The following is a 55,567-nucleotide window of genomic DNA, read 5'->3' as shown; positions in this document are numbered from 1 at the left end:
AGACAATCCCAGGACCTGATATCCTGAACTTGGCGCTGCGCTCTGAGAGCGAGTATATCGCTTTCTGGTTCTTTGAATTTGGTCACACTCGTATATTAGTAGCATTTTCTTGCAGACACTTGTCCTAACATTGAAACCCATAAGAAAGAAGCTCGTGAGCAAAAAGAAAAGTTTGCTTGCAATTAACGCCCGCCCGTACCATGCCACAGCATATGTAAAGTTAAACATGTGAAATGATACGAAAAGGACGCACCGACATACATATAAGATACACGAATCACATCACGACACACAACATACATAACTAAACTACTACCTAGCTGAGCATCAGTCCCTCGTAGAAAGGTTAGGGGCACGTGCGTATCCGAGTCGCATAGACGGCACTAGTGAGTGGTCCACCTACACTCGCCCACAAAATATATCGGGGTGCTCGAGCACGTAGCGAAACGACCCTCCTCCCCTTCTAGGGCGGCACCCCTGGTGTCGAAACCAACGCCTGCACGCATGCGCGTCCCTCCGAGACTGCAAGCGTGCATGTTTCCGCGCTTCCTCCTTGCGCACCGGCGATATCCGAATGTAGCCGCGAGGTGCCCCTCTTGAGATAAGCGCTGTGGCGACTTCGACGGGCGAAACTATGTGAAGCGTGTTTAGAAGCGTGAGCTTGCGCGCGCCACTGCGGCCGCTTTTTGTCGAGTCACGAGCGCTGACGCATAGGGCCGGCCCGGCCCGGTGGCGAGCGCAACAAGTCATTTTTTTTTTCTGCACTGAACCTTTTAGTGGCCAATCTTCGTTGTTTCTTTTAGCTAACGGGGCGTTCTCCCGCAGAACAGCGTGCCAGAAAATGCGGTCTGTAGAAGGAGACAGGCAAGACGAAAATGAACAATTGATTTTCGTTTTAAAAATGAAGTTCTGCTCGTCGAAGCCGCCACGACGCATATCGAAACAGGGGTACCTTGCGAATGCACTCGGATATCGCCGGCGCGCAAGGAGGAAGCGCGGAAACAGGCACCCTTGCCGTCACGGAGGGACGCGCATGCGCCCAGGCGTCGATCCCGACACCAGGGGTTCACCGCGAGAAGGGGAGGAGGGTCGCTTCGCCACGCGCTAGCGCACATCGCAATATGTTGTGGGCGAGTGTACATTGCATTGCATTGCATACGTAAGCGTAACGTTGCGGGTTACCCATGTTATGTCCTTTGAGGCTGACTTCTTTGCTCCTCTCATTGTATGTTCTTGAAATCTACGTTAGACGTTCGACTTGACCTTCGTATCAAGAAATCAGGTCCTTGGCCAGTGCCGAAATTCCGTTCATGTGCTGGGTGAAGCTTAAACAGGTTATTTGTCTCCGATGAAATTGGTTCGTAGTGATCCGTTGCAATTTATGTACGAGAGTGTATTTTCTAAGTTTGGCTGCACGCGTGTGCTCTTTTTCTGTCGGTAGCTTCATGTTTGTACCCATATTTTTCCTCAACTTGTACGAGAGCTCTTATGGTGCTGAGGCAGTTACCGCTGTGTCGCACCTGCAAAGAAACACGTTTTTACTTGCGCATAATAAACTTTTTTCGAGGCAGTATAACGTTACCGAGCCCTTTCGTCACGTATACGATATTGCTCTGCCAACTGTTCTTTGCTGAGGATCGGTTTTAGCGCATTCTTAACATCCCGTTCCATGCCGGCGCCTCCTACCATTCACCGCGAGCTAAGTAAGCGGTAGCGGAAAAATCGGAAGCGCCAGCACCACCCTCCTCATCCGGTTATCTGTTCCCATTCAGCTGGCTCGGCCCCATCGAACGCCTCTCCACTTGAGCCTGCTGTTCGCCTGTTCTCTGCCACACAGATAAGAAACACTGCCCAAGGTAGTCAATTTAATTCGTTTATAAATGAAGAGAGCGTTTGATTGGGCTGTTCAGACAGTGCTGCGGGTGACTGCCGATGCCTGCATCGGCGATTACGTAAATTTGAATTGAGGAGATTGGAATAAAAATATATTGCAATATTTTTGCTTGATAGGCCCCAAGTTTCGTTCGAGTGCTTTTTTTTTTCGAAACATCTTCACTGCGTTATATACGTTTTGCGAGAATGTGCTGATACCGCCGTGAGAAGATAACGGAAAGTACCTGAAGGAAGAGTGGTCCGTGCTCTTCAGAGAACAATGCTGGCTCGGCAAGACAATGGTGAAATGCAGATAACAGCTCATTCTGTCAAGCTGTCGCCATGCGCTCTTTGCCAGAGATCTCAATGTATAATTATTGATGACACGTTGGCAAGGACGCAGTAATACGCCCGCAACAGAACGGAAATTGGCCGTGCTCTGAGGAAGGCACACAATTCTGATTGACTGGAGGACGCAGCCAAGTTAGCTGCCCACTTCGTGGAAGCGCCGAGACGACAACGTCTGCTGCCGACATGAGAGGTCAACTGGTGCTCCTTTTCACTTTGTGCTGCGTGGCTTTCGCGCAAAACAATGGTGAGATTTTAGCTTTGGCCAGTTTTCACTTCTTCTCCTGTGATCTAAAGCAAGCGCGACTCTGACAAGTTCTCGTTATTATAGAGGCAAGTGTGCACTTATGCGAAGCTCTCTGGCTCTCATAGTCACTGCACTACGTTCGTCATTCTTTGAATAGGCACAAACATTTATCCCACAGAAAAGCACACATCTCTGTGAAAGAACTCACTCGTCAAGAACTGTGTTATCTCGCCTAGGTTGCAAAGCGAATGAGACGTCGCAGTGTCGCAGCAATAAATGCGAGAACATTGCAGCAGCGCGAATCTTAAAAACCTTCCTGGCATGAACCGCTAAGTAATGCGGCGCTTGACGCAACTGCACATTTCTGATAAATATGCTGAGTTGAAAAAGAAGTACATAGCACGATCTCATTAAACTGAATTGGGAGGCTAATGTGTGATGTCTTACGATGGATAGATGAAGCATATTGTCTATGAAAATAAGCCTTCAGTGACCAGTTAGTAGTTTCACTAAATAAAGCAATTGGTTTGCATGTAGGGCGCTGAAGAGGCGGACGCGACCCCGGTTATTCATGATCATCAATTTGATGGTCAGTGACAGAGAAAATTACAACGGCAAAGTAAGGTCCACTGATTTACTAGTTCACAGTGGATTGCTACACAGATCAGTGAGTGAATCAGTGAACCAAATCAATTTAAAACGTTTGCCGCCACTCTATCTTTGGATGGCGCCTAAGATCATATCGCTGAAAGAGCGGCAATGGCAAGAACGTTGGTGTAGTGGATCTATAGGGAGAGTGTGATATGACTCAGCGGGCGTTCAGGTGAACGCCCTTATGAAAATTCAACTGGAGAAGCTTATGTCCAATGGCGCTTTTCACAAACGGTGGCTCAGTTGTCTTACGAAGCGGATATTGCATTTCTGAACTTGTTTACGATGTCTTTCCTAACAGTACCCAGAAACTTTTTTTGTTCGAGGTGAGCAGCAAGAAGTTCAGTGTGTGCCAAAGTTAGGAGAAGAAATTGCGAGGTCGATCGTAGCCCCAAGAGTCTCAAGAGTGTCTTCAGTAGGTGCACATACCACAAGGACGCTCTAAACAATTTCATCGCTTTCATTTTACGAGCCCCATCGCCGCATCTTAGTGTGCGTGCGTAAGACGCCAATCAAAGCTGGAGGGCGTATGACTGCCCTTTAGTTGAATGTTATTGACAATTTTGGGATGTATTTTAGATATAAAATGTATTATTTTCATTTGTTTGAAGTATTCCCGCTTCACTAGTGCCATTTCTTAACCGCTCGTAATTTTGTAGCCTATAAAAATGAAATGCATGGCTTCATGTGTGGGATATTCGTAAAATCACTGCCCGGGGCGTCGATATGTTTTCGATGAAGGCGAATTATGTTATCCGCCACATGTTATATTTAAAGATTCGGTAGAATATTGCCAAAATACATCTGGTACCTCTACATTTATATAGCTGATATAAAGGCGATAAAATGGAGTTCGACACGCTATGTGTCGAACTCCATTTATCGCCTTCATCTATCGCCTTCGCGACAGTAGATAACCGCAACGACCAATAATAGTGTAACGGGATGGTTGCCGTGGAATGGAGCGCAGTCAACTGAAGTGGCGTAACAGGCCTAACAGCCGTAACATGAACACATCTCACTCTATGACCTCGGACACTCGCTGTCAAAACGCTAGCGTGTGGAAGTGCGGTAACGCAGCAGCAACGAGTGAATTGACCTTCGTGTTAGCTCTTGCTTCCACGCGAAGTAAGCGCCGACAGCACCGCGCACACGAACCTTTCAGCAGCCCTCTACGCCAATAGATTCTGCCCCCATCTCACATCGCTTTCAAGACAGGGCGCGCGCGGCCGCTCTCAGCCCCGCCATACACAGCCGCCGCCAGAGTAGGACTCCCTCCTCCTCCTCCCTCCCCGTTGCCTTGCATGCGGTGAAAGACGGCGCACTTCCTCCCCGTTTTCCTCCCTTGCACGGGCGAGTTCGAGCCACCGTCCTGGGCTAACCCTCGCATGCCTTCAATCGCAGGCAGAGCATACAGCGCACAGCCGCGATATTATAGTCCTTGGCTTTTATACGAAACTTATCAGCAACGTCGATATCGGAAATGCGTCAGGAGTCTCCGTAGAGTTGCTATCGCAATAAACAAGATAACTCGGTCCATTTCCTCTAAGCAGAAAGAACAACTAATAGTGGCATCTGTTAGCGGTCTCTAGGTGCTCTTCTTGTGATTAACCCGCAGGAGGTAGTAACTTGCCCAAAGGTACGTGCGGAGTAATTGAGAGAGTGTATAGAAGAGGGGCTGGAAACACGCAAGTAAATCTTGCTCTTGTCTTATTTATTGGTGTGTTTGCGAATAGCACAAGGCAGGATTATGAGGCTTCTAGATATTTGGTTATATATTTTAGTGTTTTTGACCAATGATAGACTTACCCCGGGTGGCCTAGTACGTCGTGTGCCGTCTTAACGCTACACTGTTAGGGGTCACAGAAAATCCGGTGACCGCGTTCGGCGTCCCTGTAAGTGGGAATTCCTTAATATATATAGATATATATATATATATATATATATATATATATATATATATATATATATATATATATATATATATATATATTTATATATATATATATATATATATATATATATTTATATATATATATATATATATATATATATATATATATATATATATATATATATATATATATATATATATATATATAAATTGGAGGTCGCACAGGGCCCCTACATCCAGTCATGTTGGCCAGCAAGTCGAAAGCTTCTATGGCGACGTGGAATCGCCGATGTGTAAAGTCAAAACTAAATACACTATACTGATGGGCGACTTCGATGCCAGGGTAGGCAAGAAGCAGGCCGGTTACAAGTCAGTGCGGGAACATGGCATATGTTCTAGGAATAGCAGGGAAGAGTTGTTAGTAGAGTTTGCAGAACGGAATAACTTGCGGATAATGACTACCTTCTTCCGCAAAACGGATAACCGAAAATGGACGTGGAGGAGCCCGAATGGCGAGACTAGAAATGAAATAGACTTCATACTCTGCACTACCTCTGGCATCACACAAGATGTGTACATGCGCGGCAAGGTGCGCTGCAGTATCTATAGGAAGGCAAGATCTCGAATTTGTCTAGGCCTGACGAAGGAACGAAAAAAACTGGTACATAAGAAGCCGATCAATGAGTTAGCGGTACGAGGGAAAATAGAGGAATTCCGGGTCAAGCTACATAACAGGTATTCGGCTCAGTGTATGAAGCGATGAAGGACAATGTTATAGGCATCATTAAGGAGTGTAGAATAGAAGTCGGAGGTAACTTCCTTAGACAGGATACCGGTAAGCTATCGCGGGCAACAAAAAATCTCATTAAGAAACGCCGATGTATGAAAGCCTCTAACCCTAGAGTTAGAACAGAACTGGCAGAACTTGCGAAGTTAATCAACAAGGGTAAAACAGCTGACGCAAGGAAGTATAACATGGCTAAAATTGAACATGCTCTCACGAACGGAGGAAGCCTAAAGCAGTGAAGAAGAAACTAGGAATAGGCAAGAATGAGATGTATACGTTAAGAGACAAAGTAGCCAATATCATTGCTAATATGGGTGAGATAGTCCAAGTGGCTGAAGAGTTCTATGGAGATTTATTCAGTACCAGTGACACCCAGGATGATAATCGAAGAGGGTATAGTCTAGAGGACTTTGACATCCCACAAATGACGCCGGAAGAAGTAAACAAAGCCTTGCGAGCTATGTAAAGGGGGAAGGCAGCTGGGAAAGATCAGGTAACAAGAGATTTGTTGAAGGATGGGGGGAAGATTGTTCTAGAAAAACTTGCCACCCTGTATACGCAATGCCTCATGACCTCAAGCGTACCGGAATCATCGAAGAATGCAAACATAATTCTAATCCTTAAGAAAGGGGGTGCCAAAGACTTCAAAAATTGTAGACTGTGGCGCTTAAAATGCATTGCCTACAAAGTATTTACTAAGGTAATCGCAAATAGAATAAGGAACACCTTAGACTTCTGTCAACGAAAGAACCAGGCCGGATTTCGTAAACGTTACTCAACAATAGACTATATTCACACTACCCACCAGATGATAGACAAATGTGCATAATATAACAAACTTTTATATTTAGCTTTAATTGATTACCAGAAAGCATTTGATTCAGTCCAAACCTCAGCAGTCGTGCAGGCATTACGGAATCAGGGTGTAGACGAGCAGTACGTAAAAATACTGAAAGATATCTATAGCTGCTCCACAACCATCGCAGTCCTCCATAAAGAAAGCAAGAAAATCCCAATAAAGAAGGGCGCCAGGCAGGGTGATACGATCTCTCCAATGCTATTCACAGCGTGTTTACAGCAGGTACTCAGAGACCTACATTGGGAAGAATTGGTGATAAGAGTAAAGGGGAATACCTTAGTAACTTGCGATCCGTTGATGATACTGCCTTGCTTAGTAACTCAGAGGACAAATTGCATTGCATGCTCGCGGACCTGGACAGTCAAAGCAGAAGGGTGGGTGTAAAAATTATACTGCAGAAATCTAAAGTATTGTTTCACCGTCTCGGAAGCGAACAGCAGTTTACGATAGGTAGCGAGGCACTGGAAGTGGTGAGAGAATACACCTTACTTAGGGCAGATAGTGACCGCGAATCCGGATCATGAGACTGAAATAATCAGAAGAATAAAAATGGGCTGGTGTGCGTTTGGCAGGCATTCTCAGATCATGAACAGCAGGTTGGCATTATCGCTCAAGAGAAAAGTGTATAACAGCTGTGTCTTACCAGTACTCACTTACGGGGCAGATAGCTGGAGGCTTACGAAAAGGGTTCTACTTGAATTGAGGACGACACAATGAGCTATGGAATGAAGAATGATGGGCGTAACGTTAACGGGGGGTAAGAAGAGGGCAGATTGGGTGAGGGAACAAACGCGAGTTAATGACGAAATTGGGCACGGGCAGGGCATATAATGAGGGGGAAGATAAGTGATGGTCGTTAAGGGTTAGCGACTGGATTCTAAGAGAAGGGAAGCATAGCAGGGGTCGGCAGGAAGTTAAGTGGGCGGATGAGATGAAGAAGTTTGCAGTGAGAATATGGCCACAATTAGAACATGACCGCGGTAGTTGGAGAAGTATAGGAGAGGCTTTTGCCCTGCAGTGTGCGTATCTAGGCTGAGGATATATATATATATATATCATCATCAGCCCAGATACTCCATACGCCCACTACCACCTACCGCAGTCATGTTCTAATTGTGGCCATATTCTCCCTGCAAACATACATATATATATATATATATATATATATATATATATATATATATATATATATATATATATAATATATGCGCTATGCCTTGCTATATGACATATGGCGTACTAGGTTCACATTGCCCCACCATTTTTTCCGTCAAGGTGTTGATACCGTTCCTTACAATCTCGATGTAGTTATTCCTCAGAATTTCGAGAATGACAGCCGACAAACAAACTTCATGACTGGACTGAAATATTAAAAGTGCGAAACAATAAGAGAAACCAGCAAATACTCTAATTTTCCTGGCGCGGCTGTGTACTCCCTCCAGGATTGGCCTACGCAAGACACCGCCTTTCTAACAGAAAGCTCTCCTTCGTGCAACAGCGTTAGCAGGCAGCGTTTCCCGGTAAACATTATTGTTAAATGGGCTGCAGTTGCCAGGAAGCGCGAGGAGCAGTCAAGGATCTTTGAATGCTATCGCGTTCCACTCTTGAAAGGCGAAACTTAATCGTCCTCCCAATTTTTGTCGCAGTTCTGATGCAGTGTTACAACTAAAGTAACACGATAACATTATCTTCTTTGTTTCTCAGCTCAATGTGGAGTGCCTTCGATACCACCGCAGCTTGACCCCGATGATCGCATTTATGGTGGCACCGTAGCAATGCCCGGCAGCTGGCCATGGCAGGCGGGCATTTACACTCACCGATACCAGCACTTCTGCGGTGGCGCCCTTATCAATGACAGATACATCCTCACTGCGGCGCATTGCGTCTGGTAAGTTCGCTGCCCCCTTTGGTGCATATCCTTCGCTTTCTACTTTCGAGTAAAAGACAAAGAGTTTGATTTAATGTACATCTATCGTAAAAGCTTATTTATTCATTAATTCCAGGTACCCTCAATCACTGAGGCATTATAGAAGATGATAGGAAAACAGATCAGTGTATGTACGAAAAAAAATTACAAAACGCGGCAAACTACAATAGTGGGTAAGCTTGACATTGGATAAACACTCATTCGGTGAACGAATAAAGTGTCAAATAGAGGGAATTACTCTCCACAGCGTCCGCACGCAAGCCCACACGCACGCACGCACGTACGCACGCACGCACGCAGAAGCTCCGCGCATAGAAGTTCTTAGGATGAAGCTTTAGCTCGCGTGCTCCTATCCAAATACATGAAAAAAGAGAATTCGTTTTCTCGGCACCCACTGCACCAAACTTGACGAGATTTGTAGCAGTTGAACGAAAAACTTTATATCTAGTGACTGTTAGTTTCGAATTCTTTATTTAGGCCGTCAGTCTTTATGAAAAACTGGCAAAAATCCAAATTTTTCAGAAAACGAAACTGTCATGCTTACAGCTCAGTAACTCAGCAATGAGAAATTATTTCATATTTCTGAGAATTGCATCTAATAGTAAATCTAAAGCGGGCAAAAGTGATATGTTACATGTGAATCTCAAGAAAGTTAGTAATATGACCATACAGCTTTTCGAGTATCCTTGTACACAACGTAACAAATTCACGTAACAATCATCTAATAGAGACCGCTTACAAAGTTAAATATCTGTGCTTGATTCAGAGCACATATTTTTTTAACTTCGGGTTTCTATCTTCTTCGCACATTCCAATTTTTTGAAAACTAGTTTAACAAAATTAAGGCCCAAAATTGAACTTCTGCTTCCAGCAGCCACTAGAACTTGATTTTCTCTCTTAAACGTAACAAATTTCTTTGCAATCGGTCCAAGGGTTTTCTCAGAAAAGTTTTTCCGCGTTTTGCTTGTATTCCAATAGACCGAGTCGGAGTTGGTCCCGAGCTAAAGCTCCCTCTTAAGGGCGCCGCAGTTGTGCAACCGGTTGCGCCCATGAAATGGTCGATGATCGATCCAAGTATCGTGAGTGCTCCGGGTCCTCTGCAGTCGCGATCTGGCCTTATGGCCGAACGACATTACAGTCACAGATAATATACGGATAAGTCGTATTTTTATAGCGATATCGCAGCATACCAGAGATAGTTGGCGTCCGTTTGTTCGCGTAGTCCTCAGTAGCGTTTTCCTCAGTGCCCTGCCTGCGAAAGCATATTGTTACGTAGAAAGACGCAGACGACAAGCTATGTACAAATATATTTACAAGGAAAATACGCTGCGCTTGGCCAAGAAGCAACAGCCCGCGCTAGCTTCTAAATCGTCGTCGTCGTCTTCACACTGCTGGCCTTTCGTGATCGCACATATTGTGCCGTAGCACTACCTCCGGCGGCAAAAGCGCCGTCCCGGAGCGACTAAAGATCGGACTCGGAAGCAGTGTAGTAGGCCTTGAGCCTACTGACGTGTACGACATCACTAGATGCCACAGGAGAGGACGAGCTTGAGCCCACAGGAGCAATTTCGTAAGTCACAGGCGTCACCTGGCGCAGCACGCGGTAGGGCCCTGTGTATCGCGAAAGAAGCTTCTCTGAAAGTCCGACGTGACGAGAGGGCGACCACAGGACCACGAGCGCACCAGGTGAAAACTGTACGTCACGATGGCGGGCGTTCTACTGACACTGCTGAGGGGTCTGTGAGGCCGTAAGTCGAGCATGGGCAAGCTGGCGTGCATGGTCGGCGAGAGCGATGGCGTCGCGCGCATACTCGCTTGTTGAGACCGCAGCAGGAGGAAGTGCCGTGTCTAGGGGCAAGGTAGGTTCGCGACCGTACAGTAGATAAAAGGGAGAAAATCCGGCGGTGTCGTGCCGGGAAGAATTGTACGCAAATGTTACGTAAGGAAGGGCAATGTCCCAGTCGAGGTGGTCCTTGGAGACGTACTTGACCAGCATATCGGTAAGAGTACGGTTTAACCGCTCTGTCAGGCGATTGGTTTGAGGATGGTATGAAGTAGTCAGTTTGTGTTGAATGGAGCAGGAAAGCACAATGTCAGCGATAACTTTCGAGAGGAAGTTTCGACCACGGTCAGTAAGCAGCTGTCGCGGGGCGCCATGAAGCAAGATAATGTCACGCAAGAGAAAGTTCGCGACGTCAGTTGCGCAGCTGGTAGGGAGAGCCCGAGTGATAGCGTATCGGGTGGCGTAATCAGTCGCGACGGCTACCCATTTGTTCCCAGAGGATGACGTGGGAAAGGGACCGAGCAGGTCTAATCCAACACGAAAGAACGGTTCCACAGGGATGGTGATCGGCTGCAGATGACCGGCAGGTAGCACCTGAGGTGTCTTCCGACGCTGGCAGGGATCACAGGCAGCAACATAGCGTCGAACGGAGCGAGCGAGACCAGGCCAATAGAAGCGGCGGCGGACGCGGTCGTACGTGCGGGTTACCCCAAGATGTCCTGCAGTGGGTGCGTCATGCATCTCAAAGAGCACAGTCTGTCGTAGATGTTTTGGCACGACAAGAAGAAGATCAGGGCCATCAGGGAGGAAGCTCCTTCGGTACAGAATGCCGCCCTGGAGGACATATCGGCGAACGGATGCGTCGGTAGGTGTAGAGCACAGACGCTCGATGAGTACTCGCAGCGATAGGTCTCGGTACTGCTCATCGGCGATGTTAGCGAAGGCAGACACAGAGAAAATGCCGTCGGCGGTACTACTGTCGGCGTCGTCAGGCTCGTCTACCGGGTAGCGAGACAGGCAGTCAGCGTCCTTGTGGAGTCGGCCAGATTTGTAGGTGACAGAGAACGAATATTCTTGGAGGCGTAAGGCCCAGCGACCAAGTCTTCCTGAAGGGTCTTTCAATGAGCATAACCAACAAAGCGCGTGATGGTCTGTGACAACGGAAAAGGATCGGCCATATAAGTATGGGCGGAATTTCGCAACCGCCCAAACTAGGGCCAGACACTCACGCTCAGTGATGGAATAGTTGCGCTCCGCGGGTGAGAGGAGCCTGCTGGCGTAAGCGATAACACGGTCGTGGCCACGCTGGCGTTTTGCCAGTACTGCTCCAATTCCGTGACCGCTGGCATCAGTACGGACTTCGGTAGGCGCAGAAGGATCAAAATGGGCCAGAACGGGAGGCGTTGTGAGAATGTTGATTAGATGAGAGAATGCAGAGGCCTCGTTATCGCCCCACTGGAAAGGAGCGTCTTTTTTCAAAAGGTCGGTTAGTGGTCGTGCTATGGCGGCGAAATTCCTCACGAAACGGCGGAAGTACGAACAAAGGCCGATGAAGCTGCGCACATCCTTGACACACTTCGGAACAGGGAAGTGCGTAACAGCATGGATCTTGCCTGGGTCCGATTGCACTCCGTTCGCGTCAACGAGATGTCCAAGGACGGTAATCTGGCGACGGCCGAATTGGCACTTCGATGCGTTGAGTTGCAGACCGGCTCGCCGAAAAACGTCCAGGACTGCTGGAGAGGCGCTCGAGGTGCGTAGCGAACGTTGGGGAGAATACGATAACGTCGTCCAAGTAGCACAAGCACGTGGACCATTTGAAACCGTGAAGAAGGGAGTCCATCATGCCTTCAAAAGTGGCAGGAGCGTTACATAGGCCGAACGGCATCACCTTGAATTGATAAAGACCGTCGGGTGTTACAAAGGCAGTCTTCTTGCGGTCGAGATCGTCTACGGCAATCTGCCAATAGCCGGAGCGAAGGTCAATAGAGGAGAAATAGCGAGCACCGTGGAGGCAGTGAAGGGCGTCATCAATCCGAGGTAGGGGATACACGTCCTTTTTGGTAACCGTGTTAAGGTGCCGATAATCCACGCAAAAGCGCCATGAGCCATCCTTCTTTTTTACCAGCACAACCGGTGACGCCCAAGGACTACATGACGGTTCAATAATGTTCTTGGCAAGCATTTGGCGAACTTCTGCGTGAATAACTTGACGCTCAGCTGGTGACACTCGATACGGGTGGCGATGAATGGGAGGGGCATCGCCGGTATTAATGCGATGTTTGACAGCTGTAGTTTGGGCTAAAGGACGATCGTTAAAGTCAAAAATATCGTGGTAGGAAAACAGAACGCGGTAGAGGTCACGAGCGTGCTCGGAGGGCAAGTCGGGGGCAATCATTTTCCGTAAGTCAGCGATGGTACAATTTTCGACTGCGATGGGAGAGGAGGATCGGATGAAGTGTCGTCTACTGCAATGGATGCTACTGAGTGATCCTCGAATGAACAAAGCTGGGCCAAAGACATCCCACGTGGCAGCACTTGTGTCGTCAAGCCAAAGTTGACCACTGGCAGGCAGACGCAATTCGCCGTAATAGATAAAACTGTATGGGGTACTGTGATCCCGTGTGTAAGGAGGACGTCTGGCATAGGAGCCGCGATGTAGTGACCGTCGGGGACTGGTGGGGATGACACTAGGTCAACGTAGGTCAGTGCCGAAGGTGGCAAGCGAACGAAGTCGGCGGAACTGAGGCGACTGGGGTGTGGTTCAGCAGGATCCAGAACAGGCAGGTCAAGGCGGAGAGTACTGGCGGAACAATCGATGAGAGCAGAATGTGCGGAGAGGAAGTCTAAGCCGAGGATGATGTCGTGGGGACAGTGGGCGATGACTGTGAATAGCACGATTGTTGAGCGATCGGCGAAGGAGACGCGGGCGGTACACATACCAATGACGGGGGCTGTTCCGCCATCGGCGACACGGACAACAGGCGTCGTGGCGGGCGTGATAATTTTCCTGAGCCGGTTACGAAGGTCAGCGCTCATGACGGACAAATGCGCCCCAGTGTCTATGAGAGCAGACACAGAAACACCGTCGACTTGCACGTCAAGAAGGTTCAGATGAGTGGGCAAAGTCAGTAGAGGATTTGGCGGCGTTGGGGGCAACGCAGCGTCACCTCGAGGCACTGCATCGTATAGTTTTCTGGCTGGGAGCGGCGTTCGAAGGGAGTCGGCGAATAGGAGCGACGGGGCTGGGGAGAGCGAGATTGTCGTCGTTGGGGCGAAGGCGAACGAGAATAGGGGCGGTTCGTTGCAGGAGAATCAGTGGCGGCATTATCGGAGCGTGCGGCATAGGGACGAGAAGGGCCACCTGAGGGGCGAGAGTAGGCAGTATAGGGAGACCGGATCGGGGAACTCCAGCGACTACGACAGTGCCGAGAAATGTGTCCGATGCGATGGCAGTGGAAACAAATAGGCCTGTCGTCAGCAGTGCGCCATTCAGATGGGTTGCGGAAACGTGGTGGGTAAGAAGATGCGGGACGGGGCGAAATCGAAGAAGCCGGGCGGGTATCAGGGCGATGGGCCGAGCAGATGGTGTGAAGACCCATGTTTTCAAACTCCTGGCGGACAACAGCCTGGATCAGTGAGACCGTGACTGCAGATGCGGTGGTGGGACTGGAGTCGAAGGCAGCCGGATAGGCGGCCTCGATCTCACGCCGGACGATCCTGGTAACATCGGCAGTGTTGTTGGGACGAGGAGCGTCGGCACAGGAAGATGTCGCTTGGGTGTTGGGCAGACGGGCAAACTGCTGGTCAATACGTCGGCTTTTGGCGAGTTCCAGGCGGCGGCACTCTTTTATAACAGCATCCACCGTGGCTACGTTGTTGCAAACGAGCAAGTTGAAGGCGTCATCGGCAATGCCTTTGAGGATGTGGGAAACCTTTTCGGACTCAGTCATGTGGGTGTCAACTTTGCGGCACAGAGCCAAGACGTCCTGAATGTACACCATCTGCACCATCACACCATCTGCACCATCGTAGGGCTCCGTTGACGTCTGCACACGACCGGAAAGCGCCTTCTGCGCGGCAAGTTGGTGACCGTAGGGGATGCCGAACAAGTCTCGAAGCTTTTGCTTAAGCGAATCCCAACTGGTCAGCTCATCTTCGTGCGTCCGATACCAAACTCGAGGTGTGCCACCGAGGTAAAAGACGACGTTGGCGAGCATGATAGTTGGGTCCCACCGGTTATTGCGGCTGACGTGTTCGTAAAGGCTGATCCAGTCCTCGACGTCTTCCCCATCTTTTGCCGAGAATACGCCAGGATCACGGGGAGCGGAGAGGGTGATGTAGGTCGTCGAAGTGGTAGCAGGTGTCGGAGCCGGTGGAGTCGGGTTGGCGTCACCGGGAGCCATGAAGGTAGGCTCGACGTACCGTCCACTGCGAAGCTCCGTGACGAGGTACAGGGAACGTCCACCTCCACCAAATATGTTACGTAGAAAGACGCAGACGACAAGCTATGTACAAATATATTTACAAGGAAAATACGCTGCGCTTGGCCAAGAGGCAACAGCCCGCGCTAGCTTCTAAATCGTCGTCGTCGTCTTCACACTGCTGTCCTTTCGTGATCGCACATATTGTGCCGTAGCAATATTATGGATATTTGTGCAAGAACACAAATAGCTGCACGCAGTATTATAGCAAAGAAAATTTTCAACGTGTCCGTAGAGAGATGATAGAGCTGCAATGTGCACGAAGGTACACTTGTGTAATATCATCGTAAAAAGCGGGTGGACCGCATTATTTACACAGCAGTCCGAATGGCACTGAAGAAAGAGAAATAATCAATAATTTTCGTAATTTTTTTACTGGGATCCATGAAATGGGGAGTTTATCCATTTGATTCAAGGTAGACGCTGTTTTCTTCGTGACCCCGCTGCACAATGACATCCTTTGCTCCTGCTGTGAAATTTTAGAACAGCATGCGCGCCAGATAACCCACCTGACAGCATGCTTCAGGAAACCGCGTGACAGCGATAATCTTTTGCGCCATATCAGAGGCTGTTATTTTCCGTGTTATCATCGTTTCCGTGTAATGCGACAGATGTTTTTTAAGGTGAGTAGTACAAGTCCATTATGAAGCCTCAAACACGGGGCTTGCGATATCGCTGTTAAACGCTGATTGCAATATAGGTAGGCGCTGATAACGCTGCCATGAGGCCAAAGGACTTTGCGTCGGTATTTCCCGCTATCTTGCCTTTGAGAAGCGGCAGCTGGTGCAAATAGTCGAGCTCACGGAGGGTGTCTTTTCTTTATTACACTTTTGCTTAAGGAACAATGGAGCAATTTTTTTCGCACGTAGCCGCGTAAAAGAAAACTAAATTTCCTTGTTTTCTTTTTCCGTCGGTGACTCTCTAGGAGGCAGCTGAAACGCTCTTATAATAAACACAAAGTAAAAAGCAGCTTGTCAAAACATTCACTCGGTATTAATGTGATAACATTAAGGTCCCGGTGTCGAAGAAAGTCTGGCGCCGACCGTTTTGAGAGCAAAATAATCATTCCAAACCATGCATACCCAACCGCGCAGGCCCTGCGTGTAGCGCGCAAGCATTACTGAACTAGAATTTCTCAAAGTAAAATGCCTCAGAAAAATTGTAAAGCACGACTTACATGCAACCGCAGTCAATACCGGCTTAAAACAACGCATATAACGCGGAAAGTAGATCAAAATTTCGACCCTTATAAATGGCTCATTCCAAGCGGCCTGTATTAGGCGCCTCTTACGTACGCGGCCTATTTTATTCGGCTTTTGCATATGCGACCCGCATTTAAAGGGCCCCGTTCGTTGCAGAGAAGAGGGGGGGGGGCACTTGAAAGATGTCAAGCCCAACACCAAATGTTTATGCAGTATTTCAGATCAAATCTGTCCGGCTTCCTAGGCGGCTGAAATATTATGTGGTTGACGATTGTACGGGCCAACGGGCATTTTTCATGAAAAAATAATTTGTTGTGGACCGGCGCCGCCCAGATGTGTTGTACACAAGGTTTAATACATACAGCTTCGTACCACATTATAGGAAATTGGTAACGCTCATCACACAAACATCGAAACACACATTGCCCAAATATGGACACGCTGGGAATAAAACTCGTGTGCACCACGTGACAACCTAACACTCTAACCACGTCACTATGCTGACACGGCGGATTCGAATAGCTATTTGTACATATATTTGTGCTTCTGATGCTGCCGTTTCATGTCGATTGGTGACCGTCAGCGATCGTGTGTGGTACACATATTTCGTGTAACAGCTGCCGATGCCTCTGTGGTTGGTGATAGTAAAGATATAATAAGTAGCAGTATACGCTTTCAACAGCTGTCATGCGCCGCGGAAAGGCTAAAAGAGGTAAGATAGCCGAGCATGGAAGCCGCGCGAAAACAAACTGCTTCGCCAAGCGAATATTGTCCTTAAATTGCTTTGTCTTTATTCGCTATGCTGCGGATTGTTCGTCGCAGTCACCGTTTAACCGGGAACTTGGCTTTGCGCGTTCACAACGTTCACAACGTTCACTCAAATATGACCCACCACCAGCATGCACACCGGCAAACATAGGCAATTCAAAGTTGCTTCAAAGTCGGCTTCAAAGACTTCAAAGTTGAGCTGCCTCGACGTTATGCCGGCAATACGGCTACACTATTCCGAGACATCGAATAAGCGGGCGGGATTGTGCCGGCATGTCTGCAAGTTTCTTGAACCGATGAATATTTCTATTCACTTCCGGTGGCCCGAACAATGATGCCCCGTCCATAAGTCTGCAAGATGTAGCTTTTGCGTGTACGATAAAAATGCTCCCGAACCGTGCCTTTTATGCAGCTCTGTTGTAGTTACACATTGAGCCTTTATTTTGAGGCAGCAAGGCGCGTCACCATCTCTGTTCGTGAGCCTAGCGTAACTGTATTACAAATATCGGAAGCTTCACCGCTTTGCACATGCTAGCTTGTTTTCACCTATTTACTAGCCAGGTGCATGTGGTCATACCTGCAGTACCGTGCATGCTAAAAGAAGGAAGGGAGGAAAGAAATCAGGGTATGGTTAAAGAATTTATATTGTGGCTCTTAGCATCCCGAGACTGCTACGGATTAGGGGGGACGCAGTAACGGGGAGCTCCGGATTTATTGTGACCACGTGTGGTTAATAACGCGCATCCTAAGGGCGACACAAGCGTTTCTGCATTTCCGTCGGAATGCGACAGGCGTGGCCGAAGCGCTAGAGCCACGAGTTCACCGCGGCAACCATCGTCAAAATAACGATTCAGCTGTTTGAAAATGTATAACGAGGCGCGATTTTGCCTGCGTATTGAAGGTGATAACGGCTTCATTCCTAGCCTTTCAAGTCAGCGGCTACGACGCAAAATGAACCTGGAAGAATCGCAATTTGCCCATTGTCTTGTGCCACATTTGTGTGATCAGCACCATCGCAATCAACGCTTTTTGCTGTCTAGAATGCAAGTAATTCTCCGTGCGCAAGACGAGCCACGTTCATGTAAAACCTACTTTTGGTTATGATTATCTATCTATCTATCTATCTATCTATCTATCTATCTATCTATCTATCTATCTAGCTATCTATCTATCTATCTATCGATATATATATATATATATATATATATATATATATATATATATATATATATATATATATATATATATATATATATATATATATATAATGCCACCTGTATTAAAGTGGACGCACTGTATTAAGCGGGCACTATGCTATTGTGCTCCATGTTATGCAGAGTAAGGTATGCCAGGCAGTGGTTGCAAGCACGTGAGATGAACCGCACGCTTCTATATCCATTCATCTCGAAGGAACGATTTAATCAGGATTTAGTTATCTTTTACAATAGCTGAGTGCCTCTGCCTTAACTATAGTTGTTATATCACCTGCATCCATATAGACAGTTTTAAAAGCATTTTTTCTCTTGCCACCTGAAGTATGCTTTAGTAGAATGTCGACTTCATCTGCGTACATTCATACAGACATGTTAATGCAAAGTTTCACACAGAACATATTTTTCAAAGGAGAATGATTTATTTACACTGCAACAAATTGCACAGCATAGTTTCACTATGGGTTGTTAAGAGAGAATGAGGACTTATATACCAAGCCCTGACAGTAAAACGTAACAGACATACTGCGACCGGAAACACAATAGCAGACAGGCAGTGTTTCGCGCCTGCAGCTTTTAAAATGTAAAACAAGCATAATGCATGAGCTTCCATGTACTTCATGGGATTGTGATCCACATAAGGTGGGCCTCTCAGTTCGTTGCTTGCTTGTTCGGCAAAAAAAGTTTAGTTTACAACCAAAATTATGTAAAATAGCAGACAAGTACAATATCAGGAACAGAGCACACATAAGTCCCAAATTTAGGATAAGATCACATTTTTTATGCATATGTTATCTAATGAGGAACTTAGTGAAGTGCTTGTAGCTAATGAAAATATAGCTATCCATGACTAGCATGAAAACAAGGAATCAATGAAAGTGGTGCAAGAAAATGTACATATTTGAATTGAACAACTCTTGTGGGAGCCAAGGACAAGTTCTTTTTTTGTCCTGTGGAACACACTCCTTATACACGTCACAGTGTTCGGGTGCATGAAGGGAGACGCAAGTGAAACTCTTTATATATACATTGCCAATAGGAGAAAAAATAAGCCTTTTCAAATACGTATTTCACGTTGACATAATGGCTTCGTCATCACAAACACGTCAGATATGAGCACGTCAGATTCTCAACATATACGAAGGTATATGTTGAGGAATTATTTGTCCTGATGACACCTGGACCTCCAGTCAATCGTTGTATCTGAAGGAAAAATAAATTCTACTCAATATTAGACAATTCCAGAAGCTGTTTCACGTTGGCCTGTTAGGGGTTTTGTTCAATAGTTGTTCAAGGCCAATATGACAGTAATCGTGCACTAAACAGGTTAGCCGTAAACTTCTGAGGCTCTGAGATAACGATCCAAGATCTCTTATGTAACTGCCCTCATTGTGCTATGGCTAGAAAACCAAAAGCACCTGCAATTATTTGCACCTTGTTGGGAAAGAGAACTAATGTCGAGCCTGCGCTCAACACCCTTGCGATGCCCTTCTACTTGACGTGCGGGTTGTTGCTAGTGTGCGCTGTATCGAATGGATGTGCCCACATTGTTTTCCTTTTTATTTGAAATATTGGCTCTGCTGTTTCCTTTCATCCCCTTTATACGCTTTCTCCAGCACAGAGTAGTTCACTTGCATTTACGCTGGCAGCCTACCTGTCTTCCTATCTTTCTTCCTCCTTCCTCCAAGAGCATGTGTCACCATTACAAAACTGATCTTCTGCAAAAGACGCCAAGACGATGCCGGACAATCTACTCGAGCCAGTCTAATCAAACTAATCAAACAACATGGCTAACATGTGCCAGCTGAATGTTTTGAAGTCCCACCCACGTCGATATGCGAAGACTTTTCTTAAGCAGATTGAACTAATGGAGGCAGGTAACCCACAACTTGTGTCACTTTCCGTAGCAGAAAAAATCCTGAAGTTATAAACTAGCCAACAGGCCCAGGAGCCTCCTCGCGGAAGAAAAGAGGTACCCGTCATACCTCACATACACCGCATGCCGGATAATTTGAAGAAGATTGCCGAACCACTTAATGTAAAAATGGTGTTTTCTGCCTTATGCAAGCTGTGAAGGATCTGCAGAATGACCAACCTTTTTTTTCTCAACGCACTGGCTTCTGTCACAAATCACAAAAATAAATACGTCATGTCATACATGTCAGGTAGGAGTCGTTTATCAAATTCCTTTCTCATGTGGTAGAAATTATGTGGAACAAACTGAGCACTGCATGAATGATAGGCCGAGTCAACATCAAAACATTCCTAGAAATGGATAGTGGGCCACCTGGTAATTCAATGTGGAGATTGCAAATGTAAGCCAAATTTTCATGCCTGCCAGGAGCCGTGACAAATGGGTTAGATTCGTATTTGAGTCCAGAAGGATCGCTGAGCCACATGATAGGTTCATGAGTGTTCCATCCATCTCATTATCGTAAAAAAGAGCTGCTATATTGTTTTTTTCTGCTATACGAAAAGGAGTAGCCGTCGCCATTATAAGGTGACTACATCTCTTTCTTTTATTTTCATTTCAATAAAAAAAGAACTGCTTTACGTGAACGCAAATGTGCACAGTTGAACTGTGATAGTGCTCCTTGTTTAATATAGTGGCGTTTTTACCTGACTGAAGACTGTTGGAAGTAAATAAGGTGCCCGGTGTGTGTATTTTTCCTTTGTCATCTTTGCACCTTTCACATCAGATCATGCCTAACCAACACGTCCAGTTTTCCATCTAAACATTGTAAAACCAAGTAGTAATGATTTACTACAGAAAGGAGAGCATCCTGTATCACATACTTCACATGTGCATAAGTCATAAGAAATGCTGAGCAAATGTTTCCGACCTTGCAAGTTAGAGCGCTGTGTTTGATATGTCCACCAAAGTCCATCCCTACTTAGTCTGAATACAACAAGTGCATGCATAATGTAAACAAAGTACTCAAGCCATGGCAATAGACGAGCACACATAATGCTCTGAGCAAGCAACTCAAGCGAGCGAAATGCGCTTAGGTGCATTGTTCACAATCTGCACAAACACATTTTACTTATACTTGTCTTCGAAATCAACTCAATGTGCATTGGCCTTATGGTTTATTTCACCGTCATATTTCTTCACACTTGTAGGTAATAACTAATTGACCCGCATTGTCAGCTTCCACTGAGGGGCACTCATTTACGCCCCTTACACTTACTGGCATTCAGCTGCACTTGGACTCATTCACACTCGCCTATACTCAGTGACTTCCCACTCTTGTGAAATCAGCAGAAATGATCGAGAGGGCTCTTGAATGCGTGTCTAGCTGTAATGAAGTACAGTGCGTGCAAGCTCTTGAATGTCAGCCACATGCGAGCAATATTGCAAACACTTGCCTCTTTCTGCACCTCACCCCACTTTTGTGCTGGCAAAATATGAGCTTTTTATTTGTGTGCTTCATGATAAGCATATGAAGGACCTTTGCGTACTGCAATGAACAGCCAGCCAGTTTCTCGCTTACCGGTGCTGAGGTCTACTGTATAGAGGCACTGAAGAGCTAGGGGTACTGCTTTCTTTGGCGGCATTGTTATTAGTGTCGACCTTTCTCGCATTATTCCTGTATAGAAAAAAGACTCAGTTAGTTGAGAATAAAAAAAAATATTGCAGAAATTTGATCATTTGAGAAATAAAAGCTCCCAAGAAAGGTTTTATTAAGGCCTATCATAGGGCCAGTGGTACCTCACAGCCGAAAACCAACAATACATAGCAATCACTAGACAAACAAAATTACACACTTGATTTTTTATTCTTTCATAGTTTTTTGGCAATGCAGCGCTGCTTTCTGGCAACATTATGAAATGACACAAATATTGAAATCCAGATTTTCCAGTGATGTCGTGAGTGACTTGCAAATGTGCCCCACCTTTCAAGTTACAGTGCTGTATTCGAAGTTTCAGTGGCATCATTAGCACTAATCTCCATCCCTACTAAATCTTCATGCAATGAGTGAATACGTAGCGTAAACTAAGTATTCAAGCCATGACAATAGCCGAATACAAGTAATGCTCTGAATAAGCAACTAAATCAAAACGGGAAGTTGGGCCAGTTGGTTGGGATTCGTAGTGGTTCGTTACAGCGCAAAATAAGACCAGGACCCAAGAAGGTGTAAAAACGACGACACGGCGCTGACTCTCAACTGATATTTTATTGAATATATGTATAACATATATATAGGTGCCAGTTTATAATCATGACATACACGAGGCACAGAGATGCATCAAGGCAACTGTGACAATCTGACGCATAATCAAAATTGACATAGGTAACGCAATTCCTTGTCGTGAAGAGTGATAGACGGTTCGCTGATAAACGCTTTGCCCCTAATCTTTATATTGTGAGCCTCGGCGATTTCCCTTGTCAATTGGCTTGGTTGTTTAAAAATGATACTAGTTTTTTTTTTTTAAGTCGTGGTGACAACCGCACGACTTGTAGTGCTCTGGGAGATCAAGTGGCGCCAACCCTTGAAGAGATAGCTCATGCTCACGAAGTCACCCAGTGGTCGCACTCGCATGAGTTCTGGCTGCTTACAATTTCCGGTAACATCAGCGGAATTGAACGTCAGAGAGATCGCCGAGAGTGTTCATCGACGCGGCGTGATATCTTCACAACGCGAACACAGTCGCACAACGTCGGCGGTTCACATAAATGACGATAATTGCCGCTGAAAAGAACCGTCTCGATCGCCGGCTCGCGCCATGTTTTTGCTCGGCCGCAGTCTTTCCTCCTCCTCCGTCATCAAAGCTACGCACAGAGCCCTCGACTTCTTTCTTCGTCTATTCGTTCTCTCCTTTTGCCTTTTGCTTTTCTTTCTCCCTCACAGCTTGTCCATTATCAAGGGACTTGACTTCTCCCTCGTCACTCCTGACACCTTTCGCTTTGTAACGCTCTCTCGACGTTTCCGCGCGCTTTTCGGGCGCCAAATTTGCCGGGCTGCATATACTCGCTGCGTTTGCTTATTGGCAGCATGCAGCCGTGAGCAGCGGGTCGGGCGCGTTTTGTCACACATGATGTAGCTTGAAAGAACGCTTATGTGCGGTGGTCTGGGATCAACCGAAAACCACCGCTTATGACACTATGTAGGGCTATGCAGCGCTCGACTAGCAGTGTACACACATGACAGCGTCGGATAGTAATTTGAATATGCGAGAAAACATAATTCTCTTGTGCGGAAACTCAAACACAAACCTCCTTTTCCAGCGTTTCTGCCAATCATAGAGTGGCGCTCCGCACTCGATTGCTTGCAACAACACCATCCAGATGGCGCTCGCGTCTGCGCATCCGCGGCCCATGCAAGAGGCCGCCATTTCTAACATAAAACTTGCATTCGTTCATAGCATTGGTCGCCCGTGTTTCCCAGTAAAAATAACGGTTACATAAGCTGTCGTTTACGGGAAACATAAGATGCAGTCGGGGATTTTTGAATGCTATCGTGTTCCACTCTTAAAGGCGAAGCTTAAGTGACCTCCAAATTTTCTTTCTTGCTGGCTTCAATAAATTCGGTAGAATGAATTAAAATGCAGCGCACGGCTAGCTAGAAGTAAAAAAAAATGTCACTTTAATTCATTTCAATCAATCAGTCAAAGAATCAATCATTTAATCAATCGAAACTTTAGTTAAATTTTTTTTTGCAAAAAGGAAGAAAATTGAAGGCTTGAAAGGAAAAGGCCGCCTAACGCACGCTTGGCACATTTCGAACTCACAAAACAGCGTTGGCGTTGTTTATGAGGACCATCATGAGGTCGATGTCGCAATCTAAAGACAGAGAGATAGATGAGATGCGAAAGCCAGGGAGGTTAGCCGGGAGATAGATATCGAGTTTGCAACCCTACACAGAGAGGTGGCGGGGAGGGCAATGTAGAAAGATAAAGAAAAAATGGACGCACACAGAAAGAGAGGGATATATGAACACACAGGCACGCACAAAGGAACGTGGCAGTGCCACAGTCGTTGAAACACGCAGCTTGACCGGAGGAACTTCAGTAGCGCCTTCCTCACCGTTGTTACGAACTTCCAACCGGTGCCACCAGTGTTACGACATCCAACCGGTGCCGCCAGTGTTACGAACTTGCACCGCTGCACCACGATTACGGCTTTGTGGTCCCGTAGCGCTCGTCACCCGTTTCGTGACAGAGCGTTGGTAGCGAAGACTCCGAGCCTGGCGTCGATGAGAATAACAAAAGGGACTTTATACATTATATACAGGTTATCATACAGGACCTGACCGGGTCGGCACTGGGGCCGAGTGCTCACAACAAACGCGACTGTTCTCGCACGACGACGTCCGGCGAAAACGCGTGACACATCTCACCCCAGTCGGGAGCGACACTCTCTCCCGGTGGGTTGGCGGATCCTGTTTTCGAGGCAGCGCGTTGCTGCTTTTATAATCCCCGAGCACCATTGTCACTCAAACGGCCCAATACAAAGTCAGCACACGACGGTCGTCCGAGGGGTCCAACCAGCGACCGCGCTGGCCACCCGGTTCAAAGTTCGCGCGCGCGGTGACCTCCAGGCAAAGGGAGGTGCGGCGCCGGGCTGTCTGGCACACGCTGACATGTCCAAACTTGCGGCTCGCCGAGGCTTCTCCCGCGCGCTGCCTGACCTCTCAGCATCTTGACTTGTGAAGGGAGAATTAGGGCGCTCGCAGGATAGATTCTGCATCTTGCAGATTCGGAATCCGGGCTTGTGGTAATGGCACAACAGCATCCCCGCCCTCAGATAAGGCGCCGGGAAGACGAGCTGCCTCCACGTGGCTCGGATGCCAGGCGCGCACGTTCGTCAGGCTCGTCCAAGTTCACGTCCAGTGTCGGGACGCCAGGTAACTTCACGTGCCCAGGTCCGACTCGCCAGGACAGGAGCTCTGCTCACCACGTCGTCGCCAAGGCACCTTGACCAGCTCCGCTCGGGTCGTTCCTAAGACCTTGCTTCTCGCCACTGGTCCCGCTTGGTCGTTCTGCAGCTTGCAAAACCGACCGGCAAAAAGGCAACACCCAACACGAACAAGTGCCCTCTGTCTCCCGTCAAACACCAGACAAGGCCATAATTCAAATCAACCTAACTAAATTGCTATCCCTCTTTTTGCTCCCGCTGCAACAAGAGGCAGGTGTACGATCTAGCACACAAGGCTCAAACAATCAGTTTTCAAATCAACAACACAACAAAATAGAAACAATTAATAATCAGCAATAATAATGACAAATAGAATGGTCCCCTTGAAATCGCTTGGACCGAAAACATACTTCTGAGGAAGCAAATGAGGTCATTCATTTTTCCCGGCGATATTTTCGCGGAATCCGAAGCTGCTTATATTTGCGACCCTGCTTATCCGTGTAGCGGCGGTACAATAAGCCAGATTCCTTGCCAAATGAAACCTCCTTTTTTTTTCACTCCCCGTTTGACGCTCTTCCTCAGATCGGCTAGTGAACAATCTTCCTGTTGTTCGCGAATCCGAGTTTCCCTTTCAACTGCAGCCTGCTCCTGCCAGCTGGCGGAAACCGGAGCGAGCGTGGAGCCCGCGTCGCCTAATTGCGGCGTCGCGTCTCTATCGCGGCTAGCACTGCACGCGTCACTCCCACTCACCTCCAGGACCCGCTCGTCTAGGCCAGCCTCCGAGCTCTGCCTCTCCCGAGACCGCTCGCCACTCAAGTTACCGTGATCGGTCCGTGTGCCGCACCGCCTTTCGCTCACCGACGCTAAGTCAAGTTCCCTCGACAGCGGGCGCGCTTTGGATCGCGTGGGGGCCATGTACGCCACGTCGGCAAAGAATGATTTGCCCTGATCCCTCAGCAGCTGCTCCGAGCTATTTGAGAAGAGGTAGGAAAATTGCTCCGGGAGGGCGGCTGACACAGCGGCTTCGGTGTTAAGTTTCCCAAACTCTCCTTCAATGATAACCGTTGCGATCGGTAAACAGACACTCTCCTTCTCGGCCACTTGCCGTATCCTAACGCACTCTCCCGTAAAATCACTCGAGGAGACGAAAGACGGGTGAACAACGTCCATAGTTGCTGCAGAGTCCCGCAGTGCTCGGCACTTCTTGCCGTTTACCTTAATTTCCTGCACATAGGGCTCCAATAGACGTATGTTCTTGTGGGTTTCCTATATCGTTGCAAAAGCAATTCTCTCTGGGCAGCTTGCAGCGATGTGCCCTTGCTTTTTGCAATTGTAGCAGGTTAACGGTTTCCGTTTTTCAAAAGAACGCGTCATTTCGTTTCGCTGTTTCGGACTATCGTCATCATTCTGAGATGCATTCTGTCCTTCCCTTACAGTTTCTTTGGGAAGGGACTCGTCGTCCCGAAACTCGCGACGCGTGATTTCCTTCCGTTCGTCGGGCTTCCCGTAAAACCCATCTCTTCTATCAGCTTTTTCTACGCGCACTGCCTTGCTGTGCAAGCTGCGGCGGGTGTAATATTCTTCCGCTAACTCTGCTGCCTTGTTTAGCATAACCTCTTTTAGCCTATCTTGCAGCCAGAGCCGGACATCCTCATCAATGCAACGGTAGAACTGCTCCAACGCGATGCATTCGACAATTTTGTCGCGGTCGTCGTAAACCTCTTCGCCCTTCAGCCATTCCACCAGGTCGGCTTTTAGACGAAACGCGAAGTCAACATTCGACTCCTTACCCTTTTTTGCATACCGGAACCTCTGCCGGAAAGCTTCGGGCGACAATTTGTACTTCCGCAGTAGCGCTTCCTTCACATCACTGTAGCTCTCAAACGCCTCTTTCGATAAGCAAGTTATTACGTCTGATGCCTCCCCAGGAAGCAACGCTAACAGATTCTGTGCCCAAAGGGATCGCTCAATGCTATTCCGTTCGCACACGTGCTCAAATTTCACGAGGTATTTGGCCATATCCTCTCCGACGACAAAGGGTGGAAGTTGATCGCGTATTCTTGGAACATTAGAAGTGAGACTAGGCGCCGGCGAGTTATTTCGGATCTCCAACTCTTTCATTTTAAGCTCGTGCTCACGTCGCTCCCTCTCTCTCCTTTCCTCCTTTTCCTCCTCGCGAAGTTCCTTTTCCTCCTCGCGACGTTGCTGTTCTCTCCTTTCCTCCTTTTCCTCCTCGCGACGTTGCTGTTCTCTCCTTTCCTGCTCGCAACGTTCCTTCTCCTCCCTTTCCCGACGTTCATTGATACCCGCCAAGGCCTCTGCGGCTTCCTCAACCGTTACGTCCCCAGTCCTCATGACCTCAAGGATCGCATTCTTTCTTTTGGTTGAGCCCAACTCAATGCCCAACTCCTCACAAATTTCGAGAAGTTCCTTCACCTTGTACTTCTCCATCGTTCACACTGTCCTCCTGCTGTTTACCCTTTTTGAATATACCTGCCGTACGCTACTATAACACTACTAGTAAGACATATGCAAGTATTTCACACACTGCCCTGTTTTACCCCCTCAGCATCCCCTGGTTTTCAAAACACTCTTACTAGGCTTGAAACACACAAGGTTAAACACAATGCAACACCAAGTCAATCCCTGAGCTACTATAACCTGTGTCAGAGAAAGTCTGGTGTTTGAGGTAAACTTCAGGCACTCACCGCGCCGAGGTAGCTGATGCCGGTCAATCCCGTAGCTGCCATCCAGTGTTACGAACTTCCAACCGGTGCCACCAGTGTTACGACATCCAACCGGTGCCGCCAGTGTTACGAACTTGCACCGCTGCACCACGATTACGGCTTTGTGGTCCCGTAGCGCTCGTCACCCGTTTCGTGACAGAGCGTTGGTAGCGAAGACTCCGAGCCTGGCGTCGATGAGAATAACAAAAGGGACTTTATACATTATATACAGGTTATCATACAGGACCTGACCGGGTCGGCACTGGGGCCGAGTGCTCACAACAAACGCGACTGTTCTCGCACGACGACGTCCGGCGAAAACGCGTGACACATCTCACCCCAGTCGGGAGCGACACTCTCTCCCGGTGGGTTGGCGGATCCTGTTTTCGAGGCAGCGCGTTGCTGCTTTTATAATCCCCGAGCACCATTGTCACTCAAACGGCCCAATACAAAGTCAGCACACGACGGTCGTCCGAGGGGTCCAACCAGCGACCGCGCTGGCCACCCGGTTCAAAGTTCGCGCGCGCGGTGACCTCCAGGCAAAGGGAGGTGCGGCGCCGGGCTGTCTGGCACACGCTGACATGTCCAAACTTGCGGCTCGCCGAGGCTTCTCCCGCGCGCTGCCTGACCTCTCAGCATCTTGACTTGTGAAGGGAGAATTAGGGCGCTCGCAGGATAGATTCTGCATCTTGCAGATTCGGAATCCGGGCTTGTGGTAATGGCACAACACCGTCTGGTGTGAAAACCGCATCATCCAGCACTCTACGATCGTCTGCTCAGAAAGCGGTCGGTGTAGCTATCTAATTTTTCTTTGAGGCCTACAGGCTTAAAATGACATTTTAGGTTATTGCCATAGCTTTGCTGCTGTAGTATACTTATAGTCGTTTTTGTTTTACCATTTGCATATTCGATAAGGCATATGTCGCAAAAATTGTTATGGACAAAAGGGGCATCAAAGAAATATGTACAGCGCTGTGTGATACAGATATTGCCGCATTTAGTTAGCTTTATTTGTTTTCCGTAATCCAACCAATGCTGCGCTCCGGAGCACTGACATTCAGTATGGCCTCCCTTAGCACCTTGCACCTAAATGCCCTAGCGCTAGAACGCAGACACAGAGGGTGATCCATATTCGTTTAGATGCAAGAACCGGACACCAATACATTGTATAATATTAAATTCCGTGTTTTTATTTGCCGAAAGCGCCATCAGATTACGAAGCATGCCGTAGCGGGAGACACCCGAAGAATTTTGATCATACGGGTTTTTTTGTCATGCACCAGCGTTCTTGCTGTTCGCGCAAAGGGAAATGCGGCCGCTTCGTGCCTTCAGGAGCATGCACTTGGGGATGGACTGGGAGGCATTTCGAGACGGCTTCAATTACTTCACTCATGTGTATGTTAGTATAAAGGCCAGAGACATCTAAAGGGACTAGAATAGCAAGGACGGAAAGGATTTCGTTGGCTTAATGCCGTCGATAATTCGAAGGAAATGGGGCGTGTGTTGATCAAAATATGGTAGGGTAGTGGGGATGTTAGACAGGTGGTGATTTAAGAATTTAGATAGGGGCATGGTCGGTGTGTTTTTATTAGACACTATAGGCCAACTTGGGATTTCTGCTGTAAATTCCATCTTCAGATTTCTCAATGTGTTCCGTGGACGTCGCATGTTTGCACAGGACAGCGGAACATCCGCATGCTGCAGTTTCTACTGAACCAGAAGACTACACAATGATTCCCTGATGACCTCGTATGAACTCACATTGCGTAATTGGTTCCGAGAAATCATCTCCAAGTCGCTGCGCAGCATGCGACGGTAACAAGTTGAAACAGCCTCGCGTCGGATCGTAAAATCCAGAGAAGAGGAAAGGGCCGCGGCAAGCCATTTCCTCCTCGGTCGATGAAAAGGTTACAAAGCTTCGCAATAGAAGCGCCAGAAACGAAATACGCAAGGAGTAAAAACGACACTACGTATATGAAGAAAATATGCTCAATTTCTGAAGTGGATGTCTGCTTTTTTCCTTACAAAACTGCTGTTCCTGGCCAGCGAGAGCCATCGTCTGCGCATGTTCATCAGGCTCCGGCGTGGACTGTTGTGCGATTACTAGAGGGAACTGTGGTGCTAGTGTCTGAAGACCTGCAAGCAAGGTGGTTCAGCTAGCGTGGAAATGATGGGTAGTACATCGATTAGACTAAACTTCATCTTTCTGGCTTTCAATGGCTTCGTGACTTCGCAAAGTGATAAATTTTAAGAAAGTGCCACGTTATTAATAACTAAATAAGCGTTATTATAATTGACTGACGATAGTATTCGAACATGGTATTTCTAGAACACAGAAGCCCGATTATGAAACCACTACACCATGGACGCGTGGAGAAGCGCAACCACTGCAATTAGCAGCGATTATGCGTGCTTTCAGAGTCTTATTCACCCGCCGTGGTTGCTCAGTGGCTATGGTGTTGGGCTGCTGAGCACGAGGTCGCGGGATTGAATCCCGGCCGCGGCGGACGCATTTCGATGGGGGCGAAATGTGAAAACACCCGTGTGCTTAGATTTAGGCGCACGTTAAAGAACCCCAGGTGGTCAAAATTTCCGGAGTCCTCCACTACGGCGTACCTCATAATCAGAAAGTGGTTTTGGCACGTAAAACCCCAAATATTATTATTATTAGAGTCCTATTACCTTCTGAATTTAAAAAAAGGGCACAACTATTTGAAATTTAATCCAATTGAGTCCTAGATAAAGCGCAATAAACCAAGCGACAAGAACATCTGAAGCCCCAAGCACCAAGATCTGGCAAATCCATGTTCTACCCATCATTCCTATTGTGGCTGAAGGATCAGAGCACCAGAATTCTATATAGTCATTGTAGGAAACGCTATGGGCTCTGGGGCATGTCAGCCACATTGACGGTTGAAAGCTGATTACATTGGCGTCTGATTCAAGTCTTGTCTCGGATTTGACCGAGACAAGACGAAGACAAGATGAAGTATCACTGACCTAATGTTTGGGAACGCTGCCATGATAGTTTAAAATGAATCCTAATGTAGGTATGAGTACTTCATAATGTTTCACACATAAATAGAGACGTATGTATTTGCCTTTTATTATTTTACTAATCATAGGCGCCAAGTAATGCGACTAACATTTATGTTTTCTACATGGGAAAGCAAGAATGTGATGTCATTTTACACAGTAAATGCCCTCTTAAAAACGTAACATTAAATTATTCCGTTCGACGCAGGTCTCAAACTGGGAACAGCAAGGTGTCCGAAGCAAGAAGAATGAAAAGAACTATAGACAAACAACTAAGAACGAATGTCTTGGATCCGAGAGATCCGCAAAATTGTAGGACTACATATTGATCCTGAAGTAGACGGTAATCGAAATAGCAAATTACTGAAGTTAAATACAAGCGCAGTTTGGCCCGAAGAAGTTGAGGGGGGGGGGGGGGTGGAAGCGGTTGCGAGGAAAATAATAGGCAGCGATAGCAAGGTACGGGAGCAATGCACGAAGCAAGCCTCTTAGTCTTGTGGGCAGTAAAAACTGCGGTATGTTCATTTACTAACTGAACTCATGCGGTGTTACGTGACAAAGGACACGCATGAACAGAGCTCGCTTATTGACCGCGATAACTCGCGGTCACAACCCGATTGTGATGAGGATCGCTGGCGCTGGGAAGCGCGCGTGCTTGCACTAAAGCAATCAATCCGTGCCGCCACTCCCATTGCTGTTTCACAGTGCCGGGCCGGTGAAGCTCAGCAGGTCTCGTGACCTCCGACAGTGGGCGCGGGAGAAGACATGACCGAGCATTCGCACCCACACAGGATCCCGTGCACTCCATCCAACACTGGTCGAGCGCACCGCGGATGCGCCGCCGCATCCGAAGACGTTCGGCGGCGGTTATGGCGATTGCGCAAAAGTGGCTTATTGCGATAAACGTAGCAAGTACCTGAAAAAGCATGAAATCAGCAACAAACTGAGGGGCGTTGACGGGAGCAAGCTGAATGCGACAAATAACTGGAAATGCAATCCATTCTTCGGAGATGATTGACGACGTTAATGCTATTAGCAATGTTTTAAAAAAATTAATGATGGGGTTTTACGTGCGGAAACCACTTTATAATTATGACGCACGCCGTAGTGGAGGACTCCAGAAATTTCGACTACCTCGAGTTCTTTTACGCGCACCTAAATCTAAGTACACGGATGTTTTCGCATTTTGCCCCCATAGAAATGCTGCCGCCGTGGCCGGGATTCGATCCCGTGACATCGTGCTCAGCAGCCCAACACCGTAGCCACTGAACAACCACGTGGTGTCAATGTTTCTTACGATGGGTGTGTGATTAAAAGAGACAGGAGGGGAAAGAACACTGAGGTGGCGCCCTCTTTCCTCTCCTGCTTCCCCTTTTTTCCTGCATCTTGCGCTGTACATTTGGTGCTGTACACTACAGAATCTATTTTGTGGGATCTGCCAAGAGCGGGCACGTATCAATATCACATCATCATCATCATCGTCAGCCTTGCTGCGCGCACTGCAGGGCAAAGGCCTCTCCCATACTTCTCCAACTACCCGGTCATGTGCTAATTATGGCCATGCTGTCCCTGCAAACTTCTTAATCTCGTCCTCCTACCTAACTTTCTGCCGCCCCTGCTACGCTTCCCTTCTTCTTGGAATCCAGTCCGCAACCCTTAATGACCATCCATTATCTTTCCTCCTCATCACATGTCCTGCCCATGCCCATTTCTTTTTCTTCCAATATCGCATACGCATTGCCGAAGTTGTCTGTCCGGCCGCCTGCCTAGTGGCCCAGTGACCCAAGTTTACCACTAGGCCATGCAGCAGCCAGTCCTAATTGTCTGTTCGGGTGCGTATTGTGTCCATATTGCCTGCTTGGCAAAAAGTAGTGACTCAAGCAACTCAAGCGACTCAAGCTAGTAGATGACTTGGGTTACTGGTTATTGGGAAAGAGGTTAGTTACATACCGAACACTGGGCTACGTTTGTTTTCAAAGAATGCCAATTGCAGTAAGAGTAGTTCAATATCCTCAGGAGCTTCGATGGTATGTATGAGGCAGCATAAGAAATATATCAAATAATTTGAACGGGAACGCCCCGTCTATGGTGTTTTAGCTAGCGATTACATTGCGCTCCATAGTTACTTCGTGGAAGACGCCATTTAACGTATATTGGTTATCAATTTGAGTTAGCTTCACCCGCCTGCAGCACCCATGCTAAGGCCGGGAAGAATTCCAAGTGTGCTTCTTGAGAAATAATATAATCAATTCAGATATGTTCTTCACGTACACTTCAAGCAGGCTAGTAGTGTAAGGAAAAGGTTAAGAGACTTCTTGCTGCTCTTGGCGGGTTGAATTGTAGCCAATTAGAGTAGGGTGCTTGTCGCCTTCTACATTGCGTGACGAAAAGCACCCGACTTCACCCTTCGACTGACCTAGCACCCACTGGCTACGTACGGTCCCTCACCTGAACCCTAAACGCCAACGTGCAAGTCACATTTCAGGAATAAATCTAGACAACCTGAATCTAAATTCATTGTGAATGATCCAATCACAACGACAACTTCCATTTGTTCATATTGCAGCAAGGATGATGAAATAGCCTGTCCATAAATGCACAAGCCGCGACTATGTCAATTTTTTCTCCATGAAAGATATGGCAACCTTCCTATTTGCCACATGGTAGGAGTTCCGACTGGCCTGATGATGCGTCCCAACTTCTGTACTTGAGTGGAATCTTGTTACTAGCGTGCATAGCTGCATTGGTCAAACAGCTATGGGTAACTTCGCTGATAAAAAATGTTTCGCTCTTGGAAACTAGTGTCGCAAGACACGAACGCACGCATTCATATACCGCTCAACGTCGACAACACCAAAAGCGCACCATCCGGTCACTTGATATTTTGAGAGCCGAAGGGGGCTCTCGAAAATGTTGTTTCTCAACCACTGCAAGGCATAAATTTTCGGCGATTCCAACTGGGGAAGGCAGAATGTGGGGATAGTATTTTGAAAACCAATGAAGAAGAAAGGAGGGTACGGTGCCTTAATGGGCCCTTGTTATCGTTGGAACGTTAGTTGGACGCGACAAAGGCAGTGCAAGGTGGGCGAGTTGGCACACCCGTGTATGTTACTCCTTTCACAAGGACGTGCCAGCACTTCACATCCGTCCGCGCAGCGAACGTTGGCCGTCCTCGTGTTCTATCTGCAGAGACAATGAGCAAAACGAGAAAAATGTGAAAGCCGGAACCAACGTTGACTTCGGCCTTCACCTTGTTCTCCTTTTGCTCATGGTCTTGACTTTCCATCTCTAGCCTTCCTCGTCTTTTCCCTGGATATCTATGGATTAGTACAGTACGAAGGCAGTACCAATAGTTGCCGACGAAATGGCTGTACGTGTGTGCAATGCCTGACTGTTTGTTTTGTCATCTGCTATTACACTCATCGAGCAGTGTAGAAAGCGTAATTTTCATGGCACACTTGTGCCATAAAAATGGCTTTGTGTAGCTGGCCGCAGCTGCATACTTCTGCACCTATACATTCATCTATAAAATATGTGTAATGGCTACACTGTGTAGCCAGCGATGTTAAACAATAGCTTTAATACATGTCTCCACTTGTTGCACGTCTAAAGCTATATCTGAATGAAATTAATAGCCAATGAGGGAATAGAGATACTGACAAAATCAGTTGTCACTATGAGCCAAGGCAGTCCAGATTACGATACGCCAGCCAAAATCCTTCGCCTTTACGCCTAAGACTTTCGCATTGAGAACCTATGGAAAAAAGCGCGATTACTTATCAGTAAACGTTCGTCTTTCACCTCAGATAACAGGAAATTATAGCTGACATCATCATTTATCGCTTATGAACGCTAAATGTTACTCAGAAATCAGGGGAAATTTTGTATTAAGCCCATAGGCCGTCATCTTCGTGGATGCCAACATACTTTCACGTCCCTTAAGATCACGCGTGCTCGGATTTGGTAAGTTGGTCTAAGGCGCGGGTGCAAATCCAACCCAATGAAAACTGTTTGCGTTGAACACGCGAAGAGCGGCAAGCCACTATTTGTTATAAGTACGAAAGGCTCGACTACCCCCATCTTACAGCGCTCAGTAATGAATTATCTCCAAACTGGCGCCTCAGCAGAAAGTCCCATTCCGGGAAAGCAACCTTCCCAATAAACGACAGCATGGAGGACCGGCCCCCCTCATGAAAGTTAGGTAACTTATGGTGGCCGCTTATGTTGCCGCGCATCAACTATGGCTGAGCCTCGAGACGTAAGCCACCTCCCAAAACACACTGTTTTTGGCTAGAACCACTGTTATATTTTTATCCCCCATTCTTCAATTTAATATCGTGTAATACAGTTCAGTTCTTGCAGTTCTTCTTGCAGGGTGTAGAATGTTATTGAGAGAAGCTTACACACGTGACGCTCCTCTTTCAGGTCCAAGCTGGCCACAACTGTGAGGGTGCACTTGGGTTCGTATGCTCGTATTGCTAAAGACAATACGGAGGTTGTGTACAAGGTCGACGAAGTGTGCGCCCATCCACTTTTCAGGACAAGCGGGGCAAGTTTCTGTCACTTGTTTCCGGTGCTTTTTGTTTTGTTTTGTTTTGTTTTTCGCTGGAAAAGGCGATAATTTTTTCTCGAAATGGACGATCCTTGCCTTGCAGGTCAATTTGTATTTTATTTAGTGAGGGTATGAGTATGTAACAGATCGTTTGGTTTGTGCCAGAGAATAAGATAGAAAATTCCAACAATTTTTTGACAATTCCGCCAGGGCATCTCCCGTTATTCCGCGGTTCATATTTGCGATGCACATCTCAGAAATTTCTGTAATTCTACGCACGATTCATCGAGAGCCGCTAATGGCCGCAGCATGCCAGTAGCTGGCGTTTCTGAGTGAGATTAACTCGCGAAAAGCCACGAAGCCGAGGCAGCACTGGCGAAATAGCTTCTGCACACTGAACCGCACATGTGCTCGATGGTGCTACTTCCTATGACCGCATGACTTAGAACCTCATGCCAAAATCGAGGTGAATCCACTTATACTATCCCGAAACATTAGTTATATATTGTACCTGTCGATGTAAGTGATTTGTTATGCGTACCAATCGCCTTAAGCCAATGTGACATCTTAGTGCGCGTTCGCCTCGTGTCGCCAGCTCATGCATGTTAGCATGACATGCTCATACTTTTAGTTGGCGCAAACAATATTGTACGTAGAGGTGTAAAGTATTTTGCTGCTTCGAGAACCGCAATGACGATATCGTGTTTCCACTCGTTCAGGAAGTCTCCACATTCTCACGTTTCATTTAGAACTCCGAAAAGGTTGTCTACAGCCAATCCTTAGACGTTCTCAAATAACTCATGCGATACACTGTCATGTTGTAGCATGGATTTATTATTAACTACCTATATTATCGCGATGAGTTCCGCCTTCGGCATGGAAAAAGCTATACCAAGTTCACCTTTTTCAAGTAAAGTTGAGCGCATTGCCCTGCGACTGGGATGTGATTAAATAAAGGCCGTGGGCATGTTTGCAAAAAATGTTCGTCGGTGAGACCAATGGCTAGTTGAAAGTTGCGTGACCGTGGGACTGCCATTCTAATCAGTCTGCAAAGAGTGCTATGCCAACTATAATGTTTATAGGAAGGAGAGGACTACTTTTTTGAAGTAACTAGAGGAGCACGAAATCATGCTCATAATCGAGCATGTAGCTCGCGCGCAGTGTGTGTACCTTGAAGATTAGATATGGTGCCTGAAGAGTCATCACACACACTTTGCCCACAGCGCGTATCTCGCCAGTCGGCGCCAGAGTGCCTCGTCCGAAGGAAGTTGTATCGGAGCCAGCCGCTGCTGTAAGAACACGTCGTAAACAGGTCAACAAATATTTGAGTCATTGGTGGCAACATACCAGGGTGCAATAATGAACCGTTTGACTGCCTTCGTAATATGTGTTTGTGTGCATAGGCGCGTTGTTTGTGTTAAACTGGGAGCGTTGAAATCAAATAAAATTAATAAACGACCAAAAGCGCTTTCTCTAGCTTTATGCCCGCGAAACTAAATCATGTCAAAAGTTCCCCTCATAGTATAAAGCTCGTTCCCTCAGTCCGCAACATGCGCGGTGCGGTAACAAGGGAGGACCCCTGTAAATAATTAGAAAAGACCGCATCCGCCTACAGCTTACATTGGGACAAACTGAAATATGCCACAGTTGATTGGACGAAAAAAAGTTCTGAGCTTGAAAAACACACTCCCATGGGGGAAAACAATAAGATATGTAGGTGTTGTCTCATTCGCAATGTAAAGAACGTAATTTCCCTGCATGATTCACGACCAGGCACGGGTGAGAAATTCGTGGGGATGTCCTTTGGAAGAAAACCTGTTGGCCAGCTGTTACTCTTATCAGGTCGCATGAGGCCTATCGTCGCCAGTTCCGGGAATTTGTGAAGGATCCGGAATCCGAGTTAGTGGACGTGGCGTATGGTACGGCAGCTCGATGGCTCAGTTGCAGAAATGTTTGGCTTAGTTGCGGGATCGTCCCGAGCCAACGACTGGCTCTAGAAAACGATCTTCAGCGTCGACATAATGTACCATATGAATAAGCTAAGTGCCAAGCTTGAAGGAGAGGCACACGTCTTTCACAACCTGTAGATGGACATGAAAGGCTTCTGGACAAAACTACAGCTTTGGAGAAGCAGGCATGAAGTCGATAGTAGGAGCATTTCCGCTGCAATTTAAGGATAACTTTCGAGACTAATACAGCAATTCCTTTGCTATTTGCGACAAGAATTATCAGCAATCTACCCACAGAAATTTGGCAGTGCTGCTCTGATCACCATGTCAGCAAGGGGGAACTACAAATGGCAAGCCAGTTTAGCAGAATTCCGGAAGGTACAGGAAAGTTAATGAATGGAAAAATTGACACCCACCTGCATGTAGCACGAAGCTACAAAAGAAAGCCACACGCGTTTCTCCAAAACAAAGCTTCGTAGTTGAAGAAAAGTTCGTCCTGGGCCGCGATTCAAAACCGGGAGTAACGCCGTTCCGTGGCGGTCCCCCTTCCGTATCAACTAATCACGAGTCTAGCAGGTCGCAGGGCGAGGACTAATTTATCGAGAATTTGAAGCACAAGGAAAATGAACACAGCAAATCAGCTTGCGGAATTCCCCGAGGCGGAGGAAGGTTCACGAAAGAAAAAATTGACATCCGTCCGTATGTAGCGCTAAGCTTAAAAGGAAATCTGCACAAATTTCTTGCAAGTGACGATTCGTAGTTAAAGAAAAATTCGTTCTGGCCCACTTCGTCAGCTACAAATTTTCGAAAATTCATTTAACTGCTATAGGGATGCACTGTCAGGCTTCTTTGAACTAGAACTAATTGAACCGCGGTGAAAGGAAATCAAGACAAAAAGCCTAATGGACTGTTGTAAATTACTTGGCGCTAACCAGTTCCCGAACCTAACGCAATTATCCAGGGATGCGTGTCAATCTGGAACGCATGTACCTTTTTAATCAAGCTTGCTTAAGTACGAAAAATCCTAAGTTGAGATAGAGGGATAATTTAACGGACGAACACCTGATTTCAGTGTTGAGTATTGACTCATCTGGCATGCCACCACAGCTGACTCAAATAATCAGGTCAGGGCATCAAGTCCATTACTCGCTTTAGGCTCCGTCCTACGGCTTCTGTACGAGACGCAGATTTTTAGAATAAATATTGTAGTTTTATTTTCAAAAACCACGACATGATTGTAAGGCATGCCGTAGTGAAGTGCTCCTGATTGATGTTGACCACTTGTTCTTTAAAGTTCACGTAATGCATGGTGCTCGGTTATTTCTGCATATTGAAATGCGCCTGCCGCGGCGGGAATTGGATCCTAGCGCCCTCAGGTTTGGTGGCGCAGCGCCCAAGCTACAACGCCACCACGGCAGATGAGACGCAATTTCCCTGCATTGAAATACAGTGAATTTTCCTTTATGTCCTGCGTCTCGTTTGTACATACGTCTATAATGCAAAGAAGTGAATTAGCTGATGTAGTATCGTTTGAATATTTCAATTTTAAGTAGGTAAATATTTTTTCGGTCCTGAGTTTTTGTTGAGTACTTTGCTCCCATTCATTTTATGGCGTAATTATCACTTTTGATATGATTGTTGATCAGCTGATTCTGCCTTTATAACAATTTGTACCAATTGACATCCATTCCCATTGTTAATATTCAGATAGTGCTCTGTCGTGTAAACTGCACGTTACAGTCAGCAGTCACTGTCACTCTTCGTCGAGAATATAAGCCTTTCGTAATAACTCAAGTAAAACTCTTGCTTGGGCTAGTTGGTTCATGCTAGAAGTAGTAAAGGCAAGGCGCAGAAGACCAGGACTTAGGGAGTGCGGTGGCACGTAGTCTTTGTCATATGCGTTATTTCGATTGATTTCCTGTCCTATGTAAATATTGTGAGGTTCCTGTGATCCCTAGAACGACTTTAATTGTGCTCGATGTGTTTGGCGTCACAGCTGTTTATTGTTGCTATAATGTAAATAGTGAGTTTTCACATAAATATTTTGAAACTACTTGCCTCAGATTGTATTTGTAACCCTGCTTGTAAACCTGTGATGACAGCCTTAAAAAATCAAGGCCTAACAATTCTGTTTAATAGCTATCGAGAAACTTATTTGTGGCTTAGTCGTGATTGATTTTCTTCGCCTGATAAGTCGTTTCCTATTTAAAAAAAGTCAGCTCCAAAAGCAGTTAGCGCCGTCCGTAATGCGTTGTAAGCACCTGAATATACTTTTGAAGTCACTTGACTTTTTAAGGAGTAAGTTATTAGTACGACAAGGAATATTGCTCATAAATATCTTCCTGCAAAATATAAGTATAAAGGCGCCATGGCTGTGATCACAAAGTGCGAAAAGAACAAAGCGGGGCAGCTTGTCAAGCTGGCATTTCCGCAATATTTTAAAAGCTGATTTTACTAAAATAACCCTATACTCTAACTTCAACGAGTCGCCGTTTCTGGCGACTCCTAAAACGCAAAGATTTCCAAAAAAGAAAAAAGCGGCGCAATAGACGGGAGAGAAAGCAAGACGAAAAACACGAGCGCCTCTTTAGAGAGCTTTAGTGTAGCGTAATATGCTTCCGTTAGTGTTAGTGACCGACACAACGCCAGTGATATCGTGCGTTTTAGAGCATTGCAGAAAGTAGTCCTTTAAAATAACGGAACCAAAGGGAAAGCCCACTCAACCGCAAACAGCTGTGAGACCCCTTAAATGTAAAATTTCTCAAAGTACAAGTAAACCTAGAGCGCTATAACGTAAAACTATTCCCATATGTTTTTATTCCAATCTTCTGACATCAAATTTGCGTAACCACACACGCAAGCACCGGGCGGCCACCGGCAGGGTTTTCTGAACAAACCAATCAAACGCTATCCCCTTTCATAGGACGCCACTTTTGTTTGCTTGAAAAACGAATAACATTGCCTACACTGAGCGGCTTGTCGTATTTAATTGGCTGACAAGAGGCGAGGAGAACATTCAAGTGGAGAGGGATTTGATGGGGCAGAGCCAGTGCACATAAAATCGATAACCCGATGAAGAGGGTGGTGCCGGCGTCTGCGATTGGTCCGTTTTCCCATACTTAGCTTGCGGTGGCTGGTCAAAAATCGCGGCGGCATGCAACGGAAGCTTAAGAATAACGCTGAAACGGAACATGAGCAAAGAAGAGTTGGCCCTATGAGCTCGTAAACGAGCCGAAAGAGCTCGAAAATGTTACGTGGCCACGCAAGAAGCTTTACTATACGCAAATAAACCCATGCTCTCCGGCAGGTGCGAGTATCCAGCGCCTGAGCGATTGGCAGCAGCAATATTTTATTCCTTTTGGAACGGGGCAGCCTGCGGCTATTCAGAACAAAATTCAGTTTTTTTCGGCATATAATGCATCTTTATTGCGTAGACGTCACTTTGACGCAATGGCTTTCTGCGGTTTTGTGACGTCGCGTGACAGGCAGGTGAAGTGGGTGCAGCCCGAAAACGTTTTACCAATAGCAGGGGCTAATGGCAAAAAGGCGTCGAATCAGAAATAACTGCTTTTCGTTTTTCGATCAATTCATGCATAATCACTGTGTACACATAATATATGATGGTTAGGTATCGCGGTTTTTGTGACGTGGTGTGACAGACAGGTGAAGTGGGGGTGGTTGAAAAAAGTGTTTGACCAATGGCGAAGGGCTGATAGCAGAAATGGAATAGAAACGTTTGGAATAGTTTTACGTTATAGCGCCCCTAATGTACGCAAGATGCCAATATATTGGAATGATGTATTCATGGGCGCTATCACGTAAAACTATTCCAAACCTTTCTATTCCAATTCTGCAATCAGCCCTCCGCGATTGGTGAAAAACTTTTTCCGACCACCCCCCACTTCACCTGTCTGTCACGCGACGTCACGAAAACCGCAATACCTCCCCATCTGATATGATGTGTACACACTGATTATGCATGATTTGACAGAAAAAAGAAAAGCAGTTATTTCTGATTCGACCCCTTTTCGCCATTAGCCCTCGGCTATTGGTAAAAAGTTTTCGGGATGTAGCCACTTCACCTGCCTGTCACGCGATGTCACAAAACCGCACAAACTCACCGCGTCAAAGTGACGTGTACGCGATAAAGATGCATTAATATGCCGAACAAAACTGAATTTCTTTCGGAATAGCCGCAGGCAGCCCCGTTCCAAAATGAATAAAAGATGGCTGCCGCCGATCGCTGAGACGCTGGCTACTCGCACCTGCCGGAGAGCATGGGTGTATTTGCGTATAATAAATCTTCTTGCGTGACCGTGTAGCGTCTTCAAGCACTTTCGGCTCGTTCACTACCTCACTCTGCCAACCCTTCTTTGCTGAGGGTCAGTTTTAGCGTCATTCTTAAGCTTCCGTTGCATGCCGTCGCGATGTTCGACCAGCCACCAGAAGCTAAGTATGGCAAAGCCGACCAATCGCAGACGCCGGCACCACCCTCTTCATCCGGTTAACGATTTTCAGTGCACTGGCTCTGCCCAAGTGAATTCCTTTTCACTTGAGCGCTCTCCTCGCCTCTTGTCAGCCAATTAGATATGACGAACCGCTCAGTGTAGTCAATGTTGTTCGTTTTTCAAGTAGACATAAGTGACCTCCAATGAACGAGGAGAGCGTTTGATTGGTCTGTTCAGGCAACCCTGCGGGTGACCGCCCGGTGCTTGCGTCGGTGGTTACGCAAATTTGACGTCAGGAAATTGGAATAGAAACATATTGGAATACTTTTACGTTATAGGGCCCCATATTGTGAGCCCAGCAAAGGCCACGGCGGCAGTTAGTTTTCCGGTGAGTTGTGGTGACTTAGTCTGCGGTGCCATCTGCACGTCTGTATATCCATATTTTATGGTATTTTAGATTTGTGTTCGCGCGTAACTTTTCGCTCGTGATGCCAAATCTCGGACGCCATGCACATACTACAGCCGTTCTTGTTAACGCTATAGCGGCGAAAAATTGACGGCCGATTTCCGAAACAGCGCCCAGTTGTCAATAATTGCTGTCGAAGCATCATTTGACACCAGTCTAAATCAAATACAAGCGTCTGTCAGGAACGAACGAACCAAACCGCGCAGGACAACGACTTCATTGATCAGAAGCGAAGCCATCTCGCCTGGAAGGCACAGCCATGCTTCCAACGCTAAACCATATTCGCGAGCGTCAGCGCTGCACGCTAAATTCTGTTTATTAGCGTTGGCATTCAAAGCCCAAAGCTCAAGCAGCATCTGGACCATGTGCAGTTTGACCCCGTTGTTTCCTTGCGTGCAGCAAGGTACCACTTACGCTGTACTAAAGCACTCTTTTGTCCCGCGTATTGAGACATTTTATTCTTGAGCGTGCTACATTTACCTGTCTACACTTATTCACTACTGAAGTGCAAACAATATTGTTACGGTGAAGTGAAGGAAGTAGTTGGATTGGTCGAGAGGAAGACGAAGTCTAGCACTTGCCTGAACGCCATTAACCTCACTTGTAAATATACATTATTTTACATTCGTGGGCCTGCTTTCTTCCTGCAACATTTTGGTGGAGGTGCGGGGTACAATCACGGAACTTCGCAGCGGACGTCATCTACCTGCCGCCACAATGGCAAATCAACCGACACAAGCGACAATGCCTCAGCAGCCCGTGCCAACGGTCATCCTCACTCACCCGCGGGACCCAGGGACATTTTGTGGCACGGACAACGCCGGCGTCGAGGACTGGCTTACGATCTACGAGCGAGTGTGCGACAACAACAGGTGGGATCCAACAATGATGCTTGCAAACGTGATATTTTATCTAAGAGGAACTGCGAAGCAGTGGTACGACACACACGAAGCTGACCTAACGAGCTGGGATGTCTGCAAAGAAAAAATGCGAGACCTGTTTGGTAGACCCGTCGGTCATCAGCTGGCAGCTAAAAAAGAACTTGAGTGCCGCGCTCAGACGTCCACAGAATACTATGTCATGTACATACAGGATGTGCTGGCCCTCTGTCGCAAGGCTGATGACAACATGACCGAGGCAGACAAGATTGGTCACATACTTAAAGGTATTGCAGACGATGCCTTCAATCTCCTAATGTGTAAGGATTGTGCCACTGTGGATGCAATTGTAAAGAAGTGCCGGTGCTTCGAACAAGCGAAGGGCCGCCGCGTCGCTCAAACTTTCGACCGTCTGCCCAATACCGCCGCGACATCTTCTTGCGAAGACCCGCCGCGGTTCGTTCAGCCCGCAGGACCGGAAGATATCACGCGCATCGTTCACCGTGAGCTTGAGGCCATGGCTCCGGCTCCAGTTCGTCCCGACTGTCGGGAAAGCGTGCCCGCTATCTCCCTTATACAAGCGGTCGTTTGGGAGGAAATAGCAAGTTTGGGCATTCCATCTCTCTGCTCTGTCCGCCATACAAACACCTACCAGATTTCTCCGGCCGCTCGCTCCCAGTCGCAAAGCTTTCCGTCACGCCGTCGCAACCCAGCTGACTGGCGCACAGCGGATGATAAACCCATACTTTAATTGTTCCGGTATTGGACACATCGCCCGTCATTGCCGTAACCACTGGTCGTCGCCTCCTCGGTGGTCGTCTCCGAGTCACTACCGCCAAATACCAAACAATCGCACTTTCTCGCCCTATCCGCCGTCTAGGAACATCAGCGCCGACAGTGCTCCACCAAGATCTAGCCGCTCCCCGTCTCCACAAGGTCGTAGGTCCCGTTCGCCTCTCGTTCACCGCTCTTCGTCCCCTTCTGCAACCGGTCGCTTCACTTCGGGAAACTAGGCTGTGTAGCTCCCGGAGGTGAAGCTGCATCTACGACCCGGCCCACAAATCCTCTGTTGACCCTGCCTACGTGTGGAAACCTACTGGACATTGAAGTTGATGGTGTTCCTGTTAGATCTCTTGTTGATACAGGAGCGCAGCTTTCAGTTATGAGCGCTGCTCTCCGCCGAAGGCTCAAGATGGTTCTGACACCCGCCGTACTGGGCACTGTGCGAGTGGCCGATGGGAGTACTTCACCTGTCCTTGGAATGTGCACTGCACGTGTGACCATTGGGGGCCATTATACCGTTGTTCTCTTTATCGTCCTTGAACACTATCCGCACGACCTAATTCTCGGCCTCGACTTTCTTTCCAAACACTCTGCCCAAATTGACTGCTCCACAGGTGTTGTACAGTTGGATCTGCCGATTCCTGCCGACGTAACAACTTGCGCTTCACACCGCTTATGTTCAGCTGAGTTTGTAAGGCTGTCTCCACAAGCGGCTACAAATGTCCTCCTGACGCTCTGTCCTCCCGTACCTGATGGCGAGTACGTCGTGTCGCCGCTTACTGACGTGGTTTTGTCGCGCAATATCGCCCTGCCGAGCACCTTAGTCCGGATCCGCGGTGATGTTGCGGTGAAGTGAAGGAAGAAGTTGGATTGGTCGAGAGGAAAACGAAGTCTGGCACTTGCCTGAACTCCATTAACCTCACTTGTAAATATACATTATTTTACATTCATGGGCCTGCTTTCTTCCTGCAACAATATGCAGAGAAGTCAACACAGATTCACAGAAATACTGGAGTTTCGGTTGCGTCACATCACCAGAATAGAGGGCGCTTTGTGAGGAATAGTGCTCTCCAGACCACCTCAACGTCACAGATATCTGTGCTATCGGGAAATGTAAAGGAGCTTGCTTGAAAACAGGAAATCCTAATGTTTTTTAAATGCAATATACTTGCCCCCGGAGTCGTAGCAGTAAAAGAAAAATTGTAATCATAAAATAGTTATATTGGTCCTTTCCTGGATTCAGCAGCGTAGCTTCTTGGGCTTGTTGGTAAATGATTTCAACAGCAATTACTAGCGCGCAGAGGACAAGACAATAAAATTGAGACACACACAAACTGTACGGGCACTATGCTGTTCGTGTGTGTCTGAATTTTATTGTTTTTCTGAGTAATATGCTAGAAAACCGACGGAACTAACTAAAATAAGCAAATCTAGCCAGTAGAAGTGTTTGACTAGCGTTCATAGCTTAAGCCAAGGACTGCCACTTAAACTGACAAATTTATTTTCACTAAAATGTATTTATTTCCGTATAATCCGACCTTCAACACCGTAACTAGTCTTCATCAATACGTACACCTCTGGCTTAAACGTTTCGTGGCCCTTCCTATAAGGGAACGCACGAGACTTTTTAGCAAACTAAGCCGTATAGCGAGCTGGTAGGAACCCCGAATGTTACATTCGCAAGGTCATGCCAATTACAAGCTTGCGCGGCACCGGTATTCGAACCACGAACCACGTGCACGCGAGGCGGGTGTTCTACCTGTACGCCACCGCTGCACCCCGCACGTGTGTTACCAGTACTCACGTACGGGGCTGGAGGCTTACGAAAAGGGTTCTACTTAAATTGAGGACAACGCAACGAGCTGTGGAAAGAAGAATGATAGGTGTAACGTTAAGGGATAAAAAATAGCAGATTGGGTGAGGGAACAAACGCGAGTGAATGATATCTTAGTTGAAATCAAGAAAAAGAAATAGGCATGGGCAGGACACGTAATGAGGAGGGCAGATAACCGATTGTCATTAAGAGTTACGGAATGGATTCCAAGGGAAGGGAAGCGTAGCAGAGGGCGGCAGAAAGTTAGGTGGGTGGATGAGATTATGAAGTTTGCAGGCACAACGTGGCCACAATTTGTACATGACCGGGGTAGTTGGAGAAGTATGAGAGAGGCCTTTGCCCTGCAGTGGGCGTAACCAAGCTGATGATGATGATGATGACGAAGACGATGATGACGACGATGACGGTGACTTGATCACATGGTGCTTACATACCAGGTGTTTTAGTGAACACGTTCAATTTTTTTTGCCTGTGGCAGATATCACAATTCTAGTGCATGAGCTGATGTACTCGAACAGGCGGATATTACTCACACAAAATATTGAAATAGATAATCGACTAATTCACACCAATTCACTAATGGATAAAGTCGAGAGTATGAACGAAGTCCGTCTGGTCGGGATGATGCATACTTAAAAGGAAGAGGTCTGGACACCGACCAAAATGGTTTAAAATAGTTATTTACGTTTTGGCTACCCCACGGCAGCCTTGTTCACAATGAAACTAAAATAATAAACGTAAATAACTATTTTAAACCATTTTGGTCGGTGTCCATTCCTCTTCCTTTTAAGTAACAAATTCAATAATTAGCATTTCACTAAATACCTTATAGCACATATTGCAACTTGCAAATTCTCGCCGTGGAGTTCGCAAGGCGGATCCACTTGGAACCAGTTCTCAGGATGACACCAGTTTCTAGATATTAATATTAGCAGTTTCACGCCACAAAATTACTATTGAGATAGCAAGTTTCAAGACGCATATTTCGCAAGTGATGTCACCCCGACAGTTATTTTCAAGTGGATATTCCTTGCAGTCGCACCCGCTAGAATGTGTAAACTTTAACGTGTGCCATAAAATAATTAGTTAGGAACATAAGGAGTGATTTTTAAAATTTAGTCAATTATGCATTATGATTTCTTGTGCATGTAGTGTCCGCCTCTTCGAATAGACCAGCTCATGGAGTAGAATCGTGCCATCTGCCACAGGCAATTTTTGAAAAAAAATTGAGAGGGTTCGCCGAAACGCCCTGTATATGGCACGCATGCAGCATCGCAAATTTTAGGGTGACAACGTAAGTCCTACTCACTTTGCATGTTCATATACACTCATATGCACTACTGCCAAAATATATGGTCATATTTATAATACCGTGAGTCCTGTTTTTTTTTTCTAATTTATTAGGTTAACTCAGATGACATCGCCATCATCAAACTGCGGGACAACGTGACCTTCACGCGGACGATATCCCCAGTATGCCTTCCGAGCCACAAAGAGGAACTTCCTGAGGGAGCCAAGTTCTACGTCACCGGATGGGGTTCAACAAGAAGTAAGGCAGAATTCTACCGTTGTGGTTCGTGTACTCTAAACACTTCCGTGTGCATGAGCGTGGCTTGACCTTGGTACAGTAAATAACAGGTCAAGAATTCAGTCGTAGGTACCCCCGGCAAGGACATGTACAAATGCAACATCGAAATACATTGTCCATCTCCTTCCTTGCCCTTTCTATTCAGAGCTATGTTTTCATGAACCCGATAAAACCGAGCCGAAAATCCCTCGTCGCGTTCGAGTAAATGCTAGCGGATTGGATTCGAGCCAGCGCTCAGGGGAGATAGATCAACGTGCTTGTAAGAGGTGGGTTGGCTCGCATAACCCGCTAACATGATGCAAGTAGGTGCGGTCGGGACAACACAAATTCTGATTATAGCTGCTCGCGTCCAGTTCCTGTAAAGGAAGCTCAATAGCCCATTTTCGCTTTACCCAGACATTGGATACCCACGAAGCACGTAACCCCGCTCGGGAAGGAGCTCCTTGCTGATCAATTCTGAGCGATACTGACGTGAGGTCCGTGAAGTATCAGTTGGGCCATACAGCCTTTCTACATATATTCCAGCCGTACATCTATCCCTACACAAATGGTTAAAGATGACAGGAATTGACAAGGACGTACATTCTAGATGGTAAACGAGATCGCTTTCCAAGCTCCCAGTTCTAATATTCTTTTAGGCTGGCAGCTGTCTCATATTTCCTACAACTTAGCAATTTGGCTATTCATCCAAGTGGTACATGACCCCTGAGTGCTCAGTACAGTATCACAGTCAACGCTGCTCCTCTTACGTCCCACTGCCATCAATAAACGAACAAATTATTTCTTATCGCACTGCGAATGACAGGTGCATCGTGTTTTCTTGCGCAATTTATACGGTGAGCGAGGAATCCGTTCTGCCTTTCCTTAGTCGCCACAGACCATGGAAGTGGTGGCGATTGACCCAACGTTTAAACCACAAGACCAAAGTCAATCTCAGAGATCCTTTTTTCAATTAACGGTGCGATGTCGACTTGTCGTATACAATCAGTATACTATTTCTACTGCAGTATACCACCACATTGGTATACTGTACAAGCTGAAGGAAAACGAAAAAAATAACAAATCAACACGAACGCTCCATGTGTGTGCATGGTAAATACATAATTAAAGCACAGTACTTCAAATGGATAATGTGCTGCACCAGCCAGACAATAACGAGAAGAAAGGAGGTTAACCGAGAGGCCAGATTTTTATTAATCTTATCATATAAAGCCAACAAACAGACACCAAGGAAAACATAGGCAAAATTACTTGTACTTACTAATTTACCTACAGGAATGATAAATAATGTAAATGAAAATAGATGAAAAAACAACTTCCCGCAAGTGAGGAACGATCCCATGTCTTTGCATTGCGCAGCGCACACAGAGTATCATACAGAGCATCGCACGCGTAATGCGAAGATGTGAGATCGTTCCCCACCTGCGGCAAGTTGTTTTTCGATCCACTTTATTGACATTTAGTTATCATTCCTGTAATTCAATTATTAAGCACAAGTATTTTGCCTATGTTTTCCTTGGTGTCTTTGTTTGTTGGCTTCTCATGACCAGCCAGATAATGTGCTACGCGAACCAGCTCAAGTTCTTACTCCACCGAGATACGAAGAAAGCAACGCAAACTTTCATTGATAAAGGGAGATAATTCTTCCAAAGCTCTACGTCTGTTCACTCGGTGCGAAAAAGGTTCATTTATAGTTCTGCTAATTACACAACGCTAAAATAATTAAACATAGCGTCGAAGCCAGAGCGCCGCTGTGTCACTCTTACCATAATATTTCAGGCTAAATGTCCTAAAGAGAACTCCGGCACTGCGATTCCTGAGGTTGCATGAAAATGGTGGTGACCATATGAATTTGCTTCACCTTGGTGCTTGTGGCTGCAAACGTCATGGTGGCATTATGTTTTTTGCTGTTACATCATGGGCTTAAATTACGAAGCAATTTTTTTTGTTCTGCTTACACAGAAAGCAACAAGTCTCCACGCAGATTCAGAATTACTTTATACTATATCATCTCTAAAGAGAAAGTTTGATGAAAATTATTACTATGTAGAGCCTCAAAATTTGTAGGCAAATTTTGTAGGCAAATTGATGTACAACATATCATGGCTTTGCTGGCGGAATTTGCTTGCCGCTTCAATGGAAGCATGCCACAGTCCTTAGTAGTATTTGTTGTTGTTCTTTTTCCTTCTAAACTCTGCCAAGTCAGTCCCCGAATTAAAATACTTTTTTTTCTCTTTTGGTCGTTTTGGACACAGAATATTTATGTAACTTAATTGACTGAGTAGATAGTTTTTCAATTCGGCGTTTTTCTATTTTCTACCCAACGTGTTTCGTTGACAATATGCCGAATGTGGTGCCAAGTTCTTTTTTATTATTTATCATAGTTCCTTGTCATCAGCAACCTTGCCGCATGACTGGAAGTCAGGCCGAGTAACCCTTATCTTCAAGAAAGGCGACAGATTATTACAACCTAATTACAGACTGATATCTTTAAGTTCTTCTTGTTGTAAACTTATAGAACACATTATTGCCAATCAGATTACAGAATTCCTTGACAAACACTCCATATTAACAAATTTTCAGCACGGTTTGAGAAAGAAGTATTCGACCATGACGCAACTCGTCACTATTACGCATGAGTTTGACAGAGGTCTTGATAATAATATCCAGATAGACACAATTTTTTTTTAGATTTCTCTAAGGCCTTTGACAAAGTCCCTCGTGACAAACTAATCTACAACATAAACAAAATTGGTCTTCTGAAGGTGTTGGTCGCTTGGATGGCTGAATATTTGAGAAATCAACTGCAGTTTGTCACAGTCAAGGATCAAAATTTGCGCCTTCTACCAGTCACGTGAGGTGTGCCACAAGGCAGTGTACTAGGGCCCTTGCTATTTTTGTGTTGTATAAATGACATCGCAGCTGTAATTGATCCATCTGTTCAGATTCGATTGTTCGCAGATGACTGTATGCTATCCCGTGAAGTTTGCACAATGCATGATCAAGAAGAACTAAACAAAAATCTAGATTACTTTCACCAATGGTGCAACAAGTGGTGCATGGTCATAAATGCACAAAAAACAGTTTCAATTTCTGTACCGAAAATAAGTCCCCTTTCAATATGCTAACTCCCTAGGTTCATCTACAGTTAGTCATGTCGACAGCTACAAATATTTATGTGTAACGTCCGCTGCTAACCTCTCTTCGAATTCACACGTTGAAAACATTTATTCAGCTTTCAGAAATTGCGGTTTTTTAAGACACAAGCTTCGTAATTCCCCATCAAATGTAAACCTTCTATGCTATCAGTGATACGTGAGACCAAAGATAGAATATGCAAGCATAGTATGGAACATTGATAAACTCAAAAGAATTGAAAGAAAGCCCATTCGATTCGTGTTTTCTAAATTTTGTCGTGTGGACTCTCCTTCGGAACTAATGATAGCCAACAACATACCACCACTTCAGTACAGAAGAAGGCAATTTCGATTGGACTTCCTGAATTCTCTTCTTAAGCAGAAATTCGCTATTGACCCTTCATTGCATATATCCCCCCCCCCCAATCAACAAGAAATACACGACATCACCAACGCAGATCTTTGACGCCATATTTCGCAAAAACAGATGGTTATAAATGTCCCTTTTTCCCGCACACAGTGTCTGAATGGAATTCTATACCAAAGCGTGCTCGTCTTGCCATCATGTAGCATTGTGTACATTTACCCATTGTACCCATTTTTGCTATTTATTTGTCTCTGTATGTAAAACACAATGTACGTTGACCGTTATACTCAATGTTATTTGTTTAAAAAAATGTCCGTCCTGCTTGTACCATGTCATGTGGGGTCTGCAGTATGTATAAATAAATAACATAAATAAACAAAGAGTGAACAAAAACCGCACACATTGCCATAATTAATTACCTCACGGTAAAGTAGTGTACAAACATCATTGCGTCATCACTGTTTTGTTTTTGCATCCTTTCTATCCTAACCTCCCCTCGCGGCAAGAGTCGCTATACAGGATAATCGCAAATGAATATTTGAGTATTGCACGTGAATATAATATTCCTCTATTATGAGTTAATGTGCCTTCCTGCTTCGGAGTTTTGTTCACGCAACGATAGCAAGCGACTGTTGCTCGCATGTTGTTCCTTTGTTGTGTTTGACGCATAACAAAACGAGAAAAAAAGCGCTACTGCCGTTTATTACTTGCCAGTGTTTAAACAACTGTCATGTGGCAGGTTGGTGATTAGGTTTTGTGGCCTTTCACGCCGACTAGGTTTGAACTAAACCGATGTAAGTTGATCTGTCAAAGAGAGGAACGTCAGGGTTTATTGAAGGTGAATTCACAAGGTGCACCTAGTGCTATTGAATCAGGCGTGCTTTGGATCATCAAGCAGCCGTGTCATTTTACGTTCACCTGTCTTTGCTTTTCAACCCAGAATCCAAAGTCATCGAAAAGTCCAGAGAGCTCAAGCAAGCGTTGAGTGAAGAGCTTCCCCGTAATCACTCAGTTTGCTCCTTCCTGAGGCCTGAAATCCTCTGCGGAAGTCACGTCTATGGATCATCTTGCTTCGTAAGTTTTGTTAGCATATTGACAAATGTGCATGTGTTAGTCACGAACATTGCTTGCGTGGGCCCGTACTTGCTAATGCCAAACATATATAAGAAGGTATTACTGAGATCTACCAACTAGTAAACTTAAAGCAGGGGGCTTAGAAAGAATAAAATGCGAGACGCAGGCATGGACGAGAGGTGAAGGGACATGGACTAGCGCAACCTATGGTCCTTGTCTGTGTTTCGTGTTATATTCTTCCTAAGTATTACTGACCAACTCGTCCAGCAACAAGCTTTATTAAACCAGGAGGTTAAAATACACAGCTGGAAATGCATTTATCAACATAGGCAGCCTCCGTGAATTATTTGCGTATTTAAAAGATTAATTATTCACTAAGATCTTATCACGAGCAGCTATTCTTGAATGAAATAAATTAGGGGCTTTCCAGTTCTGGAACAGCACAGTCGGTAATAGAAACACCTTCGTGGACTTCACCGCATGGCTGTCGACTAACTGGGATAGACATAAAGATAGTACGCTGGCTGGATTAGCCATCTTCACTGCGCGAAAACGTATCTTGCACATAGGCTTTGAGAAGATTGCGCTAAGTGATGAGGGCGTCACGCCACGGAGGCACTAAGGAACATTATGCGTACCAGTGTGTGCGAAATACGAGATAAAGCCAGCACTTGCCTTCTCATTCCTTGCTCTCTTCTAAACGTTCGGCACTGAGCGCATCAATAGCTTTCAATTGAGGATCATTTCTATCCATAAATGAGTGTAATGTAAGAAGCAGTTGCAATGTGAACTGAAAGAGTGAAGTAGAACTGGCGAAGTTCTTGCAAAAGATTTTATGTAGTTTCCAATGCTAAGGCTATAGGTTTATTCAAAACGCATATTTTGAGAGCAACAAGCCAGGAAATGCGTGCAAATTTTCCACCAGGTTCCTTGACACACGCATTGAACAGTATAAGCAATTTCTCATCCATACAAAAATGTATGCCAGAAGCCTAGTGTCCAGAAAATTTCACACCCCTTATTGCTGCGTTATGCGGATAAACAAATTATTTTGCACATTTGGACGCTGAGATAATACAGCTAAGGCGTTGTCCTTCCTGATACGTAACGGTGAAGGTGGCTTAACGTGTTGCAACTGCAACTGGATTACGAAAATCGGGCTGTGGACGTATTTATAGATTCGGAGCGAAAATCTGTGCAACAAAATATTTGTTTTGACATCGCAATAGCGTATTCGCCACAGGTGGCCCTCTTCAAACACGTTCGCGGCTCCAGAGCAGTACACTTAGCCCAATCGGTACCCAGATTTACTCCTACTAGAGGGCTTACAACCGAAGTCATTTATAAGTGATCTTCTTTATCCCCACGATGTACGCATCTCCTGAGCTACATTGATGCCTTCATTATTATGTAGATAATATTCGGACTGCTCTGTCTGGGTTTATATATCCTCGTCAAAGCTGTCATTGTATAATATTGTTTAAATGTACTTGAACTCCCTGTCAGTAACGTTTCATAACTAGGAGGAAGTATAGAGACGAGAAAATTATTTGTCAGTGCCGTCTCTGAATAGTACTTCGAAAGCACTGTATCAAAGATGCAGGATCAGAGAAGCGTATACAAAGTTGGCACATACATGAGGCTTCATACAAAGAAAAGCTTTGTGCCTGTGGCAGTACTTGGTGCAGCACGTTATGCGAGCGGTCGATCTCGAAAGTACGACCGCGATGTTCGAACGCGTGACCACAGGAAATTAAGGGGCGCTTAGTAACGACTTAAATGCACCATCTATGGACTCAGAAATATACACAACACATATTTCAACAGCCACTGTGGTAGCGCTTCTGCAGAATGGCAGAAGAAAATGTCAAAGACGGGAACAACCTCTTGTGGCCTCGCCAAGTCGTAGGGACATTGCGGTGCAAATAACAAAATCCAGTGAGCCATGCATGCAATAGCAGTAGCATGCTTAAAATTAAAAGGACAGAGTAGAAGAAAGGGTAACCGTAGAGGAATGTTTGTTCTTGGGAAGTCCGTACGTTGCTAACAAAAAGAGAAAACAGCATTTCTTTTTTGTGCTAATCAAATTTTTTCCCGCAGGGATTACCGACACAGAGCCATATGACTGCTTTACAATAAGATGCTGTGTTAATGTGTTCTGTTGGCAAGTTGTTGGACAAACGTGCACTTCTGTTGTATGTAGTACCTCCTGGTTGGGCTAGAGTTATGGGCCGCAGTATCTTTAATAAGAAATAAAAAAAGACGCATTTCAATTTTAGCCTATGACTGTTACAGCACTAGCTGAGTGAGTGAGTGAGTGAGTGAGTGAGTGAGTGAGTGAGTGAGTGAGTGAGTGAGTGAGTGAGTGAGTGAGTGAGTGAGTGAGTGAGTGAGTGAGTGAGTGAGTGAGTGAGTGAGTGAGTGAGTGAGTGAGTGAGTGAGTGAGTGAGTGAGTGAGTGAGTGAGTGAATTACAGATCAATGCAGACTTGGTTTCGCAAGTCAGCACTTTCAACAGGAGCCTTGGTTAACAAAAAAATATGAAAGAACACAAAAACGTAGAAAAATACATAGAACCATACAAAAAGAAACAGAACAAACACTATCTATTTATATAAATTGTTAAATTGAATTTTTGGGGTTTTACGCGCCAAAACCACTATTTGAATATGAGTCACGCAATAGTGGGGGACTCCAGAGGAATTTCGGGCATCTGACCTGAGGATTTTTAACATCGCCCACTGCATCGGACACGGGCTGTTTTGGCATTTCGCCCCATCGAAGTGTGGCCGTACGCCGCGGGGATTTTATCCCTCGACCTCGTGCTTAGCCGCGCAACACTACAAAGCCGCTAGGCCACCGCGGCGGGTAAAAACATTGTTAGCAAACTCGAGCTGTTGTGCAGTCACATGAGATAGAAGGTACAGTTGTTTCCGCAAGAACAGGAATCCGTGGGGCTGAATGGCAAGTTGTGGTTAATGACACGATTCATTTGCGCGGTGCTTTGCAAAAAAAGGAAAGAAATAATTGCGGTTGGTAATGTTTTCATTCCTGCACAGGGTGACAGTGGTGGCCCAGTAGTGCACCGAAGCAACGGCACTTGGACACTGTTTGGCCTCGTGAGTGGCGGGCCCTGGACGTGCGGCAATGCGTTGGAATACCCACTGATATTTTCGAAGGTGTCTCACTACATAGACAACTTCATCCTGCCGTACATGAATCCTAAGACTCCGCGGAAAGAGATTCGTCGAATCTGCACTCTAACGTGACGCCCTTCATAGAGCGGCGGCATTCTATCTTGGCTACAATCAATAAATGTGAAACAACATTACCAGCATTTTGCGTGGGATTACCCGAAAACGATTCTCATAGATTTTAGGAAAGCGAATAAACGGCAAGATTTGCTGCAACCGACCTGTTCCAGAATGTTATGCGGTAATTTTACGTCTAATACGAATGCCTAATTTGACGGCAATCACTTCACTTCAACGAGTAATGTTTCAGCTGTAGGAAAGCAATTAGTGGAAAGGCAATGCTTGCCGTGCATCGTGTAACTGTCTTGCTTATGAAGGAAATATGAGTTGGGCCCTGCCATGAAGTAATTGGCCTCGATTCGGTGTTATGCATAAATCCTCTTGTGACCCCCTGTACATTGTCTTCACTCTTTCTGAAAATTAGGAAGGTAATGGGTAACATTGTTACTCGAGATATTATGTTAGATACATGCGAAACTGTACGAACGTGGTTGAATGAGATTATGGTGGGCGGCCTTTGAGAAAATTTATCCTATTTACCAGAGACACTTGCATCTTCACACAGATGAAAAAGCAATCATTGC

General features: G+C 46.2%; 1 protein-coding gene across 1 annotated transcript; it reads left to right on the top strand.

Moving 5' to 3' along the window:
• The first annotated feature begins 2,200 nt into the window (after window positions 1-2,200).
• Window positions 2,201-55,066, top strand: LOC139055938 (chymotrypsinogen A-like). The gene is made up of 6 exons (XM_070533609.1): window positions 2,201-2,467; window positions 8,363-8,546; window positions 35,080-35,203; window positions 46,969-47,113; window positions 51,597-51,730; window positions 54,789-55,066. Exons 1-6 carry the CDS (start codon window positions 2,407-2,409, stop codon window positions 54,996-54,998), a joined length of 858 nt encoding a protein of 285 aa, XP_070389710.1. The 5' UTR covers window positions 2,201-2,406; the 3' UTR covers window positions 54,999-55,066.
• Window positions 55,067-55,567: the final 501 nt, after the last annotated feature.

Source organism: Dermacentor albipictus, chromosome 2 (assembly GCF_038994185.2).
Source record: "Dermacentor albipictus isolate Rhodes 1998 colony chromosome 2, USDA_Dalb.pri_finalv2, whole genome shotgun sequence".
Classification (NCBI taxonomy): domain Eukaryota; kingdom Metazoa; phylum Arthropoda; class Arachnida; order Ixodida; family Ixodidae; genus Dermacentor; species Dermacentor albipictus.
This window is presented reverse-complemented; position numbering and strand designations above follow the sequence as displayed.

Coding starts and splice junctions, on each gene's coding strand:
- LOC139055938 (XM_070533609.1), top strand. CDS start 2,407: ATGAGAGGTCAACTGGTGCTCCTTTTCACTTTGTGCTGCGTGGCTTTC. Junction 2,468..8,362: donor GGCTTTCGCGCAAAACAATG/GTGAGATTTTAG, acceptor TTTGTTTCTCAG/CTCAATGTGGAGTGCCTTCG. Junction 35,204..46,968: donor CACTTTTCAGGACAAGCGGG/GCAAGTTTCTGT, acceptor CTAATTTATTAG/GTTAACTCAGATGACATCGC.